Below are 64,476 nucleotides of genomic sequence, written 5' to 3'. Positions count from 1 at the left end.
CCAACTTGCAAGGCACAGGAGTCAAAGGATCTGCTGCCAACATCCTGGTGCCAGACACCACAGTCACCCCCAGAGGTCCAGTGCCCAATGTCAAGGTCAGAACCAAGTCTGATCAGCAGTGGGGGTGTGGTTTAGTTTGGAGGACCTGATGAATATTGACTAAGAGGGGAGATTTCATCAGGGTTTGCTTTCACTTCTTTTAGTTTTTTCTTTTTTTTTTAATTATATTTTTATTTAGAAAAGCAATCGTTTCAGCATACAGAGTTTCTACAATTTTTCATATCACTCTTTTCCAGTTTTTTTTTTACATTTGTCTGCATATGTACAGGACAATAATCTGTAAGCCGCAGTCTTCATGAGCTGTAGCTCAGTCCTTAGAAACCATACAGTCCTTCTCTACCAGAGATGTGTATTCAAGAGAAACTCATCACATTGGCTCATCTGTTTACAACTACATAGCATCAAATATATATATTTAGCTACACAATCGTATGTGCTTCTACTGTACTCTGCCAGACATTAGCTGTGCCACTTTCATACAAATGTATCCATTCTCCGAACACAGTGAAAAATCACTGATCAGCACAAGTCATGTTAAAATCACCCCACCTTCCTTTGCCAAACAAATCCAGTCCAAATGGGCCTAAACCGGATTTCAGGATTTTATGTAGAAACACATCTACAAGGAATGTTGACAAACCTGGCCCATTACATTTTTTTAACCCAGTGCTGTTTTTGTTTTGAAAGCCAAGCATGACATAATAATAGCATTTCAAAGGTGTATTGATTTAAAGTTCAAACCACTAATATTTATAAAACCACTAATATATATATATATATATATATATATATATATATACACACATATTTATATTTATATTATATTTATTTTGACAAAGTATGTTTTGTTACCGGAGAATTACAAGAATTATGAGGGGTATTGACTTTAACTTTAACTTTATTTTTATTTGTATGGCACTTTTCATACATATAGCAACACAAAGTGCCTCACAGAGGATAGAAACATAAAAGAAGAACTGAGAACAACAAAGAATAACCTTAAAAACCCAAACCTCCCACCCCCACAAATAAATAGAAATACATAAATACATACACACTCAGGCACAAACGCAGGCATACACACAGACACGCGCACAGACAGACACACACACACACACACACACACACACACGCTCACACCCACACCCACACACCTACACTGGCTGTGACTGAGGAGACATGGCTGGGCACCGAGACCTGAGGTGAGGAAGAAGCTACCTTTGGGGGCCACGCACACCGAGAGAAATCATGGTCCATGACCGCAGGGGGCGCCGCCACAGGGACCACCCCAGCCCAGGCACACAGGAGGCTCCACACCAAGGTGCAAAGCCCTCAAGGCACCCGGGCCAGAGCCGCCCACGGGACAGCACCCCCATCGGCAGACCAAAAACAACTCCCAGTGTGGTAGGCCCCCAATTAGGGAAACACCGGAAATGTGAGGGACTAAAACAGTAAAATAAGATATAAGTATAAAGCTAAAAGCTGAAGTAATAAAAACGATTAAGACATTAAGGAAAAACAACAAAACAGTAGGATAGGGTAAAAGGTAAAAAGGCTAAAGCTGATGGATTAAGAAAGTAAAAGCTAAATTAAATAGTATAAAATAGAATAGAATAATTAAAAATGATAAGAATAGGGGTAAGAGCATAAAAGGAATTAAAAAGAATTAAACAAGCTCAATTAAAAGCTTGATTAAAAAGGTGGGTCTTGAGCCTCTTTTTAAAAACATCAACAGTCTCTGCGGCCCTGAGGTTCTCCGGCAGGCTGTTCCACAATCGGGGGCCATAATAACTGAATACCGCCTCCCCGTGTGTTTTAGTTCTTACTTGTGGTATGGTTAAAAGACCGGCACCGGAGGACCTCAGGGTCTGCGAGGGTTGATATAGTAAAAGTAGTTTGGATAAATAAGAAGGCCCGAGACCGTTAAGACATTTAAAAACTAATAAAAGAACCTTAAAATCGGTCCTGAAGCGCACAGGGAGCCAATGCAGCGATTTTATTGGCAGAATTGCTGTTTGCCACACATTCTTTTTGCAATTACTATGTGGCACCAAAGTGAGGATTTATCCTACTGATTGCTTTCATTATAGCATCATAGGGTGGCTAACTGAGACTATACTTCAGAAAGACCTTACTTTTTACACTTGCATTGTTATGGCTGTTTTGGTTGTCGGCAAGTTACCATTTCATGTGTACACAGACATATAAGTAGGTACAAAAATAGTTCGGGTTCAGGCTTTCAGGCTTGAGGAGTGTGTAATTAATGAGTCATAATGGGTCAAATGTCTAGTAGAGACGGAGGAAAACATAGAATGGTCGGATAGCGGGTGCTGTCTGCATCCCTCCATTACTTTCAGGAACAGTGTGTTTGCTGGCTGAACAAGGAGCCCTCTGTTTCCGCAAGTGACAGACTATTTCAAACAAACACACCCACGGCTGGGTGAGATACATATGTCTCTGCCGACCCCCCTCTTGTCTGTCCAAATAAACCTGGACTGTTTTGATCCATTCATATGAGTAGTCCACAGCCAGCTTCCCCTTTGTAACCATCACCCTGTCAGAGGAGAGCAAGAATTAAAAAACAGCCTCACATCTGTAGTGTGTGTGTGTGTGTTTGTAGGGTGGGATGGTTCTTAGAGTATCCTCCTCTCCTCCTTTCCATGTGAGAAGCAGCTTAGAGACCCTGAAAGAAACAACATTTTTACAGAGTGAGGTCATTTTGGACCAGGGAAAATTACACTTTTTACAACTTGAGTATATAAGTAAGTATACATAATGCCTCAGACAGATTTACAGACAAAGTGTGCGCGGGTACACAATGAAATAAAACACAATTTAACCATACCTAACTATTTCAAAGTGAGATTGTGTGACTGTTTAAAGAAAAACATCGTCCTCTTACAACAAAAAGTTAGGTTTATAAGCAAAAAACACACACTTGCTAAATTCAATATATTCTATTGTAGTCTTTTTTTCAAGAGCCTTACTTCTATTACAGCACTAATTACTAACCCTACTCACCACTCTGCTGAGAACACAGAAAAGTTTGACATGTTGGGAAAAATGCTTGTTAGCCCTGCTCTGCAGTTGCCAAGTAGCAAACTACAGGAAGTTCCTACTCTTTGCCTCATAATCTTCTGTAAAACACAATTTGGCTTTTTTTTTTTTTTTTACAATTAATGCACTTTAAAGGTGCTGGCCAGTAGATTTACATGAAAACACAGCCAGGCTTGCCTCTGTTTTCAATCTATATACTAAGCTACACTAACTGGTATCAATCTATGGTATAATGATAAGTCCAAACAAGATAAGTGTATTTTCCAAAATGTCAAACGATGCCTTTAACAAAATTACTGTTTTCATCAGCTGTGACTACATGGATAATATTTCTTACATCTGACTGAAATCATTCTGATTGGAGATTAAAACTTGTGTGTTTAAGTGATCCGGTAAGATGAGCCTTTACATGCCTCAACGCATCTAATCAGAATAGCACTTATTTGACATGCTCAAATAGGTTCTGCCTGTTGAGAAATGTCTATCAGCCAGAAATATCACAGAAGAAGAACTTGTCCAACTTTATTGAAAAAAAATCTATTAATTTTGTCATTCACTCAGCCTATTATACCATTTTCAAGATGGACCCACATTGTGTCTTACAGCTCATTATGAACGGTAAACTTGGACGTCTGCGTCATAAATTTTTTCAAACACTTGTTTGAACATCTTGTTGCTTTGAGTCTTTTGACCATCAAATTTATTCAACAATCCTTAATGTTAGGCCCATGTGAGGCAAACTTGCACAGAAAGAATATATTTATTCCAACCAAAGAGACACGATCAGATTAAGCATTTTCATGGTTATTAGGTGCTAATATTTTCCTATTGAAAGGATTATCCAAGGTTTAGATCACCCATCTCAATTGAAATGTATTCCAATTGGATTAGGGTTAGGTTTTCTTAATACATCAGCTGGTCTGCATGGTCTGGTCATTTTAAATTGCCCTTACAAGGGGACAGTAATGAAAGCATGTCCCCATATCCCCAGTCTGCAGCAAAGAATGAATGACTTCATGTTTTGGAAAGAAAGGGAAAAAAAGCAGCGGAACATGATGCTGACTGCTGCCTTCAGCCTGATTCATCACTGGGCCACCAGTCACTGCAACAGCTACATTTAGAGTTACTTAAGGTTTTGGGTTTTTTTGTTTTTTGTGTAGTGTACTTATTGTTTAAGAAGGCTTACAGTCTTCTAACCAATAATATTGCTCACAATATTTTTTTATACATTTGGTTATCATAAAGCATCTGTGGTCAACAATCAACACTGCTGAAAAGCAGCTGAAAGTACATTTACTCAAGTACTGTGGTAAAGTACAGTTTTGAGGTAAGTGTACAAAGTACTTGAGCATTTCCATTTGATACTAATTCATACACCTACTGTACTACTGTATATTTCAGTGTTATATTGAACTGATTTAAGTGACAGCTGCAGTTACGACTACTTTACAAATTAATATCTTACATTAAAAACAAAAAAGTCCATTTGATACAACACACTGTTGCATATTAAAGTGGTTCCAGCCTTTTGACTCGTGACCTCACATAAAAATGCAGTGTCAGGTGGCCAACTTCTCATTTCAAATGTTCACAAATTATTTCCTCTAAACTATTTTGATGCTTCAATTGAAATAACTAGCCCAGAGAGTTAAAACTCACCAAAATTTCACAAAAAAATACAAATATTTAATGTCAATGAGATTGGGATTTCTAGGTCAAAGTTAGATTCTTTTGGTTGGTTTTTGCTTGGGAGAGTAGCCATGCTGTTAGCAGTAGATCTGTTGTTAGTGCTGTCTTTGCGACAGTACAGTAATACCAAAAAGGCAGGGCATAAGTGCAGAGCAGGTCCATAGTGTGAGCAGAAGGCGGGGCCCAAAGGCGAAGCAGATCTGGGAGGTGACACGGAGGCTGGGACAAGGGGCGGAGCAGGTCCAGAGGGCATCCAGGGGACTGGGGTAAAGGGTAGAAGCCATGTGGAGGCCGGGAAGGAAGCCAGTGTCTGAGACCGGAGCCCTCTGGAGGCCAAGCAGGAGGCCAGCGGCAATTGTTGAATCCCTCTGGAGACTGGCGGCGAAGGTGAAATCCCACTAAAGACCAGGCTCAGGTGTTTAGGCCACCAATGAATAAACAGGGGCTGGAGTCGGCCAGGCCACCGATTTAGAAACAGGGACTTGAGTGGCATCAACCAACCCAGGTGCTGCAGAGGTGTCAACTAGCCTAGGAACAGATGTCAGCTGACTCAGGGGCAGAGGGTGTTTCGGCCGACATAGGAACAGGCATTGGACCAAAAGGGCCGTTGGCAAGAAGTTGGCAGGGAACCCCAACAAAGGAACAGCAGAAACATCGGCTGGGACCCACGATGCTGGAACTGGAGAGGTGTCTGCCAGGACCCTCGACTCCGTTACTGACAGAACATCGGCAGGGGCGCTAGGCAGCAGAGACTTTGGTGCACTAGGCAGTGGAGGCCCTGGGGCGCTGGGCAGTGGTGAGGACAAGAAGCATGGCAGCAGTGAGGGCAAAGAGCTGGGCCAAGGTAAGGCACGGCGTCTGGGGCCTTGCTTTCTAGAAGGGGCCATCCTAACAGCCAGCTCCATGAAAAAGGTCACCTGGCAGGAGGCTGTCTGATTCTAGAGCAAGGTCTAATAGAGTGACACCAGTGGGCTGGACAACAGGGAGCCTGTACATCCTTGCTTTCTTGTGGGGGGCGTTTTGTAAGCTAGGAGACCTCCGGGAATCATCAAAAGTGTCACCAAACAGAAAGCCAGTGAGCTCAGGAACAGTCTCTGGCAGGGGGCTAGCCGACCAATGGCTAGCTGACACTGGAGCTGGGGAGAGGCTAGCAGGCTGGTGGCTAGCCGATTCAGGACAGGGAGGCTGCAGGCTCACCAATCCCAGCCAAATTGAACAAGGCTGAGATGCAGACTAGAATCTGGGAACCTTGGTCTGTAGCTTGGTCAAGTAGCTTGTTATGACATAGAGCAAGCAGTCTCTCTTTAGCTGTCCAATGGGAGCTCCTGTTACTTCTCTGTGGATTGAATTGGGAAACACGGAGATGTTCAGATGGATATCAGTCTCATGTCTGTGTGTTAAGTACAGGGCTGGAATCATGACATGGTAACCTTGAAGCAGACAAACAGCCTGGCTATGTCCAAAAGCCTGATAATATATCAGCCAACACCTCTTGTGATAAGGAAATGTGAAAGGGATTTGCAGTTTGTTGGAACTATTTTTCAATAGAAAGTAGGTCAGACACTCGGAACATATCCGCACTTACTTTCTGGAATTTGCTATGTGTAGGGAAATAATAGTTTTGAAATTAAAAACATACACATGGTGAGTATTTTACAGACAGATTCCAGTTAGTTTTAGAGTTAATGTTAAAAATGCATTTGCTATTTAAGGCCAACAAAATATAAGTCAATAAAGAACTGAGGTTGGGTACTTATATACAATATAGTTTGAGGAAATTAAACCTGTTATGACCCTGTACATTCAGTAAAATATATCAGATACTCAATACATCACTGCTCCTCAGTGCATTGGAGAGACTTGCACTGACCCCAGTAGGTTATTTCTGGAATCTTGCCTGCCTGAAATAATAGAGAATTAGAGAATAGAGAACATTTTTAAAACACAAACGACGATTCTTTCCTACCGTAGTAAGGTCGACAATGAGCTACAACTGTATTTTCATCAAAAATCGGTCCTCCGGCCTGGACAAATAATATTGGTCTCTATGGTCAGCTGTCTGTGAGACAAGGGCGTAGGGACCGTCTACAAAGTGCAACACCGAAAAGAGATACTACAAAAAATATTCAATAGCTTCACTATTATTCAGTGTAGTGTCACCAAAATCACTGCACACATGCAGCACTTTGGCATGATTTTGAGGAATTTATATTGGGAAAATATTCAATAACTTCACTGTTATACAGTGTAATGTCCTCAAAATCACTCCACACATCAATGGTCTCCTGCTGGTTATTCTACAACTGTTTGTTTGGAAAAAATGTGCTTCTGCATAATTTGGGGGAATTTCTATTGGAGAAATATTCAATAACTTTGCTAATATTCAGTGTAGTGTCACCAAAATCACTCCACACATCAATGGTCTCCTGTTGGTTATACTACAGCTGTTAGTTTGGAAAAATGTGGTTTGGCATAATTTTGGGGGATTTTCATCGGGAATAATATTCAATAACTTTACTCTTAGAAATAGAATGACGATTTGAGAGAGGTATTATTTCATGAAATCTGGGGACAAAACCCTGAAATATTTTGGTGCTCTGATGTGCAGAAGCTGGAGTGGTTGTTTAATTTCAGTGTGTTTAAAACTGCTAGTTTTATTTCTCAAGCCTGGAAAAGAAGACAGGTAAATTTGTTTAATTAATTTTTGATGATTTCTCTTGAACCTTGGCATTGTCTTCCCTTTCTTTTTTTTCTCCCCCCCCCCCCCCCCCTTTTTCAGATAATGGTTTTGAACCCCTGTATGTTTTTTTATTTCTTTGATGTGCTGGTGATGTGCTCTGGATCCGGTTTGTTTTCTTGGTGTCTTATAAGCCCATGCGGGCTGGGCATACAAGTATGCATGACACAATAATAAAAGTAATTCATTCATTCATTCATTCATATATATATGCTATATATATGTATATTTGCACACGATACACGCACACATATATGTGTATATATACATATGTATCCCCTTAGAAAGGCCTAGATTCTAAATTCACACAGCCAAAAAACAAAACAGCTGTGCAATGACATTCTGTCACTGAAAACAGTGGCCTTAAGCCATGAACCGAGACTGTGAAACAACCTTTTGATTACTTTTGATACAGTAAAATTATATGAAAATTTTAAAATAAATATGGCTATCTTACTGTACATTATTAATGAAAAAATCCACAAGAACATGAAGAACAAAAAGAAAATGTGTGACTACATTTATCAGTAAGGACAGAAATATTTAAGATCTCTATCAAGAATCATTAAGTGAAAAACTTTTTGTTTGTTTCTGTTGCAGACATTTTGCAGCACAGCTTTTTATCTTCTTTTTTTTTTTTGCTTTGCTTCATGCTTGTTTTAAGAAACTTCAGCTTGACTTATACCTGTTTGAAATCACTTGTGGCTGGACTAGATTTTCCATGACATGCAGTTTATAAGTGTACTACTACCATGATGGTAGTAGTTAGAAATGCAAGATGGCCATTTCGATATATAAAATAGGAATCTTGCATTTTTAACAGCTTTTTCATTGCTACATAATCCAGACCTAAACCCTCCTATTTCTGGTAAGAGGCCTGTTTAGTCAGGGCTGTTGCACAACACACAATACCAAGGGGTATCTTTGTTTGGTATTTGTGCTGCTGTCATTCCAAGGCACTTCGTGTGAAACCATCTTGTACAAGTTCCACACTGAATCTACATGGGGATAAATACATTAAGCATATTAAGAAAGTTTAAACTTTAGGAAACATATAATGCATAAAATTATCCTATATCTGATTACTTTATTGTTATCCGTTGAATTTCACTCCAGTTTATGGACAGATTATCTATTGATGTTTTAACACAAACATTAAGTCTCACCCAAACAGCATCCACTGCAGTTTTGGGCTGGTCCTCATTTCCACAGAAGGAACAGAAGTCATCCTTTGAAACTGAAAAAATAAATACAAGTATATTACAGTTAAGTTTGTAGTAAGTGTTCAACATATTAGCCTACTTTAATATTTCCAAACGATACCCGATCCTTTGAGAATTTCGGTAACACTTTCTATGAAGGTCTAGTTTATAATGCATTAGGAGCACATGCATAAGACATTATAATGCATTTATAATGCTTCATACATGTCATTATAATGGTGTATAATCATGTATAAGAACTATACCAAGGTTTATAACGTATTACAAGTGTGGACATAATGTATTATAAATTAAGCACTTATAATGTTTTATACCGGCATACTAAAGTGACGACAGTGAATGAATGAAGAATCTGAAGTCCTGGGTCACATAACCCATTATAACCATCCTTACTCTAGCCAGTAGTAAAGACACACATAGAACTGCTCAACATAGAACAGATACTAAATGCTCGGTTACGGAAAGGGCGTAATGCCTTATAAATATCAATAATATGCTATAGGATGACTTTAAGAGCTTTTAGTAAAGTAACAACACTGTATAAAGTTATTAGCAATTGTATGATATTATAACACAATTATAATCACTTAGGAGCAGTATTTTGCTGGCTGTAAGTAAAGTGTAAGTTAAAAATTATACACCATAATGATCTTTAAAGCAACTTTATTTTGCAAAAACAAAATATAAAGAAAAGGTGCATGTTATTCTGTACATATCCAATACAATTGAAATCTGTAGAAAATTTAAAAAAAGCTTGCATAGCTCACAAATTAAAATTCTTTTCTGAGAGACTAAAGAATGCAATTTATAACTTAAAAAATTAAAACTTGGAACAGATTAGCTTTTTTGCACATTTAATGTGCAATGGGTAGCAAAGTACCATTCTCTTTCATTTTGCTTATGCGGTCTTTAATCTCAGCTGTAATAGCTGCGCGACATCTGTCCACAAAGGTGGAGAGCTTTTCAAACTTCTCATTCCACTGGCCTAGAGCTGTGAAAGCTTCAGGGGCTGCGAGGCTGAGCTCTGTGATGACTGCCGTTGTAGCGATTGTGTTGCGGTCAACACCGACTTCTTCAAAGGCGGATTTCATGGACCCCCCCTCACTGTAGCTCTTCAGCACTGCCTTGTACCTTTCCATGTCTCTGCAGTTTTTCACTGAAAGAAAAAAATGTTCATCTGTCATTGTAAAGAGAATGCATTAACTGGTATGTGCAGTATATGAAAGGAGAGTACATAATGTTGTATATATACTTAACATCTTCTGTTATATTTTTGCCTGCTCTATTATTTTATGAGAGCACAGTAACATTACACAATTTCCCCTCTGGAATCAGTAAAATCTTTTAATTTTGTTTGTGAACTAGCTATCTCTTGGGGACCACGAAAAGTCTTAGAGATAATGACATACTGTCAAAAATAATTCACTTTTTGGTAAAATACAGTCTGTTCTATCTTTTTATTCATTATTATTAGTTCATGGTTTATATTTAATGGTTTTTTATGCAAGCAGTTAAAAAAACACAGTTAAAACGGTTAAAACAGTCAATTTTACTCATTACTGATATATAAAAAACAATCTTACCTCGAACACGACTGGTTTCTGGTTTGGGGCTTCCACTCAACTTTGGGAGTCTCTTCTTCAGCTTTTTCTTCTTCTTCTTGGAGTCATGTTCCAAGGACGAATCAGACAATGGCGAGTCAATGGCTAAGGTCGAAGCAACTTCAGATTCTTCGGATCAGCCACAAAAATGTGGTTTGAAAGGGCATGAAGATACTGTTTGAAAAAGTGACATACCATTAAACCAAACCTTACCATCTTCAACTGTCAGCAACAACAGCAACAATAATAAAATAATAAGCTTTATTTATGTAAAACTTCAAAACCAATTTTTAAAATTGGTAGACATGATTTACAGTACATTTACTGTACAAAATAGTTCCAAGTGCGATTAAAAAAAGAAGAACAAGCCATTTTGATTAAGTATATTTTAACATTTCACTTAAAGTACTGAGAAAATTGATAGCTGTCAGATCAGTTAAAAGTAAGTTCCACAATTTGGGGTCATAATGAACAAAAAGGAACAGCAATGACATACTGTTGGATGATCGTAGTGCTCTGTTTGTACAATACATCTTTTTTTACTAAGATAGGGATGAAGCATTTAAAACTAAAAGAAGAATCTGAAAATCATTCCTGTGGCAATGATAACCAATACAGTTATTTCTCTCTCATTGTGTCATTTTGTACATAAAGCGCCTGCATGAGATACAAATGTCAAAATCTTGAATCTGTCACTATCTGTGAGTTGATTTATTAAAATTTTTAAAAAAAAAACATGCAATACATGAACTTTTATTAGTCAGGAGTTACAAGACAAAAATGCATTATCCCACTAAGAAAATCTGCTTTCATTCAATCTGCCTTTTCAATGAAAGCAGCACATGAATGGAATGCTGTACCAGTCCACATCAGGGAACTCACAACTTACAGGTAATTTTTTTAGTCAGTTAAGAACATGTCTTGTAAGCAACTAACTCTGTTAGCACTAGTTTGGATGCCATCATCATTTGGCAAATGTCTGCCAATATACAACTTGTATGCTGTGTTGTTGCTTGACCTACCTTTGTGCTACTGTTGTCCTGTTGATCATATCTGTCTTTGCTTATGTATCTTTTTCAGAAGCTGTTCTGTTATTTACTTTAGTTTCATGTCTGTCCTTGCTTGTGTTTGTTTCTTTTTTTTGGTTTGTTATTTGCTTTGTTGAACCGTAATTTACTCTGCCTTTATCGCTGCCCATGTCTGTGTTCTGCTTTTACTGTTGACACGCCTTACGTCATGATTAATTTCTTTTCAACTTGTTATTTGGTTTTAGATTGACATTAGGCTGCCAACTTCGCACCTGGCCAGGGACTACGGATGAAAACTAGCCTCTTGGCTAACTCTAACATATTTACAGTAGTGTTTATTAATATGCACTGTCCCAGAGAAATAAATTAAACATTTCTTAAAGAGTTACTTATATTTCTTTGCATTTACTTGATTTTAGGTAGTTAAAAGTCTTTATAGCAATTGTAAGGCTGATAACATTTCAACGCATGAGCCATACATAAAGGCTGTAAAGCCACATAGTACTACATGAGTAGATGTTTACTCACCACAAACTTCCAGTGCACATTTCTTATACTGACAAATCCAATGACTCCATCATAGTCATCAAATGTAACCTGACAAAATGTGTGAAAATTAGAAAAAAAACAGTATTTTTTTCTGTAATATACAAAAGCAAAACAAAGATTTCATGTACACAGTATACATTATGTATTTTCCAACCCAAAGAAGTGAAACTGCGATTCAAAATGTAGGCTATCGGTTAAAAACTGAATCTTCCAGTAACACATCAAGGACTATAATAATACTAAATGTGTAGGCTATACACACAATTTGAACCATCTAAAGCTCCTATGTGAAGCCTACTGACATCCCCGCTGACTACAAAACTAAAATGATGAAAATAATTTTAATAATAAATAATCATAGTTGTATTAAACTTTTTTAACCCTTGCCTGGCCATCTGCTCTCTTGTGCCATGTAGAATTGCACCTATGGTGTAATGATTCATGTGGTAGAGTCGGCCAGCAGTATCCTTAGATTTGAGGATGGCTTTAATGTAGCATTCTATTACCTTTTGGAGAATTTTTAGGGAAACAATCACAATCATAAAAAAATTTAAGGTAATGTGGAAGCTAACTTTAAGTCATGTGTAATCACCTCACTGTCAACATCTTTGAGAATGGATCATTTATGCAACACTTTTGCTAAGACTGATTTGTCTGAAGTCACACTCCAGACCTTCTGGACTGACAATCTACTTGGCACTGCAGCCGGCGACCCTGCTGACAGCAGACCGGGGGAGAAAAAAAAATTCTTTGCTCGGTGCTTTGGTTGGGTTTTAGGCAATGAAGAAAGGAGTTGGTTAAGTTTAGTAAAAAGACCAGGTAGAGGCCAGAAGCATAATGACCGTTAGCTATAGGCTACTATGTCATATTATTTACAGATCAAGTTTAGTTCTTGGAATTCTGTGCATTAGAAAGAACAGTTCTTTTAAGTATTATTTGTTTTTATTCTGTCTGTTCAATGTCCTCCAACAAGGACGGGTGGTGGTGGGGTTCATAATGTTCACAATGATATTTTATTAGTTGTTGGTTTAACCATGGATGAGGTAATGGCTGTTATGTTATTTTATTTTCAATGGCATTCCTTGTTACATGTTCATTGCTGGATTTATGGAAAAACATCAACCAATATTGCATATCCATAATTATTATAATGGATAATTAAAGAATACTTACACTATAACGAAAATTAGAAGTGTAACTCAAAAAAAAAAAAAATGTACGCCTATTTTGAATTTTACTCGAATACAAATACAAATACAAATACTTTTCCCCCCTCAACAAATACAAATACAGATACAAATATTGGCTGCTCTGCACACCCCTACTGTGCACAGTGAGCAGAAGATTTTGAGTGCTGTGGTCATTGAGGTAGTGTTTTGCAACCTGGCAAATGCAAATGTTGCACACTCCTTCAAACCTTTGTCTTTTGTGTTTCTCCCAATTAACTGAGCGACAGCTTTGAGCATGTGTGCAGAGCATATGTGTAGCACTGTAAATATTCTGATATCCTTCCATGTCTTCAGTTTTGAACAGATAGCAAAAAGCCCTGTCCAAGTAGCTGACAATGCTCTCCCTGTTGAATGACAGAAGAACACTTTGGAGTGGTGCCCAGCTGCAATCTGTTTCAACCTGATGTACTCGTAGTTTTGTGTACTGTGACAGTTTTCAGAGGAACTGCATTAGCCAGACTGTGATTGGTGGTATAGAGTATTCAGTTGTTAGCATTTCACAGACTGGGAGGGGAGGTGCATTCTGACCACCTCCAGGAAGTGTGAGAGAGTAGTAAAGGAGTCTTTTGGTCTGACTGGGAACTTTGGATGCAACATTCCCTGTAGCATCTAGGTATAAAGTCAGTGGGGTCTTCTTTCTCAGGTGTTGCACAACTATGCTTATTCCTGTTTCAGTATACATATGTACACCAAAGGGGTCAACTTGAAAGTGCTGTATGTACCCAGGCATTTTGTGAAATTTGGAGTCACAATCCTTCATGATGTTTTGAGTGAGGTACATCTCCATGAAAACATCATATCACTATATCAACATCACTATAGAAGACTTGGCTCACTCCTTTACGTAAAGCTCTTGCAATTCTCCCTGTTCTCGTATTTGCTGCTGGTCTGGATTTTGTTTCACTTGTTTTGTGTGCCATTTTTCCTCTTTGTAGCACAGATATCTTAACCGGGGTGTCTCCCACTGGCTCACTTTTCCTTTTGAAGAAGTATTTTGCACTGCAGGAAGGGAATGTACAAACTGCACTAATGTTTAAATAGGGACTATTAATTTTCCAGCTGTGAGGAGCTTTGATTTGCTGGCTCTTGAAGGCAAGGGTACAACAGGGATTTTTCATTCAAAAACTGTTGTACGACACGTTGGTCCATGGTTGCCTCAGTTTTGTTGAACTGGGGCATGGAACAATTTTTTGCCATTTATTTCTATTCACTGTAATTGTGAACCTTTTTGATACAACTGGTAACTTTCTCCATTTTTTTATTGTTCAATGTCTTTCCATGTTCAGGTTGGACTGTCTGCACTGATGTCTTCTGTTGCTTGTCTTTTGCGTCATTGTCTTCTGTGTCCTCATTTGACACTGCTTCTGCTACTGAGACTCCTCTCTGCGCTGACGTCTTCTGTTGCTTGTCTTCTGCATCATTGTCTTCTGTGTCCTCATCTGACACTGCTTCTTCTACTGGGACTCATCTCTGCACTGATGTCTTCTGTTGCTTGTCTTCTGCATCATTGTCTTCTGTGTCCTCATCTGACAATACTTCTGCTACTGAGACTCCTCTCTGCGCTGACGTCTTCTGTTGCTTGTCTTCTGCATCATTGTCTTCTGTGTCCTCATCTGACACTGCTTCTTCTACTGGGACTCATCTCTGCACTGATGTCTTCTGTTGCTTGTCTTCTGCATCATTGTCTTCTGTGTCCTCATCTGACAATACTTCTTCAACTGGGACTCTTCTCTGCGCTGATGTCTTCTGTTGCTTGTCTTCTGTGTCGTCATCTGATGCTTGTTTGATTTTGTGAATTGTGCTCAGAGGCAGGTCCTCTGGCCCACTGTCTGAATCAAATGTTTTTTCCTCCATTACCTGAGGTTCATTCATCTGTGATGACTTTTCCTGTTTACTAATCAAATCCCTCACTCCGTTTCGATTCTTGGTCCATATGACCCACAGCCAATGACGGTTTTTCTTATGATCTTGACCAAATAGGGTTATAGAGAGTTCAGACCATATTTTTGAGGAATAACCTGTATCTCTGTTTATAATGTCAACACTCTTCATTGTTCTGACCAAAGCTTCCATTCCACCAGCCATTGCACATAGGTCTTTTCTCTGAGCTGTTTCCTTTTTTAACTCTTCCCATTTTCTTCAAAATGCTTCTAACCTGAGGGAAGGGGGACAAGCAAAGCTAGCACCTTTTGTCAAGATAAAGTGAGTTTGTGTAGTCTGGCAGTAAAAAAGGTGGCCCAGTACCTAAACCTAAGGCTGACACATTAAACAAACTGTAATTGTACATATAAATACATAAGTAAGAACTAAAACAACCGTAAAATCACATTTTCAGTTTTACACAAATCAATATCCGTAATTTGTAATTAGAGTAACACTTGGTTAATTTCTTTCCTCATCATAGTGGTTTTGCAGTAAAAACTGAAAAATGAGCACTGCAGGTAGAGCTTAATTAAAAGTTGCTCCTGATTGGCTGGTGACTTAGTCTCCCAATGCACCCTTCATTTGATTGGTTCAAAGGCAGTGGCCATGAGGCAGCCATGACATTATACAGTTGTAGAATAACCAGCAGGAGACCATTGATGTGTGGAGTGATTTTGAGGACACTACATTGTATAACAGTGAAGTTACCGAATATTTTTCCCAATAGAAATTCCTCAAAATTATGGCAAAGCACATTTTTCCCAAACAAACAGTTAGGCTATAGAATAACCAGCAGGAGACAATTGATGTGTGGAGTGATTTTGGTGACACTACACTGAATAATAGTGAAGTTATTGAATATTTTTTGCAGTATGTCTTTTCGGTGTTGCACTTTGTAGACGGTCCCTGCGCCCTCGTCTCACAGACGGCTGACCATAGAGACCAATGTTATTTGTCCAGCCCGGAGGACCGCTCGTTTTGATGAAAATACGGTTGTAGCTCGTTGTCTAACTTATTACGGTAGGAAAGAGTCGTCGTTTGTGCTTGAACAATGATTCGCTTATGAGTTATTGATCAAGTGAAGTTCGAATCTGTGGATAGATTTCCAACTCCAACTTAACCGAACAAGTTATAGTTCACAGTGATGTTGCCAAGTCTGAGCTCCGTCGCCACGCCTCCAGGAGCGCAGCCGCCCACATCTTCTCCCTCCCTCCGGCCGGCTTCACTGCTAGAGACATTCACCCTGGACCTGCCAACTAGGTGGATGTGCACTGTGGTAAAAAGGAGAAAGAAAACTCGACATCAAGTCTCAATCCACTGGATTCACCAGCTGAATCCGCAGCCGGTTCATTGTCGGCTCTGGACGCAGAATTACACGCGGCTACAGGACAACAAGCCACCGTCAAACATTAAATAACAGGATCTTTTTATTTTGGTGTGTTTTGCAATCTATCCTTCTCTCTTTCGTGTATGTGGAATTTAATCTGTAAAGTCTCCCAAAAGTGATGTGCAGTGGGGAGCCAGGCGATACGATCTCCGCATAAACTTTCCCTCACCTCTCTCCAATTCTAAGCGCTCAAAATCCTTCTGCATTAAAATGCAAATCTTCCTGTACACAGCTGTGTTCTATTACCTCAAGGAGTCAGCCAGCACGGAGCCGAATTCCAAGTGTCCGACGCGGTGCGATGTGAGTACCTGTCCAAGCCCCAGCTGCCCCAGCGGCTACGTACCGGACCGCTGCAACTGCTGCCTGGTGTGCGCCCAGGGAGAGGGAGAGCCATGCGGCAGTAAGGACGACCTGCTTTGCGGGGACGGACTGGATTGCAAACACCCGGCGGGCAAGCGGCTCTCCAAGAGCGTCTGTCTGTGCAAGTTCAGCCACGAAGTGTGCGGCAGCGACGGGAAGACGCACAGCAACGTGTGCCAGCTGAAGGCGACCAGCAGGAAGGCTCTGCAGCAGGGACTGCCAGGCATCACCCAGATCCATAAAGGACCGTGTGAGACCAGCATAGGTACGATTTACGCAGTTTTTGTTTTTTGTTTTTTTGGTATTTGGTATACCAGTGAGTGAAATTATTTGTGGGACCCGAAACAAAGCCCCCTTTTCAAACTACTCCTGCCACCCTCTTTAATTTTAATTTCAATATAATGGTAGACACACAGTACAGAACTTTAACATATAAATGAACGTACATTAAATACAAGCCCTTGCTAAGCATTCACACATTGCTAATTAAGCCTTACAAAAGCTCAGCACTCAAGCAATGCTGGAAGGTCAAGTCAGTGGTAGCTACAAGGCATTTGGACAGGTTGAGTAAGCAACATTATCTACCCAAAACAAAAAAACACGCACACTCAACAGAGTATAAGTAAAGTATTAAGGGATTATGAATAATGAAAATAGCAATTATTTGCTATAATTACCCCATGACACTTAATTTGTGTAAAGGGCTCAATAGGATCTACATGTTCAGCAATAAATAATCTGACATAAGATCATGTTAAAAATTTTTTTGAATCGATGCAGATTCATGGAGATAAAAATGTATGTAACACTGTGGAAGGAGAGACAGGTTAGCACCTTTTCAACATCTGCCTCAGAAGTTTCTCAAACTAGACAGCTTATGAAATCTGATTTCAATCTGTTCTGAATGCTTCTTGGGTGCATTTTACACTTTGCTGATAGAGATTGGAAGTGTAAATGTGATTTTTAATTATCAAATACTGATGTTAGTGTCAGCCTAAAGAAGACAGAATCAGTCAGGCTGCATTGACAATATCCAAACAGGTTACAGTTTTTCTGTCGTGCGCAGTGCCTACATGACACTGGTTGACCAAATAGTCTAACAAAGTCCATAATGCTTTTCTGACAACTGAACTATAGAAATGTGGACAGTGTTTCCCACAATATCATATTAAATCAAGAGCAAACTGGTCTCAATAAACTACCCTGTATCTTTTTCTCGAACTGTCTGTACATTGATATGAGCCAGGTTTGGTCACAAGAGTAATGCTTCACTGCTCCAAAAAACACTGGTTAGAGGACAGGTGCAGGTTTATCAGCCTGTTAAAGCAGACCTGAGCCAGCTATTTAGACAGTGAGAATTAACCACACCTCCGGTAAAAATACTGTTATTCTGTCCACCAGACTGGAGTAGAAAGTCCCTCAACCCAAACACAGAGTTCATGTGTGGGACAGTGGGACGATGCAGGCCTCTGTAAACATGATTGTGTCTGTCAGAGGGTGGAGTGGCTTTGTGAAATGATGTTCCTTTAACAGTATGAGGAGATTCTATCTCAGCGTTGGTGGTGGCCAGACAGTTGAATAAGTTCCTTGTAAAGGGAGGGGGGTCACTGTGACACTGCTTTCAGACTGACGTAAGACCAATCCTGGTGTGTTGGTAAAAGGATGACTTGGAAATGAATGACAGTTTCATAATGGTGTATTCCTTTTGTTTTTGTTTTACGTTCTTGGCTCCCAGACAATGTATCCAAATTACTTTAATGATCCTTTGACTTGTCATCTAGCACCACCATCAGGTCAAAACTCCATTGGTCCAATACAAATGACATTCCCATCAGATTTAGGTGCATTATGGGTGTAGTGCTAATAAGCAGATATTAGCATGCCGACAGACTAAACTAATTGTAAAAGAAGTCGGGGAAGCAGTTCTAGTCAGGTTAGCCACGGTTAGCCTTTGTTAAACAAAGCCAATTAATAACAACACATCACACAGTATTAATGCGCATACAGACACTTGGAAAGTCGTTGGACACAAGACTGATTTATTGAGAAACTAATAAAAAGAAGTGCTAATAAAGAGTATGTCCTACAGCTTTCGCACAGTTGATGTGCCAAGCAGCCATCTTGGATTTTGAGGTCCGGGTTGGTGAGGTCAAATCAAATCAAATCAAATCAAATTTTATTTGTATAGCCCAAATTCACAAATCACAGTTTGCCTCAGAGGGCTTTACAATCTGTACAGAGACGACACCCTCTGTCCTTCGACCCTCGATTCGAGTGAGGAAAAACTTGCCCCAAAAAAAGCCCTTTTAACAGGGAAAAAAAAATGCGGAAGAAACCTCAGGAAGAGCCACAGAGGAGGGATCCCTCTCCCAGGACGGACAGACGTGCAATAGATGTCGCATGTACAGAGCAGATCAACGAGATCACAATGTATACAATTATAATGGATGGTTGACAGGAATGAAAGTACATAAAGAGGTATTACAGCAATAATAATGAAATGCACATGGAAATGTGATTACTAGTGATAACAGCAGTAGTGATTAATGGTAAGGATGGTATGTAGTAATGCACTACAATAATAGTAGTGGAACGTATGTAACAGAGATATGACTAATATTAGCGACAGTAGTGGTGGGTGTCAGGCAGGGTCGTGGCAGTAGGCGCATCCACGATCAGGCAGGGCCATAGCAGTAGGCGCATCCACGATCAGGCAGGGCCATAGCAGTGGGCGCATCCTTGGTCAGGCAGGGCCATAGCAGTGGGCGCATCCACGATCCACGACCCGGGCGCGGCCAGGATCCATGGGAGCCTGTAGGACTAGAAAGCACAAGGACTCCGGGGAAGAAGTAAGTCAGTGACATGCAGAGATGGGGCATGTATACAGGCATAATGTATACAGATGGAGAGGAGAGGAGAGGAGAGGAGAGGGGAGGAGAGAGAAGCTCAGTGTGTCATTTGTCCCCCGGACTAGGCCTATAGCAGCATAACTAAGAGCTATGCTGTGCGTCCGACTTTCCAAGTTGTTCTAGTTAAAATTGCCAACTTGGAAATTTCTATCACCCAGATGGAGTGCACCATTAGATGGTGAATATGGTAAACATTAGACAATATATTCAATATAAGTTGCACGGTATACTGAAATTTAGCAACATTCTGTACTTGTTCACTTCATGGTTTTGCAACAGTCTACTGTATGTCTCGTGGGTTGATCTATAAGGGTATCGAAACAGTGTTGTTTCAGTCAAAGTATTGTTTTAGTATTGAGTATCATGATGCTAAAATTGGTATTGGTATCAAAGTCAAATTTTAGGTATAATGACAACACTACTTCACTTCTTCATGTTACCATTGCCTTTGTGAGCTTGTAAGCAACCACCAATCCCAGGGGTAGACGATAAGGGAAATTTGCCACTGGCCCGCTTTCGAATTTCACTGGCCCCACCATTGTAACCACTGGCCCAGGAATCCATCCCCATAATAACAAAAAAGAACAATTTGATTTAATAACATTTATTTTAATACTGCAGTACTGAGGTCAAAAAGTGCAAATTCATAAATCAAAAGTGCAAACAGTGCTGCATTACTCAAGCACAATCAGTTCTTCCTCCATCTCCTCCTCAGTTGGTTGATTTTTGCACCCCCCTCCATGTTACAGGGCGTTTTACTTGACACATGCTAAAAAAATAAGATAAGATTTACAGCCTCACCCCACACCATGTTCTCTAATGCAGACATCAAGTTTAAATATTTGACCAACAGTGTTTTTTTCAGTACGCTATTTTTCTACTTCTTCTTCTCATCATCATTATCATTAATTATTATTATTAATAATATTGTTTAAAGTGAGCCTCTTATCGTTTAACAGAAAAATACATCATACAAACAGCAACTTTTGCAGCCTTGTCAGTCTGATGGCGAGTTATCACCTTTCTGTCATCACTAACATACTGTTAATAATCAAAGAAGCTCTGAGGCTTTGTTCTATATGTTATAATACAATATTTAAGCATTGAGCTACAATCAGGCAACATTCATGATTTTGTACAGTCAAACTAACCAAAAACTTCTTATTGATCATCATTATAAAGTTTCAGGGCGTTCCTGTAACCATGGTAACTCACGGTGCCAGAGGGGAGGAAGAGACGCTGAATGAAGCCGTTTACACAGATACACTGCAGACAAAGTCCAGACTATAGTTGTTATTTCACACATGTAGCACACAACAGGAGACTCTCCGTGTCAGATGAGTTCTCACGTGCTGACTAAACTCAATTGATAACGTAGCAGCGCGACGAGTCCTTGCTAGCTAAGCAGCTAAACTTTAGCGCCGCTCCGTGTTGAGATCCCACCCTGTGTGGGTCACTACACTGTCATTGGTCAGGCGCGCACACGCTGTTACAATACAATTGGCTATAGAGTGTGACAATCTCTCAATAAAAATCAGCCAACAGTTCTCCTCCGATCTACACTGATCTCACAAGTCGCCTCTGTGAAGTTTGAATGACGGAAATCCGTCGTAGCGACGGAGAACTTTAATCCATGCTGGCCCCACCGGGCCAGTGCTTGGAGCGTTCTGGTGGCCCTGACGGTTTTAAAAGTACGTCCGGGCCACCGGGCCATTTATATTGTCAACCCCTGAATCCCTTGGCTAATCCCTTTTTACATTTACTTCACTAGTTGCTACTAGTTGTGCTACTGTTTGCTAGTGATCTTTAAGGTGCAATTTGTAACATAGGCAGAATTTTGTCTCTTTTTAAGACATTATCATCAGATTGTGATGAAACATCAGTGTTGACATTATGTCAAAGACTTCTATGTATTGTGTTGCACTGAAGTAAGCATGCTAACCAGCTAGCATATCCTGTCTCATAACACCACTTTGTACCACAAGAAGCTGAGCTGTGGTTTAAGCTGGAAGATGTGAAAGCAGCGAAGTAAAAAAAAATGAAGAACTCAAAACACATCAAGAAAGGAAGTATTTTACACCTATTTTTCTTATTCAACAGAAAAATAAAACCGTACACTGAATTGAAGTTTCTCTCTTTTACCAAATTAAGACGAGCTATAATTGTCTCATTATTAAACACACTTAATTTGTCCTTCCACAATCACCATGACATGGAAAATAAATCCTCAATTCAGAGAGCTGATGCCTGACTCTCTCACTCTCTCCTCTGTCGCTTCTTACCTCTCCTGTCCCTGCCTGACATGTATACTTGCCCTGGAGTCATAGTCCTGATTGGAGTCGCTGTAAATCAACTCCATACTGTATCCTCTGTCCTCAAACTGGTATCTGTCAGTCTCAGGGGGTGTGCTCAAGTCAAGTCTGGTTGCCAAGTATGCTCTCCAGGAGGTGGCTGAGCCTGGTTAAGCTGATCCCCATCGACCATGGTCTCCCGTCTTTCGAGGACTCCAGACTCCAGTCAGCTAATAGGGCCACTTTGGTTCACGGCTAACTGAGCTACTTGCTACTCGCTACAGCTAGACATAGCTACAGCCAAGTGTATATTTCTTACAAATTACACTTTTAAACAAACTGAACCTCAATGTTCAACAGGCTTTGGGCACTTCTATTTAAGTACCATTCAGCGAGATGCTGCTGTGCATCTCTGAGAGGGAGGCTGTGTTTCTTGTTTCATCTGAGCACAGTGTGGGTCATGTGTAAGAGCTGAGGTAGCAGAAAAGGATTTTGTTAACTTGATAGCTGCCAGACATTTCTGATGAGCTGACAGTAGTATTTATCCACTTTTTGCTGCCATCTAGCATTCCTGTCCTTCAGGAAAAAGACTGATTGCAGCTCTGAAATATATGTATTGGTTTCTTCAATATTTCAAGCTCAGTAGCAAAGAACCTTCAGTATTCTTTGTGTCCCAATGCTTTCCATTCATGTAAAAGAACCATCTAAACCAGTCCAACATCAGATGCTAATTAGCAGCAGACCACTGAAATCACCTCAGTTCTGCCCATCCTAAATAAATACCCAGAAAAAGCTAATTGAAAATACACCATCAGTTTAACCGTTCTAATCCTGTCCACACTTCTGTACATTATTCATTTCCTCTGGTTCCAACAGTTTGCTGGATAGATTTGCTGGGTTCCTCTCTTCCTTTGTCCCACATTCTTTCCATCTCTCTCTTACACACTCCCACTGTGCAGTCTGAACTTAACTGCTGCAAAAAAACTTGTAAAAGTAGAGCATGGTCCGTGCTGGGAGGAAGTCTTTCATACAGACTGCAGCCAGACACATCACCACACTGTTCCAAACAAAGGTAGGCCATCAGGTTTTAGGTTGAGCTCCTCCAGTCAGTTGAGACAAGTTTATTTCAGTAAACCCAGAAACGCTCTCAAAGAGACTTCAATTTTATATGTTAAAATTAAGTATTTGGTGCAGGGTCCTGTGTGTTTGTGTGTCTTTTTTGTGTGTTTGCATCTATGTGTAAGATAGCAATATTGTAACATGTGAAAGGAAATGGTCGGGTTAAACTGCAGGAATTCATTTGCTTGGCAATGTTTGATCAGTACCTAGCAGCTAGCTTCCTCAAACTATATAAAGCTGTAACATTACTGGAGAGTGAGGCTGAGGCCAAATCGGATCAGAACCCCACTCAAATTTGTGCAGTGGAGAGGTTTTTGGTGGTAAACTTGGTTAAAGTTATTTTTATGAGAAAAATAGTGTGTTTTTTGAACATTAAAGCATATAAACCTATCCCAGTATTGATGGCCACAAACAAATGTGGAGTTTGTTTTTTCAGCAGTGTTATCATGTTTTATAAAGTCACCCAAAAATCACACATGTATTTTGGATTTTTCACCTAAGAATCAGTCTTCACAACAGCAGGTGCGTGGTACAAAACTTGGTGCACTAAACAATGGCATAGTTTGGTCTACATAAAACAGCATCACAATTAGTGTGCATTAACAGGAGGAGCATAATACCAGGGCTAATACCAGAGAATGTCGAGGGCAGATTGTCGTCTGGTTAATCAAAGTCGCCCTGTAGGGACCATGAATATCCACAGTAAATTTAAAGCCAGGCAGACAGATGGACCTTCTGTTGTACTCAGGAATGGAACAGATTGCAGCTGTACAGACTGCTACAATCATTACCACAATCTCCACTCAGGTAGTTACAATCATCTGACATATGGAGCTAAATCAGGGTCAAAAGTTTTGTACTTGCAAAAGTAAAATTTGAAACTGAAATTTCAAGTTTTGATCTTGAATTTTGAAAAATACATCAGCGTATTCAAAATAAAAATAAATGTACAAAAAGTTTTTTCAGGTTAAAATAATTTTGATCAACTCTGGTAATTCTTTTGAATAAATCATTTATTTTCATTTTTCATTTTCATATGTTTTGATATTTGGGATCCTATTTCTTTCAGTTGCATGTTTTATCTTGTCAGATTCAGATCTTAGTTTTTTTACAGTTTCAAATCTTTTTTTCAGTTTCAGATCTTGCATTTTCAGTTCCAGATTTTTGACCCTGATCCAGCGTGGGGGGCGTGGCATTAAAAAAAATACAACTTTTTCCAAACTGTAAATCACTCGAAAGTAATCTGGTGTCCTTGAGCCAAACCCAGAGATCTGCTAGGCGGATATTTAAACATTTGCAGTATCAAAGCAAAAATTGACCAAGTCCATCATCTTCTCAGAGACTCCAATCTTGACTTTTTATGTCTGACGGAAACGTGGCTCCACAAATATTCTCCATCTGCTGCGTTAATTATACCAGGTTACAGGCTGTTTAGAAGAGACAGGTCGGATGCAAAAGGGGGCAGGGTTCTGATTTACATGAAAAAGGATATCAAGTGTACAGAAATCATATGGCCTAGTGGCAATTACATTACATTGGAATGTATTGGCCTGAATGTAATGCTGTCACCAGAAATGTCCTTTATGCTTATTGTGTTATACCGCCCACCATCATCTAACATTGAGTTTTATGAAAAATTTCGTGATATGCTGAAAGCTTGCAATCTTAAGAAAGAGGTTATTATTACAGGAGATTTTAACATAAACTGGGAGGATAACCTTACTAGGAAAAGGCTCAAACAGATTACAGATGGGTCTGACCTGTCCCAGTTAATCCAGGGTCCAACTAGAATCACTAATTCTACCAAAACCCAGATCGATCTAATTTTTAGTAACAGACCACAAAGAATTGTAAAAATCTTTTACATGATTACTGGATTATCTGATCATAACCTAACTCTTGTGGTTAGAAAACTAACAAGTAAGCGCTTTGAGTCACCTGCTGTCACAGGGCCTGGATTTTGTAGAATTCCAAGAAGTGAGCTTCAAAACTTCAGAGACAGTGTTCAGGAAATAAAATGGAATGATCTGATTTTAGGGTTAAACATAGAAGACGACAGTCTGACCTTATTAGACAGAGTCCAAAACATGATAAAGCAATATACTCGGGCGATTCAACATAAAAGGGGCAAAAGAAACGGCCTACCATGGGTTAATATGAACATACTAAAATGGATGAAAGAACGGGATCTTGCCCTAAAAACAGCTCTTAAAATGAAGCTACACAATGATAAACTCAGATTCACTACATTAAGGAACAAAGTAGTACAGGCGCTAAGAAAAGCTAAAGCTGATTTCTTCCTGAACAGAAATTGACAGGACAAAAGCATAACATAGAAAAGCAAATGGAACTTGAAATTAACGGTAAGATCTCTAGGAACCCCTTTGAAAATGCTGAAGCCCTTAACCGCTATTTTATTGATTCAGTAGCCACTATTGCACAGAGTTTCTTGGTGAGTCAAGTAAATACCTCTACATTGCAGTCATTACCCCTTTCCTTGGATGTTTCAGAACCACCCTTCCACATAGAATGCATTGATGAGCCAGACGTGTTTAGGCTAATCAATGCTCGTAAGACAACAAAAGCGAATGATGTTTATCAGTTTGATACCACCATGCTTAAAGACCTAAGCACATCATTGGTTCCTCCTCTCACAAAAATATTAAATCAGTCCTTTTCTCAGGGAATCATTCCGAGTGCTTGGAAGACTGCTGTTGTAACACCTATTTTTAAATCTGGGAATCCACTTTCCATCTGCAACTACAGACCTATAAGTATCTTACCGGCAGTTTCAAAGATAGCAGAGAGATGGGTTGCAGAGCAACTGACTCTCCACCTGAACAACACCACCTTTTCCCTTCACCCAATGCAGTTTGGATTTAGAGCGAATCACTCCACAGAGACAGCTAACTGCATTCTTATAGAGAAAATAAAATCACTCTTGGATAGGGGTGGTGTTGTTGGAGCTGTGTTTTTAGATCTCAGGACGGCCTTTGACACTGTAAATTATACAGTCCTTATCTCTAAGCTATCCACCTTCAACTTTTCTCCAGCTGCCCTAAAATCTTTGTAATCGTTCTCAAACTGTTTGCGTCAACAACCATCAGTGAACTGCTCTCAGCTCCTCTACTGGTGTTCCTCAAGGATCCATTTTGGGTCCACTTTTGTTTAGCTTATATGTCAATGATCTGCCGTCTGTATGTCCCGAGATAGAGACCCAGATGTACGCCGACGACATGGTAATTTATGCTCACAGCAATATAAAAAGTGGAGTTGCCTCCATTCTGACAAAAGCAATGAAACACATTACTGACTATGGAGGACTAAACATGACTTAAGTATAAATAAATAAATGCATAAATAAATGTATAAATAAATAAAGGAATAAATAAATAAATAAATGCATAAATAAATAAATAAATGTATAAATAAATACAGGAATAAATAAATAAATGAATAAATAAATAAATACATAAATGTATAAATAAATAAATAAATGCTGAAATAAATGAATAAATAAATAAATGCTGAAATAAATGTATAAATAAATAAATAAATAAATAAAAGAATAAATAAATAAATGCTTTATATTTATTTCTACATTTCTGTTCACCTACATGTATTTATTTCTGTATTTCTGTGTCCATATGTTAATGAGGTAGGAGGTCCTAACCTCAGTCAACAGCATGATTGGTTACAGGAGTGTGCTCACGCAGGGACCGTCTGCAAATTGCAATACAAGAGCAAGACGCTGCAAACAAAAATCAATAACTCCACTGTTATACAGTATTGAGACTCCCAAATCACCACACACACCAAGAGTCTCCTCATGGTCATACTACAACAGCTGTTTTTGGATAAATGTGCCTTTTGCATAATTTTGGTGATTTTTTATTCGTATTAATCATTAATGGGGCGGCTATAGCTCAGGAGGTAGAGCGGGTCATCTAGTAATCGGAAGGTCACTGGTTCAAATCCCGGCTCCCCCTAGTTACATGTTGAAGTATCCTTGAGCAAGATACTGAACCCCAAATTGCTCCTGATGAGCAGCTGGTGCCTTGCATGGCAGCCTCCGGCATCAATGTATGAATGTGTGTGTGAATGGGTGAATGTGGCATGTGTTGTAAAGTGCTTTGAGCTGTCCGAGAGGACCATTTACCATTTAATATTAATCAATAGCTTCACTGTTATACAGTATTGAGACTCCAAAATCACCACACACACCAATGGTCTCCTCATGATCATACTATAACAGCTGTTTTGGATGGAGGGCTTTTGCATATTTTTGGTGATTTTTTTATTGGTATTAATCATTAAAAACTTCCAATATTAATCAATAGCTTCACTGTTATACAGTATTGAGACTCCAAAATCACTACACACACCAAGGGTCTCCTCATGGTTGGCGGCTGACTTCTTCCAGACCTTCTAACACTGCTAGCTTAGTTTGCACATCCATATTGGCGTTGAGCTGAGCCAAGTCATCCATCAATCTAAGTCATTCGCAATCGCTCGTACAAAAACTGCCATTACTAAACCAGAACTGCAGCTAAGGGTTAGCTGAGCGGGCGGGCTGGTAGCCAACAACATTCCTGTACATGAATCAGCGCGGCTAAGGCAGAAGTAGTCGACCCGAATCGAGCACACTCCTGTAACCAATCATGCTTTTGACTGAGGTTAGGACCTCCTACCTCATTAACATATGGACATAGAAATACATAAATAAATAAATGTAGGTGAACAGAAATGTAGAAATAAATATAAAGCATTTATTTATTTATTTAGTTATACATTTATTTCAGCATTTATTTATTTATTCCTGTATTTATTTATACATTTATTTCAGCATTTATTTATTTATTCCTGTATTTATTTATACATTTATTCATTTATTTATTTATGCATTTATTTATTTATTCCTGTATTTATTTATACATTTATTTATTTATTTATGCATTTATTTATGCATTTATTTATACATTTATTTATACTTAAGTCATGTTTAGTCCTCCATAACTGACTGGCTAAATCACTGCTGTCTACAATTAAACGTATCAAAAACCACTAGCATGTATTTTACAAAGAATTTAAGCAATACTGTCGAGCCACAAATACTTGTACGTGGACAGAAACTAGAAATTGCCAAAGAACTAAAATATCTTGGGATTGTATTGGATTCACATCTCACATTTCAAACTCAGGTTACAAAAGTCTGCAACAGAGTCAAATACAACCTAGCAAATTACAGATTCATAAGAGATTGTATGTCAACCAGCGCTGCTAGCATGTACATGAATGCTATGATAATTTTACACATTACCTACTGTCTAACAAGCTGGTCACAGGCAAGCAACTCAATCTTGGGACCACTTGAATCACTTTATAAACAAACTATGAAAATTCTCGACAAGAAACCAAACCGTTTCCACCACTGTCATATATTAGAAAAACATAACCTTCTGAGTTGGGAAAACCTGATCAAACATGCTAATATATGTCTTATTTATACAATCATTAATGGCTTGGCTCCTCCACCACTCAGTTGCTTTGTTAGGAAAAGAGAAAATTCAAATCAGATGACAAGAGGAGTCACGAGAGGAGACTGCATAATCCCACTAAGAAAGTCTGCTTTTAGTCAATCTGCCTTCTCAATTAAAGCAGCTCACGAGTGGAACACTGTACCGGTTCATATCAGAGAACTCACCACCTACAGGTCATTCTCTAAACAGTTAAAAAAAATGGCTGATTGGCAATCAAATCTGTCAGCATTAGTCAAATACAGATAATGTGTATGATGCTTAACTGCTCTGCTCCTCTACATAGATCAGTGTCATTGTTGTCTTGTTCCTTAGATTAGTCTGCTTGTGATTGCTCTTGTATGTTTTTGTTTGTCTGTCTTGCAACATGCTGCATTGTACATGTCATATGAGTACCTGCTTATGTGTGCTGCTTTTGTCTGTCCCTGCTCTGTTGCACTTTGTTCTGCTCTGCTTTTTGTTGCTAATGTATTTGTCCTGCTTTTATTGTTGTTTATGTCTTTGTCCTACTTTTATCTTATGTTTTATACTGAAATTGTTGTTTTAAACCTGCGTCTTGATTTTAGGATGCCACTTTACATCTGGCTAGGGACAACAGATGAAAACTAGCCTCTTGGCTAATTCTGGCATATTTCAAATCAAATCAAATCAAATTTTATTTGTATAGCCCAAATTCACAAATCACAGTTTGCCTCAGAGGGCTTTACAATCTGTACAGAGACGACACCCTCTGTCCTTCGACCCTCGATTCGAGTGAGGAAAAACTTGCCCCAAAAAAGGCCCTTTTAACAGGGAAAAAATGCGGAAGAAACCTCAGGGAGAGCCACAGAGGAGGGATCCCTCTCCCAGGACGGACAGACGTGCAATAGATGTCGCATGTACAGAGCAGATCAACGAGATCACAATGTATTCAATTATAAGCGATGGTTGACAGGAGTGAAAGTACACAAAGATGTATTACAGCAATAATGATGAAATGCACATGGAAATGTGATTACTAGTGATAACAGTAGTAATGATCAATGGCAAGGATGGTATGTAGCAATGCAGTACGATAATAGTAGTGGAACGTATGTAACAGAGATGTGACTAATATTAGCGACAGTAGTGGTGGGTGTCAGGCAGGGTCATGGCAGTAGGTGCATCCACGATCAGGCAGGGCCATAGCAGTAGGCGCATCCACGATCAGGCAGGGCCATAGCAGTGGGCGCATCCACGATATTTACAGCAATGTTCATCAATATGCACTGTCCCTGACAAATAAAATGAATTAAAACATTTTTTTTTTTAAATGACCAGTTGATCATAATTATTTTTAACCTGAAAAAACTTTTTGTACATTAATTTTTAATTTTGAATATGTTGATGTATTTTTCAAAATTCAAGATCAAAACTTGAAATTTCAGTTTCAAATTTTACTTTTTCAAGTACAAAACTTTTGACCCTGATTTAGCTCCATACTGACACACACACACACACACACACACACACACACAGGAAGTCATTGCAGCCCAGCGTTGTGGCAGACTCTATTTACATTTCTTTGATCACAAGCCATTTATTTTGTAGGGGTTATAGGGTATGTGGCTGACACACACACACACACACACACACACACACACACACACACACTAGGTCACTGGAGCATTACATCCTTACAGGCGTGGTAAACTAAAAATAAAGTTTATGGGTGACTGGCCTCCATGTTCCAACTCCCAAATTGGTTGTGGTAAATCACCCATCATGCCCATTTAGATTAGTAGAAGTGTGTTTGAAGAAAATTAGCCTTCATTTCTGAGGCACAACTGAATAATTTTTGCCAAGTTTTTTTCTTAAAGCTTAAGTAGCCCAACCTTGAAGTCTTGATAGACTACAACCATATACCATACATTTCAGTTTTACATGTGAGACTTCCTTCCAATGTGAGAGGTTCAAACACCATGCAGGTCATAAAAGCTCCCACATGTGGTATTTTAAACACATTCCATCTGGTCAGTACATCTCTCCAGGGAAAAATTTTCATAAATTCACAGAGAAAGTATTTTCTTTTGGTATTGTAACTGCAGAGTTTCCTCACTTTCTTATGGAAGTTTATAACGTTCGGGTTTCTTATTACAGCCTTGCTAAAAGGAGTGGCTTATAGTAGATTATCGTAATTGTAGTTAAGAATTAACATGAACTCTGCAGATCAGCTGTATACAGCTTTTTATTGTCTTGAAGTTCACTTTGGTTTAGCTCTTTTTGGTTTTATGGCCTTAATGACTTAATGTTTTGGTTCAGTCTTCCCACTCTCATCAGTCTATTTGCAAGCAACAGTATGCAGTACACCCACTGTACACTACCTGCCCAGCATGAAGTAGCACACAAAGTTTGAGACTAGCTGGTGAACATCCTGGGGCATTCAACAGCTAAAGAGACAAATATTTATGTCAGGAGTTGATGGAAACCAAAGCAGAGCTAAAAGGAGAAAGAATATTAGATTCACATTCAGTCAAGATGAAGTTGCCAGTTTGTTCTGCTCTCATAAGGGGCAACAAAAATGCTTCTGTTAAATAAAGACTACTTTAAAGGAAACTAGGCCCAATCCATATACACCCCTTGCCCCTACTTAGCCCGACCACTTTTTGTGTGTTCATGCCTAAGGTTAGGGTGTCCTGATTCTTGTTGGGATAGAGGATTGATTTTCGTGAGTCAAAACATGAGTTTATTCAATCATCATCTAATAGAAATATGAAAGCAGACAGAAAAGGTCAGGCTGCCAACCCGACTGGATCACCAATTAACCTTACTTTTCCCCATTGTCCGCATATAGCCATTACACTGTGCAATCAACATTTACTTCATACTTCATTTACTGTCTGTTGCCAGTTTAACCAGCCTACTGTTAATTTAGACCCAAATAATACAGTAATGACAACAGGTTAAAACAACATTTCTGATGACCAAATCAATCCAACACACAAGGGTTATAAATTCATTATCTAAAGGCTATCTAAAATGACATTTGTATTTGTCAGGATTACTTGTAGTTCCTAAAGTCTCCAAAAGTAGAATGGGAGCCAGAGCCTTCAGTTATCAAGCTCCTCTTCTGTGGAACCATCTTCCTGTTTCGGTCCGGGAGGCGGACACCCTCTCTACCTTTAAGAGTAGACTTAAGACCTTCCTCTTCGATAGAGCTTATAGTTAGGGCTGGGCCAGGACAGGCCCAGGCCTGTCCTGGACCAGCTCTTAGTTATGCTGCTATAGGCCTAGTCCGGGGGACAAATGACACACTGAGCTTCTCTCTCCTCTCCTCTCCTCTCCTCTCCATCTGTATACATTATGCCTGTATACATGCCCCATCTCTGCATGTCACTGACTTACTTCTTCCCCGGAGTCCTTGTGCTTTCTAGCTCCCATGGATCCTGGCCGCGCCCGGGTCGTGGATCGTGGATGCGCCCACTGCTATGGCCCTGCCTGATCAAGGATGCGCCCACTGCTATGGCCCTGCCTGATCGTGGATGCGCCTACTGCCACGACCCTGCCTGACACCCACCACTACTGTCGCTAATATTAGTCATATCTCTGTTACATACGTTCCACTATTATTATTGTAATGCATTACTACATACCATCCTTACCATTAACCACTACTACTGTTATCACTAGTAATCACATTTCCATGTGCATTTCATTATTATTGCTGTAATATCTCTTTATGTACTTTCATTCCTGTCAACCATCGCTTATAATTGTATACATTGTGATCTCGTTGATCTGCTCTGTACATGCGACATCTATTGCACGTCTGTCCGTCCTGGGAGAGGGATCCCTCCTCTGTGGCTCTTCCTGAGGTTTCTTCCGCATTTTTTTTTTTCCCTGTTAAAAGGGCTTTTTTTGGGGCAAGTTTTTCCTCACTCGAATCGAGGGTCGAAGGACAGAGGGTGTCGTCTCTGTACAGATTGTAAAGCCCTCTGAGGCAAACTGTGATTTGTGAACTAAAGGCTATACAAATAAAATTTGATTTGATTTGATTTGATTTATTTGTGAAGACTTAAACCCACAGCACCCACAGCACCAGCCTTTGGTTGGATTCTGCCTGTCATTTCAGAATCTCTTTTCAGCCTAAAATAACAAACCACTTTTACTTCGAAAGCTGACTTGGTTCAGCAGCGTACAGTGCAGCTGTAGAGACAACGTGTAACTTATTATTACTGGGTGAACAGTGCAGGAGGTTACAACACGACCCTGGCAGAGTAAACTTGGTTTTCCACCAGTACTGCCAAGTTTGTGCTGTGAAGTTCTCCAGTTAAGTGCTCTGGGTTTGTGTCAGTGGTTCTGCTCTCACATGGTTTATTTGTAACTCTTTAACGTGAAGTTTCCTGTCAGGATTGGCATTTATATATTCTTCTACTGTTCACCCAGTGCCCCAAGGGCCCAACCTTCTCTTATGTTGTTTTCTAGTTCTATTCTATTCTATTAGTAGGTAGTCTCAATTTCAGTCAGTGAGTTTTTCTTGGGCAAATCAAGTATCCTTTCAGTTCACGACACCTTGCCTTATCAACTTACTTCTGTTTTAAATAATTGTAACACACTTTCCTCTGGCTTATGTTAGTTAATTTGTTTCAACTATTCCTAAATCAAAGTGCTGACTGGTTATCAAAATATATAATTCTTCTTGCCAGTATAGGTCCTTCAAATGCTGCCAGTCCACGTTACAAGTTCAACTTCATAGCCGACGTTGTGGAGAAAATCGCTCCTGCTGTGGTCCACATCGAACTTTTTCTGAGGTACTGGTGCTGTGTATCTGTTTGAGTGTGTGTGTGTGTGTGTGTGTGTGTGTGTGTGTGTGTGTGTGTGTGTATTTGTAGGGGTTATGTTATCATGTCAGTTTCATGTGGTAAAAGATCAACTTTAAGAATCCATATAAAATTCACTTAAGTTTCGCAAATGAGATTCATAAGATAAAGATAATCTATCCTCGGGTCATGTCCACACAAATGCAGAAATTTTTGTCTTCTAACAATTTGCCATCCACAGCAAAATGCTCAAGTCTTTAAGAAACAAGATAGTTTGCTAGTGTCCTTCAACTGCTGGTGAATCATGTGTGAATCTTTCTTGGATCGAACATAATTATTCCCATTAGGGCAACATTTCGTCATGATTACTTTAAGGAACAGTTATTCTCCATGCTCAAACTTGCAATAATGGAACTAGTAAAATCATCGTTGCTCTCTCATTTTCAGTGATGTTTTTATTCATACTGCAGGCATCCTCTCTTTGGTCGGAATATCCCTCTGTCGAGTGGATCAGGGTTTGTGATGTCAGAGAATGGACTAATTGTTACCAATGCCCATGTGGTCTCCAGCACCACACCAGTGTCCGGTCAACAGCACCTCAAGGTACAGAAATACTGTTTCTCCATGGTGATCTTTTACTATATGTTTCACTTTATATAATATGTAAGATATCTGCATTAAAAATGTATAAAAAGAATTAGGCCTATATTTTGTTGAGTTGTGTACATTATCCCAAATGTTTCAAAGAATGTTCAGACTCAGAGAAATCCACAATTATTTAAGGTAACTGCATTTCATTTGGTTGCCTGTAGCTCTTAGAGTCAGAGAGGATGAATGTTGGCGAATGAGACTAAACTTAACATCAATAAGACTAAAACATTACCAAATCTATGAATGTTTGTGCCTGAGTCACATCACACAGATTTGCATCAGCAATGGTGGTTATTTAATGGTGTGTTCACCACCAGCAAAGCCCATTTTCACCTCGCTTTATTCGCAGAAGAGTTTATATGCCCCAAAGAGCCAGATTAATTTACTGTACATTAGCTGTATGCGAGCAAGCAACGGCACACATTGGGGGGAGGGTTTGTGTGTTTAAATTCAGGCCAACATCTGACTAAACTCAGCACTCAGCAGAGACTCTGGTTCTCTCTCTTCTTTTCCCCTCTCCTCTCTGTAATGTTACGTTCATGAAGTAAAGTACATTTCCCCTCCAGCTCCAGTCAGCAGTCTACATTACAGAACATAAACACCCGACAATGGAGGTCACCTCCATGGATCACTGCTGCAGTCAGGTTGACTGCATATAGTATTACTATACTTTGCCACTTTTACTATTTGTATTAAGATTTGTGTATAGTTTGTGCTATTTATATCGAATAATGTGCACCCATGTATTCATGATAAAATGATTTATTTTTGATATTTTATTTTTATCCATATCTTGTTACTGTTTCCTTTTCAGTTTTTTTCTTTTTCTCATTTTCTCTTACCGGCTATAAGCTAGTCCCGGCAGGGCCTAACATGCATTTGACTGCACACTGTATTGTATGCTCTGTGCACATGACAAATAAAGAACCTTGAGCCTTGATAATTAACAGGAGTGAAGATAAATCCACTTTTAACCCCGGAAGTCAAAAAGTAATCCCCAAGCTCTCCAGAGGGCATGACACTCCACCCGCATATGTTTATGTACATTTTCTAGGGATACTGTGATTATATCGTTACCATGACTTCTTTAATCTGATATCATGACAGCCCTACCTCATATATGTGGATTAAACATAAATCTATGACATGAATTGGCTTTCATATGAAACGTTAAAGTTCTTGAACTCTCATTCTTCCATTCTTTCCTGAAGGTCCAGATGCATAATGGTAATGTGTATGAAGCCAATATCAAAGATATTGACAAAAAGTCAGACATCGCTACTATCAAAATCAATCCACAGGTGAGTGCACAGCTCTATGGGGTCTCAACAAGAAGGAAATAGTTTGCATGTTTTTTCTTGTAAGAAAATGTGCAGTCATGGTGTGTGTGTAGTCATCTCAAACTATTTGTTATTTCACGCAACTTTTGATGTACAAGGATAATAATGTTGAAGTTTCAGTTAATGCAGTGAATAACCCTAAAACATATCTTTAAAGGTGTATGTCAGAATAGATAGCTGACAGTAAAAAGTGATTCAAAGCTGCCAGATTCTGAATGAAATACTTGCTACTTTGCTTCCAGTTTGAGCGAATCCACTGAAGTCACCTGAAAATGAACTAGATACAAGCCAGCAACACTGAACTTTTCATTACAGCCTTCAGTACTGAGTGAATTTCCCCTTTGTTTAAATCCGGTTTCCCTGCTTCGAATGTTCTACTATGTTGCTATAAAGGAAAAGGATACGTTCACTTTGAGTGAAATAACCCAAATCCGAGATGCCATCTTTTTATGGCATCATGCAGCATTTCCTCAAATTGTATTCTCAGTGTTGTTTTGATCATTTTATATACTGTACTTATCCTAAATGTATTTGGACACTTTGGGATCCCTTCTTGAAGTTCTTGGGGCTGGACAATGTTTGTTCATAAACAATACTGAATGATATGACATAATAAATAGATCCACTTGTTGCTTCGGGTTGATTTGTTGGTTAACATCCAATTAGCTTTGGCCATTAAGAAAGCCAGAGCAAAGCACAAGATTATCTTGTGTTTGCCAGACTATTATTCAATCTATTATAAAATCTAGTAGAACAAGCCTAAAAAACATGGATAAAATGAAGCTAGGTCTTTGCTAATAGACATTTATCACATTTTTTATCCTGCCAACAAAAATTAAACATCTGTGCTAACACATTTAAACATTCATATACAAGACTTTTGAAATTTGCAACAGAAATTAGACAAACAGTACTGCAGAACCAGACTGCCCAAATCACAAAATTGTTTCATCTTTGTTTGTGGCATGCAGCTTCAAACTTCTAGCCAGATGTGCATGGTAACACTGTAGGTTGCATCCGACATGAGGCATACACATTTTTGGTGGGGTATTTATTATCCAACACTGATTCTTGAGACTTCATGTCCCACAAAAAAAAGAAAACATCTTGTTTAAAATAATCATTATTGATCATCTGTGGGTCTTTTGCATAAGTGTAACATTTTTACATATGTTTGTTTATAATTTTATGATTATGTTATATGTTAGTACAGTTCCCACAAGACCAGTTGTCCCAAAACAAAATTGACATATTCCAGATTAAACAGTAGAATACAACACAACTAAGAGCTCAAGTGTTTACCCAAGATAATATGCTGCAGCTGAGGGATGTAGCTGTAGTCCTTGGCAACTTTTACTGTGTGGACACAGTTATGTTTCCACTTCTAGCTGTACACTGTCCTTTGTCTGATGACTATAAGTTTAACATTAGTTGACAGTGACATTTTACTGTGTGTTTTTTAATTCATGTAGAGAGATTCTACCAAACCATTTCCATGTCAGTGATGGCTCCTCATAATTGCTCAGGCAAACAAATAAAATTAGTAAGTAAGTAAATAAGTTATAACATCCACATTTGCGTTGTTTTGGAGCTTCAAAACAGAGCGAATCTCCCTCCATGACTCAAATGCACCGCTGATGTTTACTCTACTTTTCGCCTGACATCTGTCCAATTCCTGTTTGGCCAGACGAGATTCAGTGGACATTACTCTCCTTCTGGGAGGGGCTTACGTGCAGTCTGGGGTGTGTGTTGTGGATGATGCCAGTCACTTGTTAGTGGACTCCATTTCTGAGCTATTGCGACGCTCTGTTGCTAGTTAGAAGATAGCTGAGAAAGGAGTGAGCACACACGTCATACGCATCATGCTGATGTCATTTTCTGAAAAAACGCTACCTGCGGTAATTAGATTAGCAAGATTAGCTGGCCACAGGCTGATAGAGTTAATTGAGTAAGAAGGGGAATGTCAGATTTTTGGGCTTAACAGACTGTTCACTCATTGGTAGGGGTGTGACGATACTCTCAGCTCACGAGAACAAGACGAGACGAGATTTTAAGAAAACTACAATGACAAAATATATGACTGGACCAACAGACTTTTATTTAATCGAGTTGCACATGCATTTTGAAATGTTTTGGCCTGTTAGTGTTTTCTTTTAATTCTTAGTGTTTTCTTCACAGGTGCAGTTGTTGATTTGAGTACCGAGCTGTGGTGGTGCTGTATATATCTCTGCATCGTGCAGTTAGCCTACTTGTAAAGGACACCAACATAGTGCATGTTGGTTTTTATTTACTATGTATTATTTTAGATATTGTATTTTGACACTTCCTGGTAAACGGATGTATTTTATTTTGAAAGGGTTTGGTAAACGGAAAATGAGCGAATGGACAGTAAATTGATTGAGAAAGGTAAACAAGCATCACATGGATATAAGGACATTCACGGATAAAGGAAAATAACTACGGTGTTGAACTAAACTACAACAATGATTTATTAGCCCAGCTGGAAGTGGCAATGAGCTAAAGGCTTATAGTACATTTATGCTTGTGTTGAAATTAAAGTTTGTTTAATGTAAAGTAAAGCTAAATGCCACAGTCTAATTATAGATGTATGGACTAATGGGTTTCTTTCAGCTCTTACGTTGTTGTTGTTGTTGTTGTTGTTGTTGGTCATAAAGAATTGCTTCCAGGAATAAAATACTTCAGACCACCTCCGGTAAAAGCTTCATTCATTTTAACTGGCGCTACATTACTATTTGCAACACACACACAGTAACTTTGACGAGTGGTTAACAACACCGTCGGGTAAACTCAACATCTTAAATTTTAGCTTTTCAATGCTGTTTGCATTGGCTGAGATCTATAGGGATGCAGGCGATTAGCAGTGACAGCAAGCGGACGAAGAGGGATCGGTTATCCGGCCACCCTGGCTTGCTTGAGGCACTGGATTGAGTTGAACGTGTGAATCATTTGGCTCGGAGGGGCAGGTGGGCGAGGGTGTTAAAATGTAGCGCTCTGACTGGCCAAAAGCTTTTCACTCCTCTTACACGCAGATTGTTGTGGCTCAGCGGCAGAATCAACTTCATATATTCAACTTGCATAGAAACTGAAACCGGCAAACTGCGAGATGCAACAAAATGCAGGTCACAAATAGAAGTTTGGATAGCTCACAAATCTCGCGAGACAGATTTTTAATGCGACGAGAAATATCGTCGAGTTAAATCTCGCAAGATCTCGTGGCACGAGATCTCGTCACACCCCTACTCATTGGCATTAAAAAGTGATTAAAAAACATTTTAAAAATACAGCAAAGTTGACTAATGCCCCTTTAATGCTAATGATAAAAGTTGCATCAGTTGCAAGAGTTTCTAAAGGAATACATGTGAAATAGTATAAACAATTAACAAAAGTGAATGTTTAACATTTAATAGAATATTTGTGTACTCATGGTATAGACATAATACTTTATAAGCTCTGAATCTATGTAAGACTAAATAAATAGGGATAATTTGCTTTTACTGGTGTCTAATGGTGATGACAGGGAAAAAGCATATTTATTAAAAAAAAGTACAGTCAGGAGGTTGCACCAAAATATTGTATGACTGCTGAGACCTTGTTCCATCAATACATACCTTTAGATTTCTTTATACTTAAACTATTTTCTTTTCAAAATTGAAACCTGTTTCATCCAAATTACAACAGCAAACAACAGCATTGCAGCATTCTCCTGAAGTAGATGGGACTTAAAAATGTAAAAAAAAAAAAAGAAAAGAAAATGGCTCGAGCTCGTCCAGTGTAATCCAGTCTCCAGAAGCCCTGAGATCCCAAATTGATTCGAAAATATTTATTTTACACCCTTGTGGTGGTTCGCACTAAGACTTTCAGCTTAGCAGCTACAGTGAAGATTTTGGATATGAAAAAAGGTACAAAATAACGTCTTCTCAAAGCGGTTTGGGTTCTCTGGGATTCCAGAGACATGTATTACATCAAACAAGCTGTATGGAGCCATTTTATTTTTCTTCCAATTTTTTTTTCACATCTCTAAACAAGTACTCAGGTAATTCAGTTGTTAAGGAGAATACTGCGTATAGGTGAACTGTTCATAAACTTTTTATTTGGGTTTATTAGGAGGAAGAATGTGTTTTGACCACAAGGGGTGCTGTTGAGCATTGATTGGATTACCAGGTCAGTTTGTATTGCATGCTTCAAGTATGGTCACAGGGACCTACAAGCACAGCAAAAGCATAAAGTGCATGACACATATTTCTACAGAGGGTAGGGGCAGTTGTTAGTGGCAACATTACAATAACAGGCATCAATAAAAGAGGGGAATAAAGGAGAATAGCGAAGAAAGGCAAATCTTTTTTGAGATGACAAATGCTTTCAACATGTCTGTTAAGCCTTAAGGATACACGTAATACATTCCGGTGGGAAACTGTGGATGTAAACAAAATAGGGTTTCTTTACAATGATGACTCCACAGGGTAGTTTTAATCCACCCACCTAATGGCCTGCATTAGCACTCCTTCTTCCAGTAAAACTCAAGCAGGGTAATGTGTCTTCAGATGGACATTTAATCAAGTTCACGAGTTAAACATGTGTGTTTACAGTGTGTGTCATGCGTCCAGGTTCACTGCATTGTTTAAAGGATTGTGTAATGGGCTGAGACCAAGTACTTCCAGCTCAGGCAAACAGCATATCCACAGCTCATACTGCTTCAGAGATTATAGGAGGATTTTCTTACTGTGTTGCTCTGTAAATTCCCAGCTGAAGTTGAAGCAGTTTTGATTCACTGGGCTGATAGGGGCCAAAGTTGATAAACCAGGCCTCTCAAACTAGAAAAAGACAGAGAGGCACTTGTACCAAATTAGACTGGGGAACGAAGCCATGGATGTCTAGCATGCCATGGAAGGTGTAAACACACAACTCACAAAAATCAAGTTGAGATTTGAGAATTTGAGAATGTAGCTGAGATTCTGGATAAAGTCTTGAGAAGTTGCACAAGCTGCTGCTGTATCTGGTATATATGACCATTAAAAAGATACGTTTACAAAATTAAACCAGTATGAATATTGTCAAACAAGACAAGACATTTAGACCAACCGCACTGGATACCAGTCTTGTCTTTGTCTCTGACAGCCTTTACATCCAGTTCATGCCAATGCTGCAGAGGTTTGGCATCAAGTCTGAGGAAGACCTGGATGTGTGGTTGTTTGTCCATCTGGACCTAATATGGTCAATGTCAGTCCATGCAAGCCTTTAGGTTCATACCCAAAGACCCAATTGTTAAGGTCCTGTGTTCCAGGTTGGGCTTGCAAACCTGGTGGGCCACAAACATTAAGTGTTCAACTGTTCATTCCATTCCTTTTCAAACATCCTGTGTGCTTTAGGTTAGGGTCAAACCTGGGGACTGGCTTGACCCATTAATAAGCCTGACTTACCAGTTAGCATCCAGGAGTGGCATCATTGGATGTATTCCACCTTGATCATGAATATTGCATATTTTTTTATTTTGTGACTTTCAAAATTTTAATTTGCTGCTATTAAAAGCCAGTGTTACATCTGTTCATCCATTTTCTAGGCTAACAAGCTTTCTGTGTTTATACATAAAGAGAGGTTTGAGTTTGAGTCAGTTTGAGTCAGTCTTCCAAATGTTTCTGCCTTAAATACAGTGGTTGCATACTTTACGATAGTCATGAATTACTTCTTCCCAAAACAATGACCCCCTGGTGTTTGTTTTGATCATGTCTTTCCCAGGGCATTGACCATTTGCTGTTTTATTGAAATGTAAATGTCATCTTATCATCCTTCCTGTAAACACCTCAGACAGAGAGAATTGCCCTTCACGTGACTTTATGACCCTTACACCTAAGGAGGATTATCCCCTCCTCCTCTCACATCCTGATATGGTCTTTACAGTACATTGATTACTGAATGGAAAACTATATAATTTCTCACAAGTGACTGGAATTAGCGGCAGTGAAGCCCAGCAGACTGCTGGCTAGCTATCATGCAAAGCAGCTCCGCCCTAAATTCATCTTTTGAATTACTATCACTAATCACTATAGAGACCAAAAAGTTTTTTTGTACAAGACTGTAACTATGTTTATTTTGAAGTAAAAATGGGCATTTTAACATACACTCTTCTGGGGATTGACTGGCTTTTGAAGTCAGCCTCAAGTAGCCATTCAAGGAACTGCAGTTTTTGGTACTTCTGTGTTTGCTTATTTTTTTTAGTCATGGAGGTTGCTGCTTGGGCACAACCTGTTTGAAAGCGAATTTGTCAGGAGTTCAAAAACTGAACTGAACCCACAATGCAAATCTGATGCCAAAGGTATTTACTCAGACACAAGGTTCAAAAAAGGAAACAAAAGCTGATCGACGACAGGGCTGGGCGAGGCAGGGCTGAGAGCAGGCAAATGGCAGGGCTGGAGGAAGAAAACACAAAAACAGGTGAGTCAAGGCAAAAACAGAGCTGGAGAATATGCGTCAATCACTAGGCCAAGGAGCCGAGAGCGTTACCACGAGGTGGATGAAACAACAAACTGGCGATGAGTGGAGGGAGAGACCGGCTTATAACTGCTGTTGGTGTGACGAGCAGGGAATCAAGTTGATTGAGCAGCAGGTGTGCAGAGGAGGGTGGATGCAGTAGGTACCATAAGGCCCCGCCCAGCTCTGGGGGAAAAAGAAAACATGGACACAGAGAGAGCAGAGGTGAACTGGATCCTGACAGGATCCTGACAGTACCTCCCCCTCACTGGGAGCCTCCTGGTAACACCCCAGGCTTATCAGGGTGTTCCCAGTAGAAATCGTCAGCCAGCGTGTCATCCAGAATGAAGGAACGGGGAACCCACGAGCGTGCCTTTCGGACCATACCCCACCCAATCCACCAGGAACTGCAACCCCCGGCCCCTGCGCCTCACATCCAGTAACTTACGCACATCATAGGCCGGATGATCGCCAACGAGTCAGGGGGGTGGAGGGGAGTCGGAAGGAGGGTTCAGGTTGCTAGAAGAGACTGGTTTCAACTGGGAGACATGGAATGTGGGGTGGATCTTCAAAGATGCAGGTAACTTAAGTTCGACAGCAGATGGATTAATGATGTGGATGATGATAATGATGGGAAAGGGACCAATATACCTGGGGGACAACTTGTGGGATTCAGCTGCTAGAGGATTGTTTTTAGCGGAGAGCCAGACAGACTGACCTGGCTGATAGGGAGGAGCTTGATTTCTTTCTTCTTCTCTTTGGTTCTCCTGGGTGCGTTCAAGGGTGGTCTTACCCGCAGATTCCACTGGATACGGTACAGCTACGGTACAGCTGCATTACGGCTCCGGTACGATTGTGCTCCGTTGTCCTCGTCCGGCAACCCCCACCAGTTGCGTTTTGAGTCCGCCACGGCGCAGCTCTGCCGATCAGCTGGAGAAACGAGATCCGAGGAATTCCAGCTATAATTACATAATCACACACGACCGCAGTTATATGTATGTGTTATAAACACAACAACAGGAAGTGTTCCCGACCGACGGATTAGAAGAAGAGCTCGTATTTGTCTCTTTTTTGAGGTTTTTGTGTTTGTATCAACACGGAGTGTTTTATTTTGAAAATCAACCGGATGTCTTGTTGTTGTTTCTTGTCTGCTCTGTGCTAAATTCTGCTGAATTGCTGCGTTGTGTTGCGGCGTCCGCCAGTATCTGATCCACAGGGCTGCGGACTGCTGGAGCTGGGACACAGCAGACACGCAGCGCAGCGGACCTGGTGGAAGTTAACACATAGACTAGAGTGCTACGGATCAGCTCCGCTGCCGTGGCGGAGCCGTAACGCAGCCGTACCGTATCTAGTGGAATCTGCGGGTTAGTCTCTGTCCAGATCCTCTTGCAGCGGTCCATGAAGTCCTGTACTGAGGGGACTGAGATGTCTTGCTCATGGGAGGGGAACAGAGGTGGTTGATAGCCAAGAGAAACTTCAAATGGTGACCTACCAGTGGAAGAGCTTGGGAGGCTGTTGTGGGCATACTCAATCCAGGGGAGTAGGTTACTCCACGAGTCAGGCTCTTTCTCAACCATGCAGCGAAGTGAAGTCCCCAGAATCTGGTTGGCTCTTTCAAACTGCCCGTTGGTTTGGGGGTGGTAACCTGAGGACAGGCTGGCCGTGGCCCCCAAGGCTTTACAGAAGGCTTTCCACACCTGAGAGGTGAACTGAGGACCCCTGTCAGAGACAATGTCAATGGGAATGCCATGAAGTCTGAAAACATGCTCGACTAGAAGTTCAGCTGTGGCAAATGCAGAGGGGAGTTTAGAGAGAGCAATAAAGTGAGCATTCTTAGAAAATCTGTTGACTACTGTACCACTGTCTTACCCCTAGAGGGAGGCAAACTCGTAACAAAGTCCAGAGCGATGTGTGACCAAGGCCGTCCAGGGACTGGGAGCGGGCGCAGTGGACCAGCGGGAGCTTGATTAGAAGCCTTGCTACGGGCGCATGTGGTGCAGTCCATGTTAGGCCACCAAAAATGCCTCTTCAGGATGGCAATGGTGCACCTAGTGCCTGGATGACAGGCAAACCGGGAGACGTGGCCCCACTGCAGCACCTGGGAGCGAACAGTGCTGGGAACAAACAGGCAGTTGACTGGACCTGTGCCTAGGTCAGGTTGGATTGCTTGAGCATCTCGCACAGTCTTTTCTATGCCCCAGGAGAGCACTGCCACTACTCGCTCTGGAGGGAGGATGGTTTCAGTCTCAGACTCGGGGCTACTGGGGGCAAACTGGCGAGAGAGAGCATCTGGCTTCACATTCCTAGACCCAGGACGGTAGGTGAGGAAGAAGTCAAATCGGCCGGAAAAGAGAGCCCACCGGGCTTGGCGAGCATTCAACCTCTTTGCAGTTTGGATGTAAGCGAGGTTCTTGTGGTCTGTTCAGACGATGAACAGCTTCTCTGCCCCCTCCAGCCAGTGCCTCCACTCCTCCAGGGCTAGCTTGATGGCTAGTAGCTCCCGGTTGCCGACATCATAGTTCTGCTCTGCAGGAGACAAATGACGAGACAGAAAGGCACAAGGATGCAGGCGATTATCAGGACCAACATACTGTGACAGAACAGCCCCGACACCAGACTCAGAAGCATCGACCTCCATGATGAACTGTTTACTGGTGTCAGGCTGTATGACAGGCATGTCCAAACTAGTCCACAAAGGGCCGTGTGGCTGCAAGTTCTCTTTCCAACCAAGCAGCAGCAAACTGTGGAAACTGTGGATGTAAACAAAATAGGGTTTCTTTACAATGATGACTCCACAGGGTAGTTTTAATCCACCCACCTAATGGCCTGCATTAGCACTCCTTCTTCCAGTAAAACTCAAGCAGGGTAATGTGTCTTCAGATGGACATTTAATCAAGTTCACGAGTTAAACATGTGTGTTTACAGTGTGTGTCATGCGTCCAGGTTCACTGCATTGTTTAAAGGATTGTGTAATGGGCTGAGACCAAGTACTTCCAGCTCAGGCAAACAGCATATCCACAGCTCATACTGCTTCAGAGATTATAGGAGGATTTTCTTACTGTGTTGCTCTGTAAATTCCCAGCTGAAGTTGAAGCAGTTTTGATTCACTGGGCTGATAGGGGCCAAAGTTGATAAACCAGGCCTCTCAAACTAGAAAAAGACAGAGAGGCACTTGTACCAAATTAGACTGGGGAACGAAGCCATGGATGTCTAGCATGCCATGGAAGGTGTAAACACACAACTCACAAAAATCAAGTTGAGATTTGAGAATTTGAGAATGTAGCTGAGATAACTTACGCACATCATAGGCCGGATGATCGCCAACGAGTCAGGGGGGTGGAGGGGGAGTCGGAAGGAGGGTTCAGGTTGCTAGAAGAGACTGGTTTCAACTGGGAGACATGGAATGTGGGGTGGATCTTCAAAGATGCAGGTAACTTAAGTTCGACAGCAGATGGATTAATGATGTGGATGATGATAATGATGGGAAAGGGACCAATATACCTGGGGGACAACTTGTGGGATTCAGCTGCTAGAGGATTGTTTTTAGCGGAGAGCCAGACAGACTGACCTGGCTGATAGGGAGGAGCTTGATTTCTTTCTTCTTCTCTTTGGTTCTCCTGGGTGCGTTCAAGGGTGGTCTTACCCGCAGATTCCACTGGATACGGTACAGCTACGGTACGGCTGCATTACGGCTCCGGTACGATTGTGCTCCGTTGTCCTCGTCCGGCAACCCCCACCAGTTGCGTTTTGAGTCCGCCACGGCGCAGCTCTGCCGATCAGCTGGAGAAACGAGATCCGAGGAATTCCAGCTATAATTACATAATCACACACGACCGCAGTTATATGTATGTGTTATAAACACAACAACAGGAAGTGTTCCCGACCGACGGATTAGAAGAAGAGCTCGTATTTGTCTCTTTTTTGAGGTTTTTGTGTTTGTATCAACACGGAGTGTTTTATTTTGAAAATCAACCGGATGTCTTGTTGTTGTTTCTTGTCTGCTCTGTGCTAAATTCTGCTGAATTGCTGCGTTGTGTTGCGGCGTCCGCCAGTATCTGATCCACAGGGCTGCGGACTGCCGGAGCTGGGACACAGCAGACACGCAGCGCAGCGGACCTGGTGGAAGTTAACACATAGACTAGAGTGCTACGGATCAGCTCCGCTGCCGTGGCGGAGCCGTAACGCAGCCGTACCGTATCTAGTGGAATCTGCGGGTTAGTCTCTGTCCAGATCCTCTTGCAGCGGTCCATGAAGTCCTGTACTGAGGGGACTGAGATGTCTTGCTCATGGGAGGGGAACAGAGGTGGTTGATAGCCAAGAGAAACTTCAAATGGTGACCTACCAGTGGAAGAGCTTGGGAGGCTGTTGTGGGCATACTCAATCCAGGGGAGTAGGTTACTCCACGAGTCAGGCTCTTTCTCAACCATGCAGCGAAGTGAAGTCCCCAGAATCTGGTTGGCTCTTTCAAACTGCCCGTTGGTTTGGGGGTGGTAACCTGAGGACAGGCTGGCCGTGGCCCCCAAGGCTTTACAGAAGGCTTTCCACACCTGAGAGGTGAACTGAGGACCCCTGTCAGAGACAATGTCAATGGGAATGCCATGAAGTCTGAAAACATGCTCGACTAGAAGTTCAGCTGTGGCAAATGCAGAGGGGAGTTTAGAGAGAGCAATAAAGTGAGCATTCTTAGAAAATCTGTTGACTACTGTACCACTGTCTTACCCCTAGAGGGAGGCAAACTCGTAACAAAGTCCAGAGCGATGTGTGACCAAGGCCGTCCAGGGACTGGGAGCGGCCGCAGTGGACCAGCGGGAGCTTGATTAGAAGCCTTGCTACGGGCGCATGTGGTGCAGTCCATGTTAGGCCACCAAAAATGCCTCTTCAGGATGGCAATGGTGCACCTAGTGCCTGGATGACAGGCAAACCGAGAGACGTGGCCCCACTGCAGCACCTGGGAGCGAACAGTGCTGGGAACAAACAGGCAGTTGACTGGACCTGTGCCTAGGTCAGGTTGGATTGCTTGAGCATCTCGCACAGTCTTTTCTATGCCCCAGGAGAGCACTGCCACTACTCGCTCTGGAGGGAGGATGGTTTCAGTCTCAGACTCGGGGCTACTGGGGGCAAACTGGCGAGAGAGAGCATCTGGCTTCACATTCCTAGACCCAGGACGGTAGGTGAGGAAGAAGTCAAATCGGCCGGAAAAGAGAGCCCACCGGGCTTGGCGAGCATTCAACCTCTTTGCAGTTTGGATGTAAGCGAGGTTCTTGTGGTCTGTTCAGACGATGAACAGCTTCTCTGCCCCCTCCAGCCAGTGCCTCCACTCCTCCAGGGCTAGCTTGATGGCTAGTAGCTCCCGGTTGCCGACATCATAGTTCTGCTCTGCAGGAGACAAATGACGAGACAGAAAGGCACAAGGATGCAGGCGATTATCGGGACCAACATACTGTGACAGAACAGCCCCGACACCAGACTCAGAAGCATCGACCTCCATGATGAACTGTTTACTGGTGTCAGGCTGTATGACAGGCATGTCCAAACTAGTCCACAAAGGGCCGTGTGGCTGCAAGTTCTCTTTCCAACCAAGCAGCAGCACACCAGACCTGACTCATGTAATCAGCTGATCTCAGTCTTCAGACAGCTGATTTGTCAAAGTGTGTGCTCTTGGGTGGTTGGAACGAAAACCTGCAGCCACACGGCCCTTTGTGGAATAGTTTGGACATGCCTGCTGTATGAGAACTGGTGCAGAGGTGAACAATTTCTTAAGCTTACGAAATGCAATGTCGGCCTCCTCTGACCACCTAAACGTCACATTGACAGACGTGAGTCTGGTCAGAGGCGAGGCAACCTTACTGTAGTCCCGAATGAAGCGCCGGTAGAAATTGGCAAAGCCCAGAAACCGCTGCAGTTCCTTCCTGGAAGCTGGAACCGGCCATTCCTCCACCGCCCGGACCTTGGCTGGATCAGGCATGAGGCGACCACTCTGAACAATGTAGCCAAGGAAAGAGACAGTGTTAGTGTGAAACTCACAATTCTCAGCTTTAGCAAACAGTTTGTTCTCCAGCAGACGGGAGAGGACTGTCTGACGTGGGTTACATGTTCGTCGACAGAGCGGGGAAAAAATAAATAAATAAATAAATAAATCAGGATGTCGTCAAGGTAAACAAAAACAAATCTGTTGAGGAAATCTCTCAGGATGTCATTAATCAGACTTTGAAAGACTGCGGGAGCATTGGTGAGCCCAAACGGCATTACTAAATACTCAAAATGGCCTAGTGGTGTGTTGAATGCCGTTTTCCACTCGTCCCCTTCCTTGATGCGAACGAGATGATAGGCATTACGAAGGTCTAATTTAGTGAAAATTGTTGCACCATGCAGGAGTTCGAAGGCAGAGTTGAGTAACGGGAGTGGGTACTTGTTCTTAACGGTAATGTTCAAACCCCAAAAAATCAATGCATGGACGGAGAGTATTGTCCTTCTTGTTTACAAAGAAAAACCCAGCTCCTAAGGATGAGGACGAGGGCCGAATTGTGCCTGCTGCGAGGGACTCTGAGATGTATTTCTCCATGGCTACACGCTCTGGCTTGGAAAGGTTGTACAAACAGCTGGATGGGAAGGTGACAGATCTTCGGAACAGTCATAAGGTCTGTGTGGCGGAAGAGATAAGGCCTTAGCTTTACTGAAGACTTCTTTGAGGTCATGGTATTCACTGGGTACAGCAGACAAATCAGTAAAGTCAGAGTCTTTGGTTTCAGCGTCGAGATCAGTAACACTGGGCGGTCGTGCTGAATGAAGGCAGAGAGACTGACAGTGGAGACTCCACCCCTTTATGGAGCTGGTGGACCAATCGATGTGTGGATTATGGAGCATTAGGTGAGGGTGACCAGGGAAGTTTGATGCGTGATCTGTGTAAACCTGTTACCGTCCAAAGCCAAGGCAAGAATGGGTCTGTCCATCTCCTCCAACTGGCACCCCAGTTGGGTGGCAATCTCCCAGTCAATGAGGTTATCCTTTGCACCAGAATCAATTAGAGCCTGTAGAGGTAGCACAGTCTGTCCACACATCACAGGGGCAAGGACCAGCAGACGAGACAAGATGGGGGATTTAACTTTGAGTGCTGAGTCCTGGGTCTCCCAGGAGCCGATTCTGCGGTTGATGAAGTCGCCTGTCTCTGGCGTCGGCGCTCTCGTAGCCGGTTGTCCAGACGGATGGCTAGGGACACAAGAGAGGAAACAGAGGGATCGTCTCTGGCAGCCAGCTCATCTTTAAGCTGCTCAGAGAGACCGTTCAAAAATACCGCCCTTAAAGCAGCACCATCCCAATTCGCTTCAGCAGCCAAAGTCCAAAATTCAGCCACGGACCTGGGGCCTTGCTTCAGTTTTAACAGACGAGCAGCTGCGTCTCCTCCATGATTAGGATGATCAAAAACAGTACTTAGCTTTGAAAACACATCAAAAGGTAAAGAACAAAAGTCCTCATGGGAACTAGCTGCTTCTGCCCAGGCCAAAGCTCTACCCCTCAGCAACCCCAGCACGTAACGTGTCTTGGAAGCATCAGAGGAGAAAGATGCAGGACGTTGAGCAAAAACCAGTCCACATTGCAGCAAAAATCCTCGACAAAGATCCAAATTGCCACCAAATGGCTCAGGGTCACTCACTTGAGAGTCTTTGGGTGAAACGGTGTCTGGAGATGACCCTGGAGCCTGTGAGGATTGCAAAGAGGAAGCCAGGGAATTAACCTGTCTGGAAACCTCCATTACACTAGCAGTCAGGGTCTGATTACTTTCAAACAGGGCGCTGATTAACTGGTCATGCTGTCCAATCATTGTTCCCTGATTAATGAGGGCCTTACGGGTCGGATCTGCGGGGTCCATTGTGAATGGCCAGTTTGTTCTGTCAGGAGTTCAAAAACTGAACTGAACCCACAATGCAGATCTGATACCGAGGGTATTTATTCAGACACAAGGTTCAAAAAAGGAAACAAAAGCTGACCGACGACAGGGCTGGGCGAGGCAGGGCTGAGAGCAGGCAAATGGCAGGGCTGGAGGAAGAAAACACAAAAACAGGTGAGTCAAGGCAAAAAGAGAGCTGGAGTCAAAAAATATGCGTCAATCACTAGGTCAAGGAGCCAAGGGGGTTACCACGAGGTGGATGAAACAACAAACTGGCGATGAGTGGAGGGAGAGACCGGCTTATAACTGCTGTTGGTGTGACGAGCAGGGAATCAAGTTGATTGAGCAGCAGGTGTGCAGAGGAGTGTATGATTGGTATATGCCATATACCAACAGTAAAAGAGAACCAGGGAACTATGATAGGTGTGTATCCATCACTATCTTTGAGTGTCTTCCTGCCATGTGGAGGCCACAAAATTATTAATACAGCTTTCAATTTTGAAAAAAGATTGCACATTGTATATTCTCTATCATTTTGTTCCAAAAGTGCACTGACACCATGTTGAGACCCAAGACATATTTTTGTGGCTGCTACATTTTATCAAATTTACAGATGCCGTGTAAATTATGTAATGCATATTTCCCCAAAATTGTGCTGGCGAGCCGTATTTGGTATCTTTGGAAACTTGGGGATTTTCTCTAGAAATTAAATACATTGCTGTGGGTTTTGATTAATTCTTGGATGGGTGGGTGATTCATTGCAAAAATATCAGCATCTGCTTTCAAAAAACAATATCAGTTGAACCTCAGGTCCCAGCATGACCTAAGGTTGACATATTTGCATTAGAACTGGGCGAGCTGGATCAGGACCAAGACAGGGAGGAGTGAGAGGAAGAAACCCGATCCAAATCACTTCACCTTCAAGAAATCCTAAACAGAGCAGTTTCAGCATATTCCCCCTTTCCCTCTGTCAAACCGCCTGTCTGCTTTGATACAGTACATTTTAGGCCATTTAGATTTTTCATTTATTGACTTAAATGTTTCACAGCTGTTTCATCATTATCATTAGGCTGTAATTTGTGGTTTTTAATGCTCTATTTCACATTTGTCTTGATCACAACTGTTGATTGTTTTGACACCTTAGATTTGCTGTACTTGCTATCTGGTTTCATGGAACTGTTAAAATAGCAGGTAAAGCTTGTCAGTGTCACAAACTAAAGTTATTTACATGGCAATTTCTTGTAGAGTTCAGTTTCATCTTTAACACACATTGGCACTGTTTTCCTGAACCATAGTATGCAAAGTGTAGAAATGTATAAGCGTCTGACACAAGGTAAAAGTAGAGAAGCAGAGGTTGCACAGCTGTGAAAGAAGGAATTAGGCAGAATGCAGCACAGATTAAATTCAACCTCTTACAAACAGAATCATATTTTTGTACTTGCTCTACAGTATGCTTTATGAAAGCATACACATACTATTCACCAGTATTGTTGGAGAGAAGTGCTCCACTGGAAACGGCCCATCAGAAACCTAACTATCAAAAGCATATGGAGGTGAACATTAAAAGTTATTACCTCAATAATCTGTTATAACTGTCACTTACATTGCAGTGCAACTATATATATATATAGCTATATAGCTCCCCACCTCTATTCTATTTATAGCGGGATGCTGCTGGCTAGTTATAAGGATTAAATTCCAACAGAAATTAAATTGAATGTCATTTTAACCTGTTCTCTACTTCACATCCTTTGAGAAGAAAAACAGTATCCAAAAGGCAGAAATATATATTTTATGTTTTTGGCTTCAACGTGGCCCTAAATGTGCATTAATTAGTTTGAAATTCTGTTAACTCTTGAACATAATTTCCTTCCACTTGTCTAGAGCATGTTAGGTGAACAAAACTGTTTGCTGGTATGAATGTGAGTGTGAATGACTGATGCGTTTTTCTGTTCCTTGCCTCCTCCCAGACAAAGCTGTCTACTTTGTTTCTGGGCCACAGTGCAGACCTAAGGCCCGGGGAGTTTGTGGTTGCAATCGGCAGCCCATTTGCACTACAGAACACTGTCACCACCGGCATTGTCAGCACCGCTCAGAGAGACGGCAAGGAGCTGGGCCTCAGGGATTCCGATATGGACTACATTCAGACAGACGCTATTATCAATGTGAGGATATGGCAAGCCAGACTACGGAAGCGTATTGCATTCACTTGAGTAAATTTTTTTTTTGGTTTGTTTTTCGGAGTAATCATTTCTGTTTTTCTGAGTAATTTATTTCTTTGGTCTGTTTTTCTGAGTAATTTATTTTTTGGTCTGTTTTTCGGGGTAATTATTTCTGTTTTTCTGAGTAATTTTTTTCTGAGTTTAGAGAGCATTTGAAACAATAGACGCATTCATTCCTTTATTGAAAGCTCGATAATGGAGACAAACATGACCGACTTGTTTAATTGAATCAAGTTTTACTTTGATCTGGGTTTAAGACACTGGGAGATAGTCCTGTCTTTAAGTCATATAGATGGTATTACCATTAGTGGTACGCAGGCACCTGAGGACGGTGACAGGTCGCCACTCCGAAGGTTCGCCATTCCGAACGTTCACTTTCATGTTTCGGAATGCCGGCCCTTTTTTGAAAAAAGATCGCCATTCCGAACCTGAAACCCTAACCTTAACCATAACCCGGTCGGAATGGCGGTCCGTCGGAATGGGGGTCGCCCTCCCCCTGAATGAGGACTTTGCGGTTGTTCAGAAGGAAAGCCCATTCAGATCTGCTAGACACAGTAATGTTTCTCCAGAATCAGTTGGACAGATATGGCAGTTTGGAGGTTCTCGCGGGAGTTCGAAGTATCGCGATAAATTCAGAGAAAAAAATTACTCAGAAAAACAGAAAAAAATTACCACGAAAAACAGAAAATAAATTACTCTGAAAAACAGGAAAAATAATTAGTCAGAAAAACAGAAAAAAAACAAACAAACAAAAAATTACTCAGAAAAACAGACCAAAAAATAAAATTACTCAGAAAAACAGACCAAAAAATAAATTACTCAAGTGAATGCAATACGCTTCTGTACCAGACAACATGTCAGATTTCAGTCAAAATGTTTGTTAAGCAGTAAATGTTTTCCTTTTACACAGCAACACTCAGTCTGGAGTATGGTTCTATTTCCTTTTGTATGGTTGTTAATGGCATATTTTAAGCTGTTTGTGACGTTTGTACACCACACTATTGTTTTTTGTGTTTTCCTTCATAGTATGGAAATTCCGGAGGACCTCTTGTCAATTTGGTAAGCTTTTGACGCTTTCATGACTGCTGCAAAAATACCTGATATAAAGTGCACAACCACTGCAATTGTCTTAGTGCTGGCTTTGCTAACATCAGAACATAGGCCCAATTAACTCTCACTCCTGATAACCTCAGAAACCTTTTCTACAATTGTACTTTATTTAATTTGCTATGAGGCAGGAAATCATCCTAACAATCTCAAAATGTGAAAAGTCATTATTAACGTTGCCTTACTATGTCTCTGTAATTTAGGATGGCGAGGTAATTGGCATCAACACCCTGAAGGTTGCAGCAGGAATCTCATTTGCCATTCCCTCTGACAGGATCACTCGCTTCCTCAATGATTCACTCAATAAGCACAGCAAAGGTGAGTGATGTCACTAGGCTAGGTTTAAACATCTGTGAGTATCCTGTTGAATATAGAGAAACTTATTGGCATCTCTTTCAGATGTAAGATCATCAAAGAAGCGTTTTATTGGGATCAGGATGCTGACCATCACACCAGCGTAAGTCTGATCTGATGATAATTATTATGCTGATGGGAAATATGGCAAACCAAGAGAACAGATAAAATTTAGTGATGGCATCTGCCCTTCACTTAGTTTACCCATGCCCGTAGTTCAAATTTATGTTGGCTCAAAACATGCACTGTGCTTTTTCTGATAGTGTAGCTTCACAATGCCTTTTAATAATCCTAAACCATAATCCTTGTGGGCCGTAGTTGCCTTGGTAAACACACCGTCACTTTGGCTGTCGCAGCTGCAGTGTCTCTGGGCTCATTATTGTAAGTAGAGACAAGCTGTGGTGGAGCTGTAGCAGTAGGGCAGCCCCACCGATAGCCGAGTCCAGTGACACTCTTGCAGAGTGGTTCCAGAGGATGAGTAACCCCGACAGGAACAGCCGGGAAAAAGCTGAGGTGATCCATGTGTTTATCTGCAAAACTACAGCTCAAAAACCACCGAAAACAGACATTACCAGAGCTACCGTGTGAGTTAACAGTTTGAGTCAACCAAGGAGGATGCAACCAACCAGAGATGGAGCTGGGTGGGTCTTGTGAGAACTCAGGTCAAGCGGTCTGTCTATCACTAATCTTTGGGGGGATGGAGAGGGATGGCAGGTTTCAAGGGGGTTGCATTTTGGTAATTTGGACTTGCATTTCTATCGCGCTTGTCCAGTCTACTGACCGCTGAAAGCGCTTTACAATACTTGTCACATTCACACACACAGTCATACAATGATGGCAGAGGCTGCTATGTAAGGCTCCCTGTCCTCATTGGGAGCAATTTGGGGTTCAGTATCTTGCTCAAGGACACTTCCACATGCAGCTTTGCAATACTTGTGGGGGTTTCGAACCAGCAACGTTCCGATTACTAGACGACCCACTCTAGCTCCTGAGCTACAGCCGTGGAGGTGGTATCCTCCTCGTCCCCCCTCAAATTGCCTACTGGTCCCAGCCCTGCTTTGGTAGCATTAAAATTACTTAAGAATTAATGTCAGTGCCCACATTTCCTCCCATTGCAGAGATTCTGGTGCATGAAGGAGCAGCACAGAGAGCAAAATGAATTAGAAAATCTTGTCAGCACAAAATCTTTAGCAGCACAATGACCCAGAAAAGACTGATTTGTGTCTCATGACAGTGAACATATTGTATATAGTAGATGGTAACAGGCAAGCATGACTGCAGCAGGTTGGCTGATTGTTTTATTGAAGCTGTGTAACTTTTTACTGTTTCCTTCCTCAGGGTTTCCCCCAGAAAACTTGTTAAGCCCAGTGGTAGGGTGGCCCACCAGCGGCCCACGGTGCGCAAGCGTGTTTTTTTGTGTCAGGGGCCTGACCCTGACGTTTGACTGATGGCAGTGTTATTATCATTTATCATTTATGTAACACCAGGTCTTACAGATTGCACTCTTGAAATGCTGTTCAACCAACCACAAATAAATAAATAATAAAAACACTATTTAGATAAATAATATCAGCTGTCTTCACTAAAAACTAAAAAAACAACTGCCTGGTGTCTCCAGAGATTTTTATTTTTTTCCTGAGATTTTTACAATCTGGAGTCACGTAAACATGACCACGCGTCTTTTTCCGGTCAGTCGTCATGGAAATGTGACAATCACGGATCTACCAAAGATACTCTGTAATCTACTGTTTGGACCAGAGAAAGCAAACGTGGGTAAACGCGAACCGTACGAGCTGAAAAATGAAACACTGGGTCATTTTCACATCTGGTGAAAGCACCTCGGCTCACAGAAGTCCGGAGCTCTGACGCTGCAGGGGACGACGTGCTAACAGCTAACAGCTACTAGCCGCTGCAGCAGCTGGCTGAGCCTCTAGAGCCACGGCTCGGCTCACGTTAACGGCTACGAGGTCGACGTCAACTTGGTGCGTTCCTCTCGGTCAGCTGGTGAAGCAGCAGTCTGATGAGCATGATGTCCGTAACATGTCCCGTTATGCGCGACGAAGTTGTGACTTTGTCAGGTGATGAAAAAGACACCTGATCACGTGTTAATGGAGCACAAAAACTGATTTAAAAAAAATAAATAAACAACGCTTAGCCTGGCGGGGGGGCAAGTAAGACCTGGCGGCCCGCCAGGCTTATAATACACTGGGGGAAACCCTGTTCCTACTGTGAATATTTTTGTAACTGAAAATGTCAGAGCAGAATATATTATATTATATTATATTATATTATCTGTGAGCGGAGTGGTTAGTGCTGCCTCGAACAAGAAGGCCCTGGGTTCGAGACCCGGCTGGGGCAGGGTTGGAGTTTGTATATTCTCCCCGTGCCTGTTTGGGCTCTCTGGTTACTCTGGCTTCCTCCCACAGTCCAAAGGCTCAAAATGCTACTCCAAAATTGCCCGTGGGTGTCAATGGTTGTTTGTCTCTACATGGGAGATGATGAATGAATAATTTGTGAGCTCAGAACTTGACCTTTAAGTACAGTGGATAACCATGAAAATTGTTCACTTTTTGAAAGAAACATGAAACTTCTACCATAGTTAGGTTATACCATGAGGTTTATTTTCAGATCTGGAGGGAAGTCAGATTTGACCTCTGAGGCCTGGGAGAGGTCAAATCCAAGATGGCCGCCAATAATATTCAAAAATGTCTCACGTTGAAACCAAACACAGTAGAAAAACACTTAAGGTGTCATTTCCTACTAACTTTTGGGTGCCCATTCTGTTTCTGATACCTTTGAAATCACCAGAATTCAAGAAAATGCATTTAGATCAATATGGAGGTCAAATTAATCAAATCAAAAGTCAGCAGAAGAGGAGTTGTGCATGAAAATCGAATAAAAATGAACAGCAACTCTGCAATTTCAAAACAAGACAAGAGAATTAAATGTGGACTCCTAAACATCAGATCCCTGTCATCGAAAGCTGTATTAGTAAATGACTTAATTTCAGATTGTAATATCGATTTATTCTGTCTTACTGAAACCTGGCTGCATCCTGAAGAATATGTCAGCCTGAATGAATCCACTCCCCCTAGTCATATTAATACTCACATTCCTCGAGGCTCCGGCCGAGGAGGTGGTGTTGCAGCTATTTATGACTTAAGTCTGTCAATCAGTCCTAAACCTAAATTAAATTATAACTCATTTGTAAGCCTTGTTCTTAGTCTTTCACATCCAACGTGGAAAACTTTACAGCCAGTTCTATTTGTTGTAGTGTATCGAGCACCTGGTCCTTACTCAGAATTTTTAGGCTCTGAGTTTTTATCAATTCTAGTCCTCAAATCAGATAAAGTAATTATTGTAGGTGATTTTAATATTCATGTGGATGTCGTTAATGATAGCCTTAGTACTGCATTTATCTCATTATTAGATTCTATTGGCATCTCTCAGTGTGTACATAAACCAACTCACTGTTTTGACCACACCCTTGACCTTGTTCTAGCTTATGGTATCGAGATTGAAAATCTAACAGTTTCTCCACAGAATCCTCTTTTATCAGACCATCACTTAATAACTTTTGAAGTTCTATTACTGGACTACACACCATTAGGCAAAAACTCCTTCACTAGATGTCTATCTGATAGTGCTGTAGCTAAATTTAAGGAAATTATACCGCTGGCACTTAATTCAATGCCATGTCTTAATATAATAGAGGACTCCTCCGCTAACCTCAGTTCCTCACAAATTGATCATCTTGTTGATAGCACTGCAGGCTCATTGCGAACAACACTGGACTCTATTGCCCCTCTGAAAAAGAAACCTATAAAGCACAGGAGGTTAGCACCTTGGTATAACTCGGATACCCGCAAATTGAAGCAAACATCACGGAAATTTGAAAGGAAATGGCGTTCCACCAATTTGGAAGAATCTCGCTTAGCCTGGAAAGATAGCCTTAAAATATATAGGAAGGCCCTCCGCAATGCCAGAGCAAGCTATTACTCGTCATTATTAGAGGAAAATAAAAACAACACCAGGTTTCTTTTCAGCACTGTAGCCAGGCTGACAGAAAGTCACAGCTCTACTGAACCATGTATTCCTACACGATCAGTAGTAATGACTTCATGAGCTTCTTTAATGATAAAATTTTAACTATTAGAGACAAAATCCATCATCGCTTGCCCTCAACTGGCACTATTGTATCTTTAAACACAGGAACCTCAGAAACAGTTGCAAATTCTGACTTATATTTAGACTGCTTCTCTCCCATTGACCTCCACCAACTAACTTCGATGATTTCTTCATCTAGACCAACAACTTGTCTCCTAGACCCCATCCCAACTAGGTTGCTGAAAGAAACTTTACCTTTAATTAGCTCATCTCTACTAGAAATGATCAACCTGTCTCTATTAACAGGATACGTACCACAGTCATTTAAACTAGCTGTAATTAGACGGCTTCTTAAAAAGCCAAATCTTGATCCAGAAGCTTTAGCCAACTATAGACCTATATCCAACCTCCCTTTCCTCTCCAAGATCCTTGAGAAAGCAGTCGCCAACCAGCTATGTGACTTTCTTCATAACAATAGTTTATATGAGGATTTTCAATCAGGTTTTATAGCACATCATAGCACAGAGACGGCACTGGTGAAAGTTAGAAATGACCTCCTAATCGCTTCTGACAAAGGACTTGTCTCTGTCCTGGTCTTGTTAGGTCTTAGTGCTGCATTTGATACCATTGATCATCACATTCTACTACAGACTGGAACACTTAATTGGCATTAAAGGACCTGCATTAAACTGGTTTAAGTCATATTTATCGGATCGATTTCAGTTTGTACATGTTAATGATGAGTCATCCCTGTATACCAAGGTTAGTCATGGTGTTCCTCAAGGCTCCGTGCTTGGACCCATACTATTCACCTTATATATGCTCCCTCTAGGAAATATAATTCGGAAACACTCCATAAACTTTCATTGTTACGCAGATGATACCCAGTTATACTCATCAATAAAGCCAGATGAAACTAATCAGCTAACTAAACTCCATGCATGTCTCAAGGACATTAAGACCTGGATGACCTGCAATTTTCTGCTTTTAAATTCAGATAAAACCGAAGTTATAGTACTTGGTCCTAAACACCTTAGAGATGCATTATCTAATGATATAGCTAGTTTGGATGTCATTAACTTGGCCTCCAGCACCACCGTCAGGAATCTGGGAGTTATCTTTGATCAAGATATGTCCTTCAACTCCCACATAAAACAAATTTCAAGGTCTGCATTTTTTCATCTACGTAACATTGCAAAAATCAGGCCCATCCTGTCCCAAAAAGACGCAGAAAAGCTACTCCATGCATTTGTTACTTCCAGGCTGGACTATTGTAATTCTCTATTATCAGGCTGCCCTAACAAGTCTCTAAAGAGTTTCCAGCTGGTCCAGAATGCTGCAGCACGTGTACTGACAGGAACTAAGAAAAGAGATCATATTACTCCTGTATTGGCCTCTCTGCACTGGCTCCCTGTAAAATCAAGAATAGAGTTTAAAATCCTTCTCCTCACCTACAAAGCTGTTAATGGTCAGGCACCATCATATCTCCAGGAGCTCATACTACCCTATTACCCAACTAGAGCATTACGCTCCCAGAACGCAGGATTACTTGTAGTTCCTAAAGTCTCCAAAAGCAGAATGGGAGCCAGAGCCTTCAGTTATCAAGCTCCTCTTCTGTGGAACCATCTTCCTGTTTTGGTCCGGGAGGCGGACACCCTTGCTACCTTTAAGAGTAGACTTAAAACCTTCCTTTTTGATATAGCTTATAGTTAGGGGTGGCCCAGGCCTGTCTTGGACCAGCTCTTAGTTATGCTGCTATAGGCCTAGTCCGGGGGACAAATGACACACTGAGCTTCTCTCTTCCTCTCCTCTCCTCTCCATCTGTATACATTATGCCTGTATACATGCCCCATCTCTGCATGTCACTGACTTCACTTCTTCCCAGGAGTCCTTGTGAAAAGCAAGTAAGCTTGATGTGCTGTTTGAGGGCAGCCTGGGTTGGAGGTTTTCTAAACTCCTGGAGCTGTTTCCTGGCATCATTCACTACCATGCTCTCACTGTTTCGGTCATACATGAGCACCACAAATCGTTCCAGCAGTAAGTCAGGTGGCATGACATCTGTATCATCAGATATGCACTCTTCATTGTACGCTTGTTGCAGGAGTGTATAGAGACTTGCAGCCTTGACCTGGTGTGCATGGTGGGTCTTGGTGACATGTTTGGCATGTATGAAGGAATTGGCTGTTCCAGAACTTGCAATGTCAGCCTGGACCAGGCCATTGGTCCAGCCACTGCCTTCTAGTCAGTCTCCCAGCAACTTCAACATGGCCATTTCGATGTGTAGACCACCAAACATGATCACAAAGTGATCTCCTCCATAAGTGTCTGGCCAGGTCCACTGTATTTGCTTAGCGAGAGCATACAGTGGTTGGTCAGCAGCAAGGACAGGAATCTGACCAGGGTTCACATGTTGAACTGCTCTTTTGATGATTTCCATAGAGTGCCGAATCATTGCTACTGAATGTGCATTGTCAAGAAAGAGAGGCAATAGTGCGTTGATTGCTTGGTGAACATCAGCGTGGTAGGCAGACCACGATATCATGCCATCAATGGTAGACGTTTCAAAGGCTGTCTTGACTTTTCTGAGCCATGCATACTCATCCTCTGTGGCGGCTGTAGAAACCAGGAGGGTGGAAGGTCTCACAGGACCTTGTACAGGTGGCACACTGAATTCCTTTGTCCGAAGGGTAGCTGGTGGCACGACTGTGTAGGCTGTTGGCAGAGGTGTCACTGACTTGGTGAAGAGCCATTTTGACTAATCACTAGCACACCGCGATCAGTTCCGCTTTGTGTGTGTGACGGAAGCTGCATAAGTTAGATTCCGGTGCCGTGGAAGAAATCTTTGGCTGTTGCAGAACTTGGATTATGGTCTATGTTGTCCACAGCTCCTGTTGTGAACAGTCCATGACGCAACTTTGTTGGGTACACAACATCCTCCATCCTAAATTGCTGGCAGACAACTTTGGCAATGTCTGATGTGATTTGCAGCAGCCTGTCATAGGAAACACACAATCCCAGATTGAACAGTGTGTCAATTAGCCCCCTACTTCGTGTAACTGCATGGATCTTGAGGGACAAATATAGAGGGAGTGGAGTTTCTTGGGTGTGCCTTGTATGTGCTGAGCTTGGTGAATCCATGTTCCGTGCCTACTTCTTACTGCTCTAGAGCAGGGGTTTTTCAACCAGTGGTCCCCTTGGTGGGCCCAGTGTTGCCAACTTAGCGACTTTGTCGCTATATTTAGCCAGTTTTCAGACCCCTCCAGTTATGCAAATTAGGTGATGACGTCACTTAGCGACTTCTAGCGACTTTTAGGACAGCCAATAGCGACTTTCCTTACTGAGGAGTTGGCAACAGTGGGTGGGCCGCTGTGGTATTGCAGGTTGTCTGTGAAAATGGTCTAGGGGGGTCACCTGGTGATAATTCTGTGCTGTGAAGGAATAAAATTAGCCACACATCCCATGAAATAACAACTAATAACTGAATAATACAGAGACTACAAAGAAATGAATTGAAGAATGTTTTCGGGTACATAAAAAATGAATATTTTGACGTTTTTTTTACCTTGACCTTAACATAAATGCATTTTCTTGAATTCTATTGGTTTCAAAGGTATCAGAAACAGAATGGGCACCCAAAAGTTAGTGGGAAATGACACCTTAAGTGTTTTTCTACTGTGTTTGGTTCCAACGTGAGGCATTTTTTAATATTATTGGCGGCCATCTTGGATTTGACCTCTCCCGGGCCTCAGAGGTCAAATCTGACTTCCCTCCAGATCTGAAAATAAACCTCATGGTATAACCTAACAATGGTAGAAGTTTCATGTTTCTTTCAAAAAGTGCACAATTCCCCTTGATTTGAGGGCTTAACCGCTGCACTATTTCAAACCCCCTGCAGTTTGCCTATTGGTCAAACAGGTCAGTGGATGATGAATTCAACATGGGACTACATGACATTCTGTAACACCTCGACTCAGAACAACTTGATGCTGAAAATGCTCAAAACTGTTAAGATGACAGTTGACTTCAGGAGAAGCCCCCAACACTGCAACCATCCCCACCTCCACACTCAACAACACTGTGTATTCTGTGGATACCATTAGCTTTCTAGGATGCACTAACTCCCAGGAGCTAAAGTGGGTATCCAACATAGACTATGTCATCAATAAGGCCCCGCAGAGGATGTACTTCCTGTTCTAAGTTCAACCTGCAGCTGCTCCAGTTCTATACTACAATCATCCACTCTGTGTTTTTCACATCCATCACGGTCTGATATGATCAGTCACCAACAGGTCAGAAACAGTCTATAATGGACAGTCAGGACTGGAGAGAAAATCATTGGTGCTAACCTGTCCTCCATTAGGACTTGAGCGTCATTTATTTCAAGACCAGTCAAGATCATGACTAAGGGATAACCCTGTACTGACTAATTGTTTAATACATTACGTAGTTCATGATGGTTATAGAAAGACAAGAGTCAACTACAAAAACTGATGCTTGCACAAAAAAAAAATGTATTGTGTGAGGTAAATGGTAAAACATGGATGAGAGTGCTAAAAAATAATGGTAACGTTTATTTCAGCTCCTTTGTGATTGTATTTGTTTGCGCAACAAAATAAATTCCCACCCAAAAAATTCACCTCTGCAAAGCCTTGGATGATTTTATCAAGACATTTTTCTCATGGTACACTTTTACATACACACGCTATATTCGGCAATAAAAGAGGGGACTTTACATTTGTCTTTTGTGGGCGTTTTCATGCAAATGTGGATCTTTTGGATAAATTTAAGGAGTGCCTATGGTTTGCAGGGTTCCACATTTGATTGTGTGTTGTGCAGTGTGGGACTGGCACTGGTCTTGGTCTTGACCTGGTCTCACCCTGCCTTGGTCTTGGTCTTGATTTGGTCTCAACGTCTCCTAGTCTTGGTCTTGTCTCGATCTTAACATACTCTGGTCGTGATTGTGACTTGGTTTATGTGGTCTTGACTCCAACACTGGTTTATTCACCTCTTGGTTCCTGAATTAAAATATTTAAATCTCACAAATATTGGGAAATTTGTATAGATAATGGACCTTCTGTGAGAAAAGTGTTTGTTTGTTCCAGGTTAATTGAAGAGCTAAAACAGCAGAACCCGGACTTCCCTGATGTTACCAGTGGGATTTATGTCCATGAAGTCGTTCCTCACTCACCTGCACATAAGTACATTTAATTCATTTATTATTTTCTCAACAAAAGCAAAAAACAAACGCAGCATAGAGTTGACTTTTTCTTTTTAATTTTTAAGTAAAGTAAAATGGTTTCTCTTCATCCCCGTCTTTGTCTCCAGAGGTGGTATCAAAGATGGTGACATTATTGTGAAACTGAATGGCAGACCTTTGATGACCACAGCTGACCTGCAAGGAGCACTGCAGGAAGAGACAGCCCTGTTGCTGGAGGTCAGGAGGGACAACGATGACCTTCTCTTTAACATTGAACCCGACGTCATCATGCAGTAGACATTTGATGTTTGAGTTAGACCAATCTAACAATGTTTTTGTGAAAGAACACTTCACATGATGACTCGATGGATGCTCTGTGCAGTGGAATGTTTGTCAAGTGCTCACATTAACTGTTAACTGTACCAATGTAATAGGAGCCAACAGACAACTTGGTACAATGCAGTTTTGTTATTGTACATGTACTCCCTTCCCACCCCCACCCCATTTAATGTATGTGAAATACTTGATTATTTGACTTGGTTGCACCTTTCTCAACCTGTAGACACATTTACTGTACAAGTACCTAGAAAATATGTTCTTAATGTGAGGCAATAATGGTGGTTAGGTAGCATCTCATGGTGGATCACAAAAATTGAGATAAGATAAATGCAAAGTTGATGAAGGTTCTTTCCTGTTAGAGTGATACATTTGCTGTTAAATTTATAAAAGCAATGATGATAATTAATTAAATCAAGGAATTCGCTCTTAAGCATTTTTTTTTATTTCTAAAAAGGTTTTTGATGACTGGGGGACATGATCATAAGCATTCAACAAGCCACTCTGGCTAAAATTCCAGAAGCCAGCTTAAGACAGAAAAACAGTATTTTTGTGTGTGTACGTTCCATCTACAACCCTTTCACAAGTGCTAGATAATGGCTCACCCCTCATCAATGGGTGTATCATTAAACCTTTCACAGCCTGTTTGATGCAATGTCAAAGTTGAGAACCTCCGGGTCAACGTACTATTTGATACTTGACAGTCCTTCATAAGCACAAATAGTAGATGTTATGTTATTTGTACTGTATGTAAGTTTGAATTGTGAAATTAAGATAAATGCTCCTGTAGAGGCAACAAGTCTGTATGATATGTTTGATAAGATGTTTATTGGTGGAGCTGACTGTTACCATAGAAAACATTTGTCACACCTGTGAAAGACAATTTGGCCAGGGAGTTACTGCTTCCATGACATACGTTACATATGCCATGACATATGTTACATATACCACAGATTGATTTCTTTCTGACATGCTGCGTTCTTTTAGAGACAAGGAAAAGTGTAAAAAAGTCAGGCCATGCACTTGTGTTTGTGAGTTAGAAGTCATTGGAGAGGAATCATTTGCAATGGTTTGTCGGATGAGTAGCCTTTTACTTACTACTTTGTATGAGGTGAAGAGTTGTATCATTTCTAGAACCTGAACTGTTGACTGGGCAGCCTCTGTTTGAGCTCTATTACAGCAGGATTTTCACCCTGTCCTGAAGTGAACTGATTAAGATCAGTATAAGCATGTTTTCCTCGAGAAATGTTTGGATAATGCTATTGTCATGGCATAGGTAGTGCTGGAGAAATTCTTTGCTGTTATGGTCTAATG

The 64,476-nt window shown here is 41.2% G+C and overlaps 1 protein-coding gene across 1 annotated transcript; it reads left to right on the top strand.

Moving 5' to 3' along the window:
• The first annotated feature begins 16,363 nt into the window (after nt 1-16,363).
• On the top strand, nt 16,364-63,595 carry htra3b (HtrA serine peptidase 3b). Its single transcript, XM_084344234.1, has 10 exons — nt 16,364-17,108; nt 33,369-33,468; nt 33,948-34,080; nt 35,340-35,429; nt 51,810-52,004; nt 53,088-53,120; nt 53,372-53,486; nt 53,568-53,625; nt 62,732-62,827; nt 62,955-63,595. Exons 1-10 carry the CDS (start codon nt 16,694-16,696, stop codon nt 63,121-63,123), a joined length of 1,404 nt encoding a protein of 467 aa, XP_084200360.1. The 5' UTR covers nt 16,364-16,693; the 3' UTR covers nt 63,124-63,595.
• Nucleotides 63,596-64,476: the final 881 nt, after the last annotated feature.

The sequence above is a fragment of the Pagrus pagrus genome, assembly GCF_965226575.1.
Source record: "Pagrus pagrus genome assembly, chromosome: 22".
NCBI classification, from domain to species: Eukaryota; Metazoa; Chordata; class Actinopteri; order Spariformes; family Sparidae; genus Pagrus; species Pagrus pagrus.
This window is presented reverse-complemented; position numbering and strand designations above follow the sequence as displayed.

Bases quoted from the DNA above. Each gene is read 5' to 3' on its own strand.
- htra3b (XM_084344234.1), top strand. From the start codon at position 16,694: ATGCAAATCTTCCTGTACACAGCTGTGTTCTATTACCTCAAGGAGTCA. The intron at 34,081-35,339 runs GTACAGAAATAC...TCTTTCCTGAAG, and splicing joins CCGGTCAACAGCACCTCAAG to GTCCAGATGCATAATGGTAA. The intron at 53,487-53,567 runs GTGAGTGATGTC...CATCTCTTTCAG, and splicing joins ACTCAATAAGCACAGCAAAG to ATGTAAGATCATCAAAGAAG.